The 71,382-nt window shown below is 40.4% G+C and overlaps 6 protein-coding genes across 6 annotated transcripts; 3 read left to right on the forward strand and 3 right to left on the reverse strand.

The window, feature by feature from the left end:
• Nucleotides 1-6,657: 6,657 nt before the first annotated feature.
• znf513a (zinc finger protein 513a) lies at nucleotides 6,658-13,059 on the forward strand. Its single transcript, XM_083898727.1, has 4 exons — nucleotides 6,658-6,795; nucleotides 7,910-8,044; nucleotides 10,464-11,228; nucleotides 11,919-13,059. Exons 1-4 carry the CDS (start codon nucleotides 6,756-6,758, stop codon nucleotides 12,863-12,865), a joined length of 1,887 nt encoding a protein of 628 aa, XP_083754853.1. The 5' UTR covers nucleotides 6,658-6,755; the 3' UTR covers nucleotides 12,866-13,059.
• A 3,912-nt stretch (nucleotides 13,060-16,971) lies between these two features.
• Nucleotides 16,972-44,186, reverse strand: snx17 (sorting nexin 17). Its single transcript, XM_083898341.1, has 15 exons — nucleotides 43,544-44,186; nucleotides 38,323-38,397; nucleotides 36,113-36,230; nucleotides 34,715-34,779; nucleotides 31,793-31,903; nucleotides 30,730-30,820; nucleotides 29,077-29,164; nucleotides 25,591-25,660; nucleotides 24,214-24,306; nucleotides 23,791-23,994; nucleotides 20,297-20,425; nucleotides 20,111-20,188; nucleotides 19,207-19,281; nucleotides 19,061-19,102; nucleotides 16,972-18,957 (listed from the first exon to the last, which is right to left on the reverse strand). The coding sequence occupies exons 1-15, from the start codon at nucleotides 43,601-43,603 to the stop codon at nucleotides 18,838-18,840; spliced, it is 1,419 nt and encodes a 472-aa protein (XP_083754467.1). The 5' UTR covers nucleotides 43,604-44,186; the 3' UTR covers nucleotides 16,972-18,837.
• An 887-nt stretch (nucleotides 44,187-45,073) lies between these two features.
• Nucleotides 45,074-48,040, forward strand: atraid (all-trans retinoic acid-induced differentiation factor). The gene is made up of 7 exons (XM_083898275.1): nucleotides 45,074-45,194; nucleotides 45,377-45,510; nucleotides 46,483-46,551; nucleotides 46,744-46,815; nucleotides 46,891-47,012; nucleotides 47,099-47,199; nucleotides 47,287-48,040. The coding sequence occupies exons 1-7, from the start codon at nucleotides 45,096-45,098 to the stop codon at nucleotides 47,389-47,391; spliced, it is 702 nt and encodes a 233-aa protein (XP_083754401.1). The 5' UTR covers nucleotides 45,074-45,095; the 3' UTR covers nucleotides 47,392-48,040.
• A 684-nt stretch (nucleotides 48,041-48,724) lies between these two features.
• Nucleotides 48,725-54,094, reverse strand: eif2b4 (eukaryotic translation initiation factor 2B, subunit 4 delta). The gene is made up of 13 exons (XM_083898442.1): nucleotides 54,050-54,094; nucleotides 53,492-53,529; nucleotides 53,199-53,379; nucleotides 52,303-52,518; nucleotides 52,141-52,223; nucleotides 51,323-51,414; nucleotides 51,094-51,208; nucleotides 50,718-50,794; nucleotides 50,526-50,628; nucleotides 50,298-50,425; nucleotides 50,001-50,178; nucleotides 49,704-49,884; nucleotides 48,725-49,040 (listed from the first exon to the last, which is right to left on the reverse strand). The coding sequence occupies exons 1-13, from the start codon at nucleotides 54,069-54,071 to the stop codon at nucleotides 48,841-48,843; spliced, it is 1,614 nt and encodes a 537-aa protein (XP_083754568.1). The 5' UTR covers nucleotides 54,072-54,094; the 3' UTR covers nucleotides 48,725-48,840.
• Nucleotides 54,095-64,601: 10,507 nt separating this feature from the next.
• On the forward strand, nucleotides 64,602-67,123 carry nme6 (NME/NM23 nucleoside diphosphate kinase 6). Its single transcript, XM_083898322.1, has 6 exons — nucleotides 64,602-64,699; nucleotides 64,850-64,945; nucleotides 65,179-65,281; nucleotides 65,531-65,570; nucleotides 66,290-66,450; nucleotides 66,662-67,123. The coding sequence occupies exons 2-6, from the start codon at nucleotides 64,853-64,855 to the stop codon at nucleotides 66,811-66,813; spliced, it is 549 nt and encodes a 182-aa protein (XP_083754448.1). The 5' UTR covers nucleotides 64,602-64,699; nucleotides 64,850-64,852; the 3' UTR covers nucleotides 66,814-67,123.
• Nucleotides 67,124-67,570: 447 nt separating this feature from the next.
• On the reverse strand, nucleotides 67,571-69,709 carry baalcb (BAALC binder of MAP3K1 and KLF4 b; the record flags this gene model as incomplete). Its single annotated transcript, XM_083898844.1, has 3 exons — nucleotides 67,571-67,735; nucleotides 68,473-68,672; nucleotides 69,526-69,709. 3 exons carry the CDS (start codon nucleotides 69,707-69,709, stop codon nucleotides 67,571-67,573), a joined length of 549 nt encoding a protein of 182 aa, XP_083754970.1.
• Nucleotides 69,710-71,382: the final 1,673 nt, after the last annotated feature.

The following is a 71,382-nucleotide window of genomic DNA, read 5'->3' on the forward strand; positions in this document are numbered from 1 at the left end:
AAACTATGGACTGACGATCTGTCCCAAGACTCCGCCTTTTGCCCCGATGTCAGCTGTTATCTTGGAAAAAGGGGCCCATCACTCACTGACAATTCTACAGCGATAAAAACAAAATGAATCCAGGCAGCCTGATTATCATGATGTTATTATAAGAGGGTTAACGATACACACTGGGGCTTATAATGTCAAGAAATGTCTTCTAAGTGCTAACAAGTACAACAGTTCACATACATACATAAATAAATAATACCCAAAAGCTTTAGCCTCACATTCTACACTCTTCAAAATAAGGGTTCTAAAAGGGTCCTTCTACAAGGGCTGAGGTTCTACCTGGAACCATTTGCTTCTGAAAAGGGTTTTTCAAGGGTTCTTGGTAACACTAATGGTTCCAGTAAGAATCATTTTGATCCAGAGAACCCTTTATAAAAAGGTTCCACCTGGAGCCAAAAAGGGTTCTCCTATGAGGACAAGCCGAAGAACTTTATATGGTTCTACTTAGCACTTTTATTTCTAAGAGTGTAACATGTATCCACTGGACAGATAAATCCTCTGAGGCTGGAAGTTTGTGTAGGACTCTGTGCTGCACTGGGGAGCCAAGAATAGGACTACGCGAACTTCTGGTTTTCAGATGCTGTTGCCCTCACCCAGCACTCTCGTGTGTTTTATGGACAAAGCCGAGCTCCGCGAGACAACAATTCCAGGAATTTAGCGCCTTGTGACATTGAGCGCAGGAGTCAACATCGCATTTTTTATCTCCTGTACTTAGACTGGACACTTTGGCGACTGGTACAGCCTCCAGAGTCCCAAATATAAGTATTAAAATGATTAAACCTTAAATGGTTCTACTTAGCACTTTTATTTCTAAGAGTGTAGTCTGCATTCACATCGGCTTCAGACTCACTTTTAATTCATTCCAAACAGGCAAAAAGAAAACGACAGCGTTACAGAGCATCGCTACGTAATGAACAAAGGCTTTGGCTGGAGCTTTGTTTTCATGAGTCAGCATGTTGATCACACCAGTTTGTGACCTGACAACAAAAGCCAGCAGGCATTCAAGCATATTTCTACTGTAATAAAAAGTATTTAAGTAAAAATCAGCACCCGACCTGCACAGATGGTTGTCTTTGTGTCCTCGGAATACGAGGTTTAACAGGCACATAATCTGTTCTCTGCATTTCACCATGAATGGGCAGCAAATGAGGCTTCAGTTAAGTTAAGTTTCGCAAAGCAAATATTCATGTGCATTAAGTGAAGGCAAACAGTATCGATCCTCCCTCCTGTGCATCTGTGCGTGTGCCTCGGCTGTTTTAAGGCATGTCTGACAGACGACACAAAGCCTCTGGAAGGACTCGCCTCTCGATGACAGATGAAATATCAATGACATGAGGGGATTATTACACAACCCCAGCATCTGGGCCCAAAGCAGCAGCAGCAGCAGTACCCCCCCCCCCCCCCCCCCATGCCCAGACATGGAAGAAACTCAGCATGTGATGCGACGTAATCTTTTAGACAACCGTTTTCAGATGTGGAGTTTTTTTTCATAAGTGAGTGGAGGGGAAACCTGATGATATTTAGTGTCCGATCACTGGACACAAGCCCACATCAGCAATGCGGGGATTCAGAGGCATGTGAGTGACCTCAGTCTCAGTCTGCCCACACACACACACACACACACTAACATAGATAAAACACATTGTGCTCTATGGCATCAAAGATATTCTGCTTCTGTTCCATATGTGCTCCACACTGAGTGTTAGTGACCTCTGGCAGTCTGCCTACTTTATCATCATATTGAATAACAACACTATAAGGTTTGACATAATATCTTACTGTAGCCTACTGTGCAATACTGCATATTGATGTGGAATACTTTTCGTTTCAGTTTATTGTACCCACTAATATGCTGTTTAAAAATAAATTATATAAGCCCAACAAAACACATCAGTAGTGCACACATTAAGGATCCAAATACACTTCAAATTGAGATGATTTAAGACATGACCTGCACACTTTCACACATGCAAGGTAATCGTTTAAAGGGAGACGTGCTCCCGGCAGCATCACTATGCTATTGCAGGGAGTGGCATGGTTTACAGGCTACGTACTCGCATTCCCCTCCATCTCCATGTCTCCCCTCCAAGTATCGCACTATGCGCAATTAGCGCGCGTCAAAATGCGCAATCCAGAAAGTGACACCGAGCCGCTGTTATAACACACACACACAACCAATCTCTATTACGTAAACGCTATCTCTTACCTCTCTGTGCGCGGCGCCCTGTCTTTGCAGCGTACAATCAACAACTGGCTCCTCCTCTCGAGGACCAAACAGTGGCACAGAAACGTGCCCGTCTCCTCCTCCTCCTCCTCCTCCTCTTCCTCCTCCTTCTCCTCCTCACTGGTGCACCGACATCAGGAGGAGGCCGAGGGGAGATCGAGCTGCAGGCAGGCAGGGTGTGATGGATGGTGGAGAGCAGTCAGGTGCAGAGGAGAGGCGAGGGGACGAGTCCAGTCCAGACTGAGGCTGAGGAGGAGGCAGCAGAGGATGATGAGCAGGAGCAGCAGCAGCAGCAGCAGGAGGAGCAGGGTGATGAAGGCTGTGCTGAGGGGGAGGCTCACTGCGGTGACATGAACATATGATCCAATGGAATGACGCAGAATCCCCAGGATCTCCTCTATTCATAAATGACCAGTCCCACCAGCAAAACAAAAACAAAACAAAACAATAAATACATGGAAGGACAAACAAGAACTACATTTAAGGATTCCTAGTGTGAATATTTATAATATACATAATAACAACAACATTAATAATAAATGTGTAGACTATTTGTATACTCACGTGTCAGATCAGGATCTTTATCATGTTAGGAGGTAAATGTCTTTCAATATGAATCAATATTTATTTAGTTGTGTCATTTGGTGTGCTGATATTTAGTTGTTAATTATTGCATATCTTTCATCATAACATAATAATATAATAATAAAGATGGAATATATTCATTTATCATTTCATCCCACAGAGTGGGAGTGAAGTATGTTTTTATTTTATATTATGTTTTTATGTTTGTTTGCACACTTGCACTTGCCAATACGACCAACAGAGGCCGCCAGAAGCGTGTTGTGGAATGGGGTGAAGTCTGCCATCTCTGATTGCCTTGTTAATTTATAACCACATGTTTTTGTGATATGGTGTGTGTCCTTTGTTCTTTGGTGTGATAACATGTACGGCACAATAGTACAATAGTGGCGTGCACAGACATTTGGAAGGGCAGGGGCACCTAGCAGTGGCGGTTGCCGGTCCTTGAAACAAGGGGAAGCTCATTTCAGGCCCCAGTTATTTACACATAAACAAACCACTAGAGCAAGGAAATGTGTCAATTATGTAAAACTGAAATGCTATAATAGCGTTTTTATTTACAGTGTATATGTACAAATGAAAATGATCTACAGTGCCGAGCAAAAAACACACATGGACCAGCTACAGAAAAGTCTGTGAGGTTGTGTATGTTTCTGCAACGCTGTCAATCAAAAACTGGTTCCGCCTTTCAGACAGTTCCTCCAATCATCATGCAGAGCCAGCGTCAGAGCCCAACCAACTGCTACGTTGACTCCGAGAGAAGCTGAGCTTCTCTGGAAGTGAAATTTGTCCAATCACCGTCGAGCTCACAGCAGTGAAAAAATGATATTATGTGCCATCACATAGAGAACAGTTGAAGTGAGCTTCAAGTGGTTTCAATATACGTGTATATATATACACATACTGTATATATACATATAATATATGTAATATTTGAGAAATTGCCAGTGACACCTATAGTGTGTAATAACAGCACCCTAATTGTTTGGAAGGACACCCAGAGGAAATTAAATTACAAGGGCATCTTATAGGACACTGCATCATTTTTCTCCACTAGAAAGACAATAATCAGAATTTTAAATGTATATTTTACTGCATGAGGCACTTCCTCTTGTTTTTGCCACTCTAGTGGGTACTTCAGCGCACAGCATTTTTGTCCATAGGGCACCCCACAGGAATAAAACCATGACACCTGTGTTTAGTAACCCCTTTTCTCTGCACAATGAGTGTGCTTCTTTTTGTTCTCCAACAGTTTCATCTCCTTAAGGATCTGCTGAGGCTCCTTCAGAGGCCTGAGTGTCTCTGGGGGACATATTTAAAAAAAACACTGCACTGCTGTTATCAAAGAAAACAGCACACACAAGGCAAGTTAAAGTTGTGGATATATATACGTCTGTATACACTGTGGAAAAGCCACAGACTGGGAAAAACCTACATGTATAGATTTCTGATTATCCTAGTTTTAATTCTATGATAGTACTACGATAATAATAATATGAATAATACATAAATAATAATAAATAATAAAATAAAAGTGTGATGGGTGCTTGTAATGTTTTATGTGGGCAACACATGTGGGACACATGTTTATTTTCTGTGTGAAAATGTACATTACATTGTAGTCTCTATTTTTATATGTGACAGTGAGTATTATACTGCTTGAAATACATTTGTTGGGATAGTGTGTCTCCCTTCTATCAGAGGAGAAGACCTACTTCGTGTTTTTGTATTTTTCTGTTTAAAAAACAGACACATTTTCCTGGAGTTGCAAGAAAATCATACCAAGGGCATTTCCCTCATTATCTTCAAGAACTACAACTACCACAATGCAGTATGGATTAACCGGAAATTATTTTCGGAAACGGAAACACCCAACAAACGGAAGAAGAATGTGTACAATAGAATCAAGATGCATCACAACGTCGATTCGATATCCTGTGAGCACGTCAGGCCTTCAAAATTAAAGCAGAGCGTTTCACGCAACCGTTGAATTATCACAGTAGCCTCGAGGCTACATGCGCAATTTCGGCCCCATGTTAGCGGATTGTTGTAACGTTGTAAGAAGACTGACGCGCCATAAACAATTGAAAGTATCGTATGTGACCTTTTATCTTAGATTTACTTCTTAAAGGTCTCGTCTTCATTTAAACATTAAAGGAAATGGTTACCTAAAACTATGCAGGTGCTTACTTTTTCATTTATACCTTTTTTATTTGTAAAAATGCAAAACCTATGTGTGGCACAAAAAAAACAAGCTTCAGAAACAACTAAGTTTATATCAGACTAATGTTTTCATTTCAATTAAATCAATTATTCTTTCACACATCGGCAAATTAATTACTAAATAATAATCATGTAACATTAGAACTGTAGAATGTGTATCTGGTGATGAATTTGTCGTCGCGGATTTTACTCTGAAAGGTTCGCACCGGAAGTTGTGTTGTTGCTGCGGCTGCTGGATCTCGGGCGAATGAAAAAATCAATTAAGTTATGAAAAATACCATTAATTGCCTTTCTTTGTCGCCGCGGCTCATGAAGAAATGGCGGATCTTCAGACGTTGTGCATCTGAGGCAACATACTTCGCGCCCGATGGCGTGTTTACCGACGATAAAAAGCACCCCAGCGGACAGCAATATTTACGTTGTTTAGGTGAGTTAGCATGATAGCTAGTGAAGTTGACATTAGCTCCTCGGCTAATTTAGTTATAGGTTAACATGTGTGGAAACGGCTGATGTTTCATGAACGTGACACTTGTGTCAGTTATTACTGCGTTTTGTGAGCAGTCTCTCGTCGGGCTGTGAGTCACTGCTGTGCCGTAAATTATGCTGACATGTTGTACAGTGGTAACAGTAGCTAGCTGTTTGCTATGAGCAGACATGTCTCAGTTGGAAAAAAGGCGAGTTGACTCGCCCGGGTGCTTCCAGACCTTATCTGTTAGCCATTTTGTTAAAGTAGCTGCGCGATTCCCTCCTTTTCAATGAATTTCCAGTTTGTTTACAATCGAAATATTTACAGCTCACACACTACAGTCGAACAGCATGTGCTTTTTCATGTTAGCTACCTTGAGAGTGAGTGGTTCTTCTCGGTAAAGCTGAAAACGCTGCCATGTTGCGGTGTCTTAATTACTCTTTGTCATATCCTCCAATGAGATAAATCAGAACACCGTAGATTTACTGAGAATTATATGTAAGATTTTGAGTCATAGTATTTGTCGTCTGCAGTTTATGTTTACACACATGGTTTTACTTAAGTTAAGCTGTTAAAAAAATCAATATGTTGTTGGAAATTGGTAATGTAGCTGTGTAATAGCATGCTATTTACTGTTTGTCATGTTCACTGTGGTCTTGTTACTGTACCACCGCCCAAAATATATATATATATATATATAATATAAATAGATAGCCTTAAGAAAAAAAGCTAATCTCTATCAAGGCTGCTCATTAATGGTTTTAATACAATCTGTACACTTTTCTGTTTGATTTGTGTTGCTCACAGATAAACAAACATAAATCAAAGACATAATCTTCTTGATGAAGTTAATAACTGTAATTTGTGATTTTTTTTGAGATTTTCAAATCTGAAAATGAATTTTCGGTATTAATGACTCTAATTACAAAATCCCAGATTCCTCAATGTGAATGGAATCTTGATGTGTGATCTGATAATGACATCATACCGATAATATTGTGCATACAAAGAAACTATAAATACAAACTTTTACATGTATAACGCAACAAACTCGAATGTCTCTGCCCAGTGTTGCATGTCAAGATGTATGTCTTCTGTTTTTGAATTTTCAGAAATACTTGCAGATAAATTCCAAACGCATGAGAATGAGCTGATGGTTGTGGAATTCTGCAAGACGACATCACACATTAAAGAGTGGCTGACCGGAAGATGCCAAGAAAAAAACAACTGAATCCACAGCCAGTCAAGTGTAAGTGTAATTATTATTCTTTTTTTTTACTTTTAAGTTTCGAGGGAAGCTGTGCTACGTCCCTGAAACCATTACTCATGTAACAATGAGCAGTTGCTTTGATTTTTGGCCTGATGGTTGACCACATGTTTCCTGTCTTTGCTCGCATAAGAACACCAGACTTTGTTTTGCTTTCATATGGATCATACAGATCCACTGTTGTGAGAACGTAATGGGTTAGTGTGTCAAGGTGTGGATTTACATTTCTATAGAAAGTAGATAGATAGAAACTATGTATGTATTTTTCATGACTATAATCGGTCTAGTACCTGATTTATAATTTAATGACTAAATAATGCCATGTTAGTATTTGGCTGTTTTGTGAAAACGAGTTTCTGCAGGTAAAGTTTGTGCTACAGATGTAATTAGTTTAATCTAAAGTTCATTTATCAAACTTAGCAACCTCTCATGTGGACTAGAGGAATGTTCATATTGTTTAAAGGATCGCATTTTTCCCATATTTTCTCACTATGTGGTTTTCACGATTGCATTCGTGCTGTGATTTATAATCATGGTCTTTACTGGGATATATACTCAGATTATGTATTTCCATTTTCTTCGTTCAGCATTTATCAGCAAGATTGTAATTTTTGGACCCAAAATGTTTCTAATTAAATAAAATTTAAGGTGTGGCCCTGCAAGAATAAACATCCTGTTTTGCATATTACTGTCATTATGTCAAACACGATAATGACCAGGAGATGGCAGTATGAGGCAACGACCAGGAGATGGCAGTGTGAGGCTGCTGCCAAATAGTGCTGCCTAGAATGTCCTTGACTTTGCCTGAAAGTACTTTTTGACAGCTGTGATAGTTGTTTGGATTCCATCAAGCTTGAGAGCCCAAGTTTTTTTTCAGGGATCATTAACTGCAGCTGCAGTAAAGACGGTTCAATCTATCATCTGTTAGCTGTTTATTTTTTTGCTAATGATATGCTCTTTTAGACTCTGAAATTATGTTTTCAGTATTTTTTGCCCACTGCAGTAAATCTTCACGCAATTAACGACCTCTCTGTAGAGTAAGTGAAATTATATTATTGATGGATTGTTGTTAATGGGCTTCTCTCTATCACTGCAGTGGATTCTGAAGATGTTGTAGCCACTGACGTCCCAGGAAACCTCTCATTAGACACTGATTTCCTTCTTGGACAAGACCTTGAGTTTGATGATCCAGATCGTGACCACAAGATTTTAGGGCTGGAAAAATTTTCAGGTGTGTAATCAGTTTATTTTTAATAATCCGGCATTGCAACCTCTAGTGCAGGGGTGTCAAACTCATTTTCACTGAGGGCCACATCACTTAATGGTTACCCTCAAAGGGCCATACAGAATACATGTAACTAAATGTAACCAAATATAATGCAAAATACAGGTAACTACTCCGTAACATATTGCAAAATAACTTTCTGTATTTATTACTTATTCAAGTTACAAATATGATGCATTATAGATGTAATCTGGTCCGCGATAGTGTTTCTTGACAAACAAACAGTTTTAAAAGTCTGTTTCTGGTCGGGGCAGACCTGCTCACACACCTTCAGCATGCACTGCTTCAAAAACGCACCCTCTAGCTTTCACTGCCTCATCGTTTTTGGTTGTGGCTTTTGTGACCCATTCTGCTGCGATCACAGTCTCAATCTCAATTTCACTCGTCGCGTGATACATATACAATGATGAACTGCGATCTAGTGGCGGGATGCCGTCACTTTGCGGGTAACTCGATGGCCATGCATTATGGGAAATGTAGTTTATGGTCAATGCACGCCTTAAAGCAGCATAGACCTATTTAACACAGATTTTTAAGACCAATTAATCACTCGAGGGTCCACATAAAATGACATGGCAGGCCACATCTGGCCCCCGGGCCTTGAGTTTGACACATGTGCTCTAGTGTGTAGTGAAGGGGGAATGGTGGGGGCGGAAAATGGAACAGAAAGTTGTTGATGATGGTCAGTGTTGTTGAACTGTGTGTCATCTTGTTGACATCTGTGACTGCTTTATTATAAAAGCCCCCATGTGTTTCACCGCTCGTATCGTGAAGCAGAAGATATTAGGTTGGGATTAGCGTTACCTCACTGTCTGCTGTGTTATTATAGTGGAAAGGAAAACAGTGCAGCCAATATTGTTGTGCTAAAACTGTGTTTCCTGAGAATCCCTCCTGTGTATTGTAGACAGTCTGAACCCGTGTTTTCCGATGTTGCAATTATCCCTTATCTCTTTATCTTTGGTTAAGCATTATTCCACCTATTTAAAACGGTAATACGTTTGTTTGGATCTTTAAAAGGCAGTCAAAGGCACTTTAAGGAACGGCTATTGATTAGAGAAGTGTGAGTTTCATTTCAGTTAAGTCAAACAGTGGCTCGGCCAGTAAAGGAAATGTAGAGGTGGCGTGAATGGTGAATTGGTCATCGTAGATAAAGGACTTTACTGTTGGGTTGCCAGTGATGGAGTGAAGCCCCCTCTGTGCAGCGGTAAGAGAAATGGCACCAGCAGCTCGTATTTCCCCAGCATGACTCTTTGTCAGAGAGAGTGATCTGAAAAATGGAAAAGTAGAAAAAGGAGCAGAGACACCATTATTATATAAGGGTCATAAAAACAGGACCATTACCATCAAGGACACCATTATAAGAGGGCATTTATTTATCATCATCATCATCATCATCATCATCGTCGGCTGCCTCTGCTCCCACAACCCCACTGCCATTATCATTTCCCCCTCATCATCATCATCATCATCATCATCATCATCATCATCATCATCATCGTCTACCCTCATCATGATCATCATCATCAGCAGCAGCAGCCTCACCATTATAGTCATCATCATTATCATTAGGCTCAGTAATCATCCACCGGGGGTTTCCACGGGGCAGCATAAAAGGGCAGTCTCCACTCTCGCCTTCCTCACATCCTGCCTCGACATCTGTGGAGGGAGGAAGGTGGATTTCTTGTGGTTCGTTCCGTTTCGTTCAGACTCCTGCGAGTCACGCAGCTCCTCTCTCTAGCTCCTGGGAAAAAGTGTCTTTGCGTTTTTGTTCTTCTTTAGCTGTAAAAAGAAAAAAGGAAATGGCAGCTGACATAACAGTTAGAACACAGGTGACCTTGCTGGTGGAACTGTGAGTATCAAAAATGTTACTGTCTCTCTGAAAATGTACTTTTACTGTTTGCTTCAGGAGGGATTTGGTTATCCTGGTTTTGAGTTGTTTCGTAAGACTTTGTGTTTAAAGGTTTGAAGTGGTTTGGGAGAGTGCTCTTCATTTCATTGATGTATAATTGTACCACAAATGGACTTAAATGTCAGTCTCATTGTGTCAAATTTGTGGCAGTCAGGTTGTTCACCGTTTCATCCTTCAGACAATCACAGCCTCCAGACTTGTCTGGAACTTAATGCTGTTGAAAAGTACTGATGGATAAATAAATATGTCTGTAACTGTCTTTGGTGCTAAATAATGTTTGTTTAGTTATACATGTGTAAAAGACAGCATAGACAAATAGAAACCTATTGCAGATTTTAGAGTAGTAGAACACCATGTGCTCCCATTTGTTACTCTGTACTGCAGTACTGAGATTGGATTGTGTGCAAGACATGTAAAAACAAACCATGTTCTTCCTCTTTGTCTTCCTTTGCACAGAGGTAGCTGCTGAGATTGGTTTCTCCGTTTATCCTCTGGGTGATGAGGAGAGTTCTGCCTACAGCCAGCTCAGTATGGAAAGTGAAACAGACAACTCTCGCAGCACGACAGACAACGGCAGGGACGACGAGGGCAGAGTAACCCATTCAGAGCCCGCTTTTCCTGCATACTTATCCTGCAGAGGCTGCGGTCAACTGCGCGACGAACCTCTAGGACCTGGCATTGACCTCGTTGGCCCGTATTGCCTTAGGTGTTGCAAAGCCTCCAGAGAAGCCAAAAGCACAGACTTCTGTTTACCTTTCGGAGGCATCAGCGGGATTCGTTCCCATTCTCATCTCGACGACGAAGGCTTGGGAAACGGCCTTGGCGACAGAGCGCTGACAGCTGAGGATAAACTGTCCAAACTCCACTCGTGCCACCTCTGTGGCTTCTCTTCTCGCTACGCCAACCACGTCAAGCGCCACATGAAGACCCACAACGGGGAAAAGCCCTACAACTGCCCGCTGTGCACCTACGCCTCAGCACAGCTGGTGAACCTGCAGAGACACCTGCGCATTCACACGGGGGAGAAACCGTACAAATGTGACAGCTGCACTTTTGCCTGCAGTTCCCTCGGTAACCTCAAGAGGCACCAGCGCATGCACGTGCCCTCTGCAGGGATGGGACTTGACCTCCCGCAGAGACCTGCCAGCAGCCACATCAGTCTGAAGAGGCAAGTGAGTGGGTCCAGGTCCAGTGGAGAAGAGTCTGGTTCTTCATCCAGAGGTAGGTTTGAATTTTAGAAATGATTCACCCAAGCCTTAAATCTGCAGTGTGTAACTTTGTTGTTAATATTCTGCCTCCGTTTGGTCTTTGTGACATCATTGTGCCAGCAATACTATCAGACCTAACTGAGGGAGTGTTTGTGTATACAGCAGTAACGCAGTGGTGGGCGGGGACAAGAGGCGTTTATCCAATTAAAATGCTGAATGACCATTTGCTTAAAGGGATACTTCACCGATTTGAATGTGGCTTTGTATTGCTAGAATAGCAGTAGTATTTTTTAGAAAATGTGCTTCCCTCCCTCAGTTTTTCACTGAGTTGTAAAAAAATCTGTTTTCCATTTTCAGAATTTGCCCTACTGTGATGCAAAACGCATCATTTGACTCACAGTAGGGCACATTTGGATAAGGGAAAACAGATTTTTTTACAACCTGGACACTTCTTTGCGTTTAGTTCAGTCATACCTGCAGTTTTCTCACTTTACAAGCCCAATGTTTCTGCTGTCTCCTTCTGTCTTGACTTCAAATTACTTCCTGTGTGCAGGAACACGAAACACTGCTATACTGTGAAACAGAAATAGGATTAATCAGCATTGTGTGAACTCATTTGACAATGATTTGAATGTGTTCATTGATCAAGCACTACAGATTTAATGGCTGTGAATATAATGAAATATTCTATCCTATTGTGAAGTTTCACAGGTTACAAGGCCGACGTCAAACCTGAATCTGGGAGCCCAGAACAACGACTACCTGTCTGCCTTTGATAGCTTGAAGGGAGCATCACCGCCACCCATACCAGCCTCTAATCCTGCTCCTGGCCACCAGCCTCCACCTGTTCTGCAGTCCACAGGCCGAGAGGGCAACAGGACAACAAGGGAGGGCATAGCAGGTGGTGCAACCCTCCCCCCGTCACTTTTCCCTTTCACTTGCCGGTTGTGCGGCATCGTCCTGGAGGACGAGGACGGCTCTTCAGCCCAAATTTGTGCCAAGTGTACCCTTGAAATGCTGACTAAAGATGCCTCGTCATCTCCCAACAGCCCCGGGGAGCGCAGTGACAAGGTGTACACCTGCGCCGCATGCCCCTTCCTTACTCACTACCCCAACCACTTGGCGCGCCACATGAAAACGCACAGCGGCGAGAAGCCGTACAAGTGCCCGCAGTGCGACTACGCCTCGGCGCACTTCGACAACCTCAAGCGTCACCACAGAGTGCACACGGGCGAGAAACCATACAAGTGCCATTTGTGCGACTACGCCTGCGGGAACCTGGCCAACCTGAAGCGCCACCAGCGGGTGCACTCGGGCGCCAAGCCTTTCCAGTGCGCCGTGTGCAGCTACAGCTGCAACCAGAGCATGAACCTGAAGCGCCACATGCTCCGGCACACCGGAGAGAAACCGTACAAGTGTCGGGAGTGTGGATACACGACCGGCCACTGGGACAATTACAAGAGACACCAGAAGAAACATGGCCTGGCCACGGACGGCTGGGTCAAGGTTCCTATGACTCCAAGTGATAAAGATGAGGAAGTGAGGAAAAGGTTGGGGGTCGGAGTCCAAACTCACAGAAAAGAAGCAGGAGTTGATATGCAGTATATGCCTGGAGGGAGGTCAGACTATACACCTGTGCTACAAACTTGAGATCTCATAAAAGAAAACTCAGTGGAACTAAGCTACCAGCAACTCATTTTTTTATTATTATTAATTTTCACAGAGCCTTTATATTGTTTCAGTGTGTGCGTGTGTATTACAGTGTTTTGTCAGATGTCTTCGGAGGCTGCTAAGTGTTTATTTGTAGAATCTCGCACAATTAGAAATAACGTTGTGAATAATTTGATGCCTTTTGGATTACGTGAGGTGGACGAGTCTGTTCGTAGTTTGTCTTTTCACTCTGTTGCTCTGTTCGTGTTGAGACTAATGGACCGTCTCTTTCCTGTCTCCTCACTGTCTCTTCCTGTTGTTTTTTCAGTCCGGGACACGACGACAACAACAACAACAACAACACAACCAAATTCTCCTGAATTCATTCACACAGAACTGGTGCACATTAAACGCCCTGATCTACTGAGCTGCACTGTGTAGTTTTCTAGATTTAAATATGAGATTATTTCTTCTACTTCCATCAAAGTCTTAAACATCTTCATAACTATAGGAAATAACGGGAATGTAACTAATATAACCTGGTAACTTTTAATCGTCAAATTTAAACATGTGCCGACACAGACTAGACAGTGCAGCTCTGAGTGAACACTGGTGTTTGTAAGCGGTCAGTATTGTGCTTTCATCGCTTTGAGGCACAACTCCTGACAATGGCATGAACTTACTTATGTATGTACTACTAGCAAAGTGATGTTTACTAGTACTGGAATTGTTTTACACTTGTTACACTCTAATGATGAACTTGTCTTGAACTGTATCGTCTTCTTTTGCCAAGCCCCGCGGGATAGAAGTGATGTGGTAAAAACAGATGTTGGCGAAAAAGTGAAAATGTAATTTAAAAAAAAAAAAAAGTAGTTTCTGGTTATTTTAACATTAAAATTGCATGCACGAGCATTTTAGTTTTTTTTTTTTTTCCTTTTGGCTTAGGTTGTATGGTTAAAGGGAAAAGCACAGTCATACACACAGCTACAATTTGGCAGGTTTATGTTTATGTTTGAGCGCCAAATAAAGTCACTTTAAAGTGATTTTACATGAGCATGTAGTTTAAATTATCCCCCTCCCCTCCGCAGACCTTAAACATATCGGTTATTTTACGAATCTTTAGGTAGAAAAAGTGTTTTTCAAGAGAGACTGTAGAATCATCATCCTCAACTGTGAAAATAGCCCATTGTTTGTTTTTTGTTTTTTTACCTGGGGATAAATGATAACACTATTAGCAAGCATGTGAGTGTGTCCTAGTTGTTTTATTTTTATAAAGTGGCTGTAATACACTGCTAGAAGTGCATAATTTGATATATATATATATATATATAGAGGTAGAATTTAATTTTTAATGTGTGGTGTGTCATTTGCTTAATGTGGGGGAAAGCTATTTTAAATTTACTCTATTTGTGAATGACTTATTATATGCAAGCGAGATATATTTCAGGTTGCCAATTTGCCATGACATGAGCATTGAACCCACTGATTCGTATCTATATCCCCCCGCTTATGTGTCCATTTTTTTTGTCCTTATGCAGTGTCTCATAAATGCCTTAAGTGAGGATTTTGAAATAAACACATGGGAATCATTTCATTGAATGTCAGACTTTGAGGCTGCTTTCTCCTCCTTCTGCACGCGTTGTTGACGTTTGTTTTCCACGGACCGTCTCGCACCGAATCTAATTGAAGCGTTTGCACATTAGCGTGACTCGCTTTACTGTGATGTGAAATGGATCATTCGCAGCAATAACACCCGCAGATCATTAATTACCCTCCCAACATGCTATTAATAAACAGATGGTCTTCAGCGTTGTTTTTTTCAGGCCAATAACGCACACATTCTGCTCATTATCATTACTCATGTGTTTGTTTCGTCTGTACTAGCAAATACACAAATATCTGTATATATATATATATATATATACATACATACATACATACAGTATATATGTGTACGCACACACATACATACCTTCAATCCACTTCAAGATCCTGTGTTTTCAGATGCGAGAGACGTTCTTCCCACATTGGTTGTAAAAAGTGGTTATTTAAGTCCTTTCAAAACATTCTGCTCATTCCTGCTCTGACCTCTCCAAAACATTTTCACCCAGATAACTGCTGTTCACTGGACATTTTCCCTATCTCGGACCATTCTCTGTTAATTCTAGAGATAAAAAATCCCAGTCCATCAGCGGCTTCTGAAATATTCAGAGTCACTTTAATCGATAATGTCATGCCCATTTGGATTTTCCCCATCTTGTCCACATTATTGGCTGATTAGATGTATGCGTTAAGGAGCAGTTGAAAAGGTCAACATGGTATAGTGTCCACTGAGAGCACATTTACTGTGTCTTGGTTTCATTCACAGTCCCCAGAATCATCTACAGACAGATTTTTAAATCGGCAAAATACTAAATGAATCATCAACTATTTTGATAATCGATTAATCCAGTGTTTTTAGGGAGTTGAAGTAAGATTTTCAGATTTTTCAGATACTTAAATCTGAATCTTTTCTGGTTTCTTTGCTCCAATATAAAGAAACCATTAAAACTGAATCATTTTTGTTTTTTGGACAAGAAAACAAGGCAAGACATTTGAGAACATCATCCTTTCCAAGTTTGAGAAACACTGATCAACATTGTATGACATTTTATGAACCAAACGATTACTTGATTAATCGAAGAAAAACTAGCGACAGATTAATGGAATTATGAAAATAATCGTTAGTTGCGGCCCTAGATTTGGTATTGACATTGACATATTATGGTAACTTACATCTTTTAGAGCCTTTCGTCTTTTAGATCTGAACAAGCTTTAGCTTTAGCTAGCTTTAACCAACTAAGCTAATAGGACGCATATGTAGGGCCCTATGATTTCAGAGATGTGGAAAACATGTGACGGAATCACAGAATTTAACAGTTAAAATTAACCAGTGAAAATTGAATCAGCCGTTATACGGAATCTTGCGGAATTTGACATGACTTTTCTGAAAGCTGAGACGATAACGGCATTTAAAAAGTCTGGAAATTCCAAGCTAACTCCTAATTCTTCCACTGCCCTGCTTGTGTTTTAGAAGTGTCCTTGCTCCAACACACCTGATTCAAATAAATTAAATATTATTGATATTAACATATTACGGTAACTTACGTACATCCTTTGGAGCCTTTTTCGTCTTTTATTTCTGAACAAGCTTTAGCTTTAGCTAGCTTTAACTAACTAAGCTAATAGGACGCATATGAAGGAACCTATGATTTACGGAATGTGGAAAACACGCAACGGAATTGCAGTAAATTTAGATTTTTCTGAAAGTCTAAGCAGCCAGCTGAGACAATAATGGCATTTAAAAAGTCTGGAAAATTCCAAGCTAACTCCTAATCCTTCCACTGCCCTGCTTGTGTTTTAGAAGTGTCCTTGCTCCAACACATCTGATTCAAGTAAATTATATATTATTGATATTGACATATTATGGTAACTTACATCTTTTGGAGCCTTTTTGTCTTTTAGACCTGAACAAGCTTAAAATTCTGAACTGAAAACTGCTCAATAATAACCAACTAAGCTAATAGGACGCATATTCAGGGCCCTATGATTTCCGCGATGTGGAAAACATGCGACGGAATTGCAGAATTTAGCAGTAAAAACTGAATCAACAGGTCACGTCATTTAAAAAGTCCAACTCCTAGTCCTTCCACTGCCCTGCTCGTGTTTCAGAAGTGTCCTCGCACCTGATTCAAATAAAGGGCTCGTTAGCAGGAGTCTGTTGACGAGCCGATCATTTGAATCAGGTGTGTTGGAGCGAGGAGAAACATCTACAAAAACAAACGCAGGGCATTGAGAAACCCTGTGTGAAACCGCAGCCCTGAAAACTGAAGCAGAAACAGAAACAGAATTAAACCACCATTAGAATGAGTTACACATGCTTCTCCTCTCTGTAATATGTCAAAATGACGGCTGCATTAGACCAAAGCCGCTGTTGCTGCTGCTGTAAATAAACACAGTGGTTAACGAAAGAAATGACTCAACTGCACCATTAACTGACGACTGACTGAGAACCACAAGGTCGTCTCATTTCAGGATTTATTTTTTTTTTTGCGTCAGGACAAACAGACGGGGGGGACAGTTGCCGCTGAACCTTAACACTAAAATCAAAGACGAAGAAGCAGTGAAATGAATCAAGTCTTCATGGAAATCTGACATTTTTAGTTAAAACAGCGATGCTGATGTTAATGCACTTGGCGTGAAATTTGGCACCTACACATTTAACAACCCAGGACCTCGGAGCTTCCACGGTACTGACGGGGAAGAGAGAAGACAAAACATGGCTGGTGTGTCCTCAGTCATCCCTCTATTTAAAAAAAAAAAAGAAATTGACAGAACAGTGACAGAACAAGACATTTACATTGAGAACATTGTTTGTTTACAGTTGTGGCTACCAGTTAAAGCTGTTGACAGGTTGGCACTGATTTACATTTAGAGGCTTCAGAAACGACACCAAGATGCAAGGTTTTTCAAAATAAAATAAATGAAGCTTAACAGCGAAAATGGAATGACACGACCTCTAAAAGAGCGGATATGTTCATTTTTGTTGCGTGGCCCATCATACGACACACCAGGAATTGGCATTAGCCGTTTCATCCAAGCACCTTAATTTTTTTTTTTTTTTTTTTTTAAGCTAAATCAAAGATGATTGGCACAATGTTTTCGTACTCCGCCATCCCTCGCTCCACAAGAAAAAAAATCAGATGCAAAATTTGTAAACACTTTTCATTTGAGCTAAAACACGATGTAAACAATGATATAATAAATGTTAGTCCATTTAAACTTGTTTTTGTTCTACACAGCTTAGATTACACTTTGATCTATTCGATTACAACGAGCTATGAGGATAGAGATATTATTAGTAAATGTTCAGAATACTTATTTGCATGTACATAATATAAAAAGTGACACTGTCATAATTTTTTTTGTTTATTCTGTGCAAAATGCTTTAGTAAACTATAATTTTGGCATTTATGAGAAACCTTAAAATATTTCTTTAAAAAAAAAAAAAAAAAATCACAGATGGATTTTTTTTTTTACACAGAACCCCCTTGGGAAAATAAAAACAATCTCCACAAAATGTTCTCAAGCTTCCACTCCAAACATTCATCTCCATTCTGTAATACTGTGCAAACGTGATGGGTTCAGCAAGAAGTGCAAAAGCAGCTCGGGCCAAATCAATCTGCAAGATTCTAGGGAACGACCGACACCGACGACAACGCTTTATTTAAAACTCTAAAAAAAAAAAAAACAATGACGACGAGGCAGAGAAATTAAACAGTTAAGGCATCCGACTACACTTCTGAAGGCAGCGCGAGTGACTGCCGAACACCGCTGGTTTTCTTGGTTCAGACATCTACAGACTTGGCACGTCCAAGAGAAGGAAAGCATGGCACACACACACACACACACACACACACTGACGGTATATAAAAATATGACATTTTGGTATTTAGCCAAGCTTGTGTTAGTTAGTAAGTAAGCGCTGAAAAGTCTACAGTTCTGAGATCAACGTCAACATTTTTAATCACGAGTACCAGGTCTAACTCTCTCTGGTTGAAGAGGAACATGCAGCCACTAGGGGGTGAATCTTGGATCTACGTGTAGCAGGATTTCTTTACGTTATTGATATTGATTTAGCGCGGCACATTTAGGAATTGTACGTCTACTGTCAACGACACAGTGAAGTAGAACTTCCGAGACCTCCGAGTACCTGTAGCTTTACAACAAATGTTAAAACGAGAGCTTAAGGCAGCGATTTCTCCGAGAAGAAGCTACAATCTTGCAGAATCGGACACGCGCGCGCATATATGTGTGTGTGTGTGGTTCGGCTCGGCTCAGCTCAGCTCATAATCTTTGTCATCCCAGTTGTTAAAAGTGGAATGAAAGAGGGAGGGGTGTGGTGGTGGTGGTGGGAGAGGAAGGGGGCGGGGTTACAGGTCATCGTCCCCGATTCCCTCGAAAGCGTAGTTTCCGTGGAAATCGTTGCCGCTGATGTCGTTTGCCGAGTTGGACGCGCTGATCCCGCGCAGGGACACCGAGCTCAGCTTGGTCTGAGTAGAAAAATCAATGACCTGATTAATATTGGAATGAGATTAACACTTTTGGAGAATAATCCAGGTTAATTTGACAGGTCCAAGTCAGCAAAATACTCACTGAGAGTTTGACGATTTGTTCACGGTTCTGGTCGGGAGACTCCTGCAGGGAAAAAAAAAATACAGAATAAAGTGAACCTGCACCTAAAAAATTTAATTAAGAAAAAACAGACAGAAAAAATGAGGGCATGCTGTTCCATTTCTCACCAGCAGAGGGGGAGATTTCACAGCTTGCTGACTGTCAGTTCTGTGGATGGAGCCATTGTGTCGTTTCCTCAGCATCTATGAAGACACAGAGACATTTAACTGAGATTTACTTTTTTTTTTTTTTTTTCAATAAATCAACACAGAAATTGAATGAATCTCATCTCTACAACCAACCACATAAAACATATATAGTTTTACAAAATCTGCCTATAGTCAGGAAGGTATGTAAACCTCCTGCTCGTACATGAACTGAGTTTAGTGATTGTAACTTAAGGGATACTTGAGTAAAAGTATGTATCTCACCAGAAAATGACTTAGGTAGAAATTAAAGACAATTTTTTTATAATATTACTTAAGTAAAAGTCTTAAAGTATATGACATTAAAAGTCATTTTCTGATATAAAATGTACGTTTAGAAGTAAAAGTATTAAAAAAAAAAGAAGTGAGGATTGAACCATGGTGGATTAGTGGTAGGAAGAGTTGCGTTCAACTGGAAGGTTGTTGGTTCAATTCCTGTCTCTGCTAGTCTATATGTGTCCTTGAGCAAGACACTTAACCGCATGTTGCAGTGTGTGCATGTGTCAATGGCAAAACTATAGTGTAAAGCAGCTCATCAAGACTAGAAAAGCTCTATATAAATACAGATCATAATACTAACTCTTCTTCTTCTGATTTTATTTGGTAGTAACGAGGAACAAAGACAGTTAGAGGAAACGTAGTGGAGTAAAAGTTGCAAGAAATATAAATAGAATTGTGTACTTAAGCACAGTAACATAACAACACTGTTGTACAAAGTGACACAAAACGCATCAAATTGTGTTTTTAAGATACCAAAATTAAACATAATGTTCCTGGTTATCCTGGATTGGTTATCTATCAAACATAAATTCCTCTTCACACAAACCTTTTTTATGCTGCCGCCCGACTTCTTCACCATTAATTCATCCACCATAGACTGAAGGCAGATGCTCATCATAATAGCCTGAAATGACACAGTGGGAAGATTGTGCTGAATGAGATTGTACATTGATTTCCAAAATGTCTCTGTTTGTCAATCCTTATTCAAGTTAATGCTTGACCTGTTTCTTACCTGTTGACTGGTGATGGTGACCCACTGGAGGCGGTCTTTGCTCATCAGATACTCAAACGCCAGCTCCAGCTTGACCTCACATTTAGCCGAGCTGCAGGAATTGGTCGTACCATTGGATATCGGGACTTGCTACAGGAAAAAAATAAAAACAATAATAATTTAGTGTTTGGCAGGTCTCACCTTCATTATAACAATCATGTTTACTTATAAAGCACTTATTCAATGATGTACCCAGTGCTTCAAGCAGCAGTACATAACTTTTGGTGATATTGCACTGGAGAAATGTGTGTTTTTCTTGTTGACGCTCTGTGAAGCAATACTATCAGACCTGCATCAGTTTTCCCCACCATCTCGCTTTACTAAGAAGGTTAGTAATTACTTCTGAATAACTTCCTGTGTCCAGCATGGGTTAGTCACTGGAAGGCACAAAATCTAAACACTGATATCATGACAAAATGAAAATGGTTTGAATTTAACAGATGTAATTTGTTTATAAAATCCTCCTAATATGTCACAGAGACTCAGGAATAATGTTCATATAACAAACTGAACTCACCAACAACAACAGTACAGCCAAAATATTTGCATTAAAAATATATTTTGCAGACTGCAAATCATGTTTATGATATGATCATGTTCTGGCATGTGGCGCCACCTACCGCTGTCTACCAATCATTGCAGTCAGTAGAGTCTTAGCTGCCGAGCAACCACCGGTTGACAGTTATGTCAAAAAACGAAACCTAAAAGACCTCGGTATTTTGAATTTGAATGTAGTAACATTCTTACATATGGCACCTTTAAGTCCGAGACAGAATATAAAAGAGATTAAAATTAACAAAATAACATCATTAAATAGAACTAATTAAAATCAAGCAGAGAAGTAACACTGAAAACCAACTGATACAATCTGAGACACTGAATGATTCAGCCTCATTTCCTCTCACAGATCATTCCACAGTCTCAGACCACTGATAACAAACATTATCACCGTTATCATCCTCTAAAATGCACAACACAGCACTGGTGCTGGAGCTGATACAATCAACCAACTGTGGTTTGGTTTTTATTTCATCATGGACTTCATCTCATTCACATATCAAGGTTAATTTGCCTATTTTCGTTTAAAAGGAACAACGAACCCCACTACTACACCACTGCAGGGTGATGGAAGCCGTGTAAGCAGCTAAATAAATTACACTTCTAACCTACTTTTCTATTCTCGAGCTGCTGCATCACAAATGACATGCAGCCAAAAAAAAAAAACCCAGAGCCTGCACATGCTGAGAGATTACCACAGCGGCAGAGGAAGAGGAATGAACTAATACAGAATTTCAAATGCCTTCACACATCTGTGAGGCTCAGTGACATGAACATTTCCCCGGGAGACGAGACCCTTATTCATTCCTCATTTATGACGCTTTGTGCTTTTCACTGAAACTGTTTCCTCTGGGCTGGAATGGAGCCAATCTTTCCATGTAGAAGATAAAAATCATAGGTCTGTTATATATGGAGTGTATAAACACACAGTGTGTGTGTGTGAGAGAGAGGAAAAGGCTTATTAAAATGACTTTGACCTCCGAGAACAGGCCGAGGAATTAATCACTCTGCTGCTGGACAGTGAGGACGCTCAGTCTGCACTCAGACGAGACTACGTGCATTTTATTTTTAGACGTGCCGTTATGATCTCCACGCAAATCTGCTTTTATAGAACCTCACACAGAGAAAATAAGAGCCTTTTATCTGCTTGTAGTAAGACATTTACCGTGTCATTTACCGTGAGCTGCTTATAAACTTTTCACAGAAGTGAAAGCACATTGCTCTGGCTTTCTTCTTCCAATTATGATGACGTTTTATTATTAAGATGAAGTTTTTCTCGTCAGCTACTGAACAATGTCAAATGAACACAAATACAGCTGCAATAAGGGAGTAAAAAATGTTTTAATAAATATTACTCCCAATGATTTATATTTGCACTTACAGAAAGTTGGATGACTTATTAGAAACTAGAATGACCGAGCAGAAACTGACAAATACACTTCTTCTTTCCAGACTCAACAGATTCAAAGGAATGCAATCTTCACGAGGTCAAAGACCTGAGGGAACGTTTGCTTTTAAGGATTCTCAGCTGGTGTTTTTTTAAGATAATACATTCATTAGTGCAAAAGAAACCCATAAGTCCATTAAGGCTACATTTATGAGTAAAGCTACGACATTACCCATAATGCTACTGAACACCTACTGTAAATGCGTCTTGATGTCAAATTATCAGACGTACATTAAAGGTGCATTATGTGATAAATCTAAAGCAACTGGCCATAAAATCCTCCTAATATGTCACAGAGACTCAGGAATAATGTTCATATAACAAACTGAACTCACCAACAACAACAGTACAGACAAAATATTCACATGTGGCGCCACCTACCGCCGTCTACCAATCACTGCAGTCAGTAGAGTCTCTGTTGCCGAGCAACCGCGGGTTGCCAGTTACGTCTGAGCTACAATGGCAGAGAAAACGAAACCTAAAAGACCTCGGTATTTTGAATTTGAGTGTAGTAACCGTTTTTGGCCACATTCTTACATGTGGGGCCTTTAAGACGAGCTGAAATGACTTTACAAGAACTACTGTGTACTCTGACCGAGGCAGACGACTGCACATCTTTGAGTCTTCTTATATCAGAAGATTTCTTCCTGTTAGGAGCAGATTGTTTTTCTCAAGCTCGTTCTCACTGAGTGACTTGCAGGCGCTCCTCTCTCTGTAACGCTCTCTGAATACAGATACATTTTTGATTTGATTCGACTCATCAGGGTTGTAAAGATCTTTAACTAACACCGTCAGTCTCATCAGTCCATCGCCATCTCTCTGCTGTGATCCTGAAAGTATCTCAGTGACTAAGTCATTGATGAATATTCTAATTGTGAAAACGCACACAAACATCACCATAAACAGGACATTCTACAAAACTGCACCTCTGCTCTTTCCCTGAACATCCTTGACGTTCTATTTCCAAAACCTAATGCTGATAAATACTAGTGCAGCTGATATGGACGTACACAGAGTAGTAGTCTCTGCGTGGATGCTGCCTCAGACTGCATACCATCACATATCAGTTCACACAGCAGAGTCTGCTGGATCAATAAAACACTATCCTTGTGTGGGCTGCGTGTTCGGGGTAATTGGACTGATGAAAATAGATGATGTGCACTTTCAGCAGGTAGGAGGAGTAAAAAATAAAACAAATAATGCCTGGCGTGGCTACAGACATTTGTTTGTGATGCAGCGGTGACAAAATGTTTGTAAACACGCAGATTTGAAGGCACATGAGTCAGTGTTGTTTGAGGCCTCGGGCCAAATGTGGCGCATCGCTAACTCCTGCCAAGTCGCAGTCTCACAACAATGTGGAGCGAATCCAATTTTATTTTTATTGCAGAGCTCGACAGATACACACACACTTTTTCCTGAAGGTGAACGCCCTCGCGCTAACTCCACTTACCGAAGACGTGACTCGCCAACACCTCATCCGCGTGACCTTGAAGCTTCCTTCCTTCATCTGCTCGTTGGGCAGCTTGACGTGGAAGTTGAGCTCGTTGTTGCCGGCGCTGACGATGACCTGGCAGCCCTTTTCCGGGAAGTCGGTGATGCACGGGTCAAACTTGATATAGCCGTAATATTTCAGTGTCTGACCTAGATGGATGAACTGGAAACAAAAAAGCATAACACTTCAGATGGCTAATATTTGATATATATATCTATCAAATCTCCAGAGAATTAAGTTTGAATTTTCCACTAGAAAATGCACTCGGGGCAGTTATCACTGCAGTCTGCAGATTTATTCCTGGACAAAGACATTCCTGAGTCGCTGAAATCCAGTTAGCTGCTGTGCAGGAAGAATAACTGAGCAGATGTCCTTGTTTACCTCCTTTTTCGAGCCTTTCTCCTGCAGTGATTTGAGTTGCCTGTGCTGGTCTTTGTTGACGAGTATCCAGCCTCGCTCAATGTCAGATACTGTCTGGAAAAAAACAACAACAACAACAAAAAAACCACACAAAACAGAAGTTCATTCTCTCTGTGCACAGACAGGCGAAAAATAAAGCAGGTTTTTGTTTCCTTTGGTACATGTGGGAGTAATCACACCCAAGGCTGTTTCTGTAAACAGTGCATTTCAGCAAATAATTACACAGAAACATGCTCAAATACACATGCTAAACCATTTATTTTTCTTTGCTTTTCAGGCAACACTTCATATTTTTTATCAAACTGTTTGACACTACTCACAACCTTGACAGCAAAGGAAATAAAGGATCAAACAGGTGCAGAATGTGTTGCTAAGTAAAAACAACCAGACGTTTATCTGAGGAGTTGAATAAGATTACAAATCCCAGCCAGCAAGAAATCCATCACAAGAAAATGGTTACGGGCAGAACTGCCCACAATTATAGATTGATGTAATATATGAGATTTACATTATGGAGAAGATATCGTTCTCTCTCTTGAATAAGACAAAATCCATAGGATTTGGACCAAATGGACTGAGTATGTAAAAGTGATTAGATATTTTATTTGTAAATCCTTCCTCATATCCAGGTGATGATTAGAAGGTCAGAGGTGAAGTGCTCCCCTGTTTTGTTTTGTTTGGTTATTCTATTCACTACCGGTCAAAAGTTTGGAGTCACCTATACACTTCTTTGTGTTTTTTCCATTAAAAGTCACACTTTTATTCAGCAAAAGAGTTGCAAAATGATTAGAAAATATAGTCAAGACATTGACAAGATGAGAAATAATGATTTTTCTTTCGTCAGAGAACGAGCAAAACTGTTTTCAGCTGTGCTAACGTCATTGCACAAGGGTTTTCTAATCATCCAATAGCCTTCTAACGCGATTAGCAAACACAATGTACCATTAGAACACTGGAGAGATGGTTGCTGGAAATGGGCCTCTATACACCTATGTACATATTCCATTAAAAACCAGACTAGAATAGTCGTTTACCACATTAACAATGAATAGAGTGTATTTCTGATTCATTTAATGTTATATTCATTGTACTCTCAGCAACGCTAGTGTATGTATGTATGAAAGTAAAACTCCTAGAAGAGCATTATGGACAACAGTGTTACAGCCTTCTTCATCCATCCTCCCCATCACAAGAGAGAGGGGAGGCAAACAAGCCACAAACAAAGGACAAATACCCGAAACAAAATAAATTATGAAAATTTGCCTTTCTAAATAAAAAGAACAGAAAAAAAACAACATTACAAATCCTGATGTTAATTACCCTTTTGTGTAATCTTACCTGGGCGTATAGCAAATTCAGTCCAACTCTGTTGTCCATCACATCAGCATCATAGGCCATGTCCCAATAGCTGCAGAAGGACATTACATCAACTGTCAGATTCTACAAAGCCATTTTCAAGCATAATGTAGAAAAAAAAAGTAGCATAATTAATATCGACAGTGCTGATTTGTTTGGTTGATTTGAAGAGCTTCAATAACAAAGAAAATGCCTTCATATTTGGAAACCTTCTCTCAAGTGTCAATATGTCAGTTTTCAGAATTGAAACAATACATTTTTCAGATCTTTTCAAATACTTCATTAGTTAACCCCTTAGGGAACATTTAATTACATAACTTCTCAAATTCGACACACAGGACAGTGACAATTGGGATTGTGCACCATTAATAGTTTAATCTATACCAGTACACGAGTACACAACAGCATATTTCCCCCTTTTTGCAGTACTTAAACTCTCTTTGTATCGATACATGTACATAAAGTGAAAACATTCAGCTTATATTAACTGCATCGAGCTACAGCTCATTTCACAAAAAACAGAAAAACATCTTCTCAGTTCATAAAAATATGTGCTGCTGCTCCACATTCTCTCACTCGGAGCTTGAAATGTGGCACCAATTGAATCAGCGCTCGGCCGTATCAACGCGATTCAGACAGTACTAATCAAGTGTTTGGTACCTAACCCGTGTGGTGATGATGACAGTGGCCCCGAGGTTGTAAACACACAATCAACAACGTCCACTTGATTACATCAGACTTAAAGCTCAACAGACTCTTTGTCAAAGCTGCAACATGAGAGCTAACAGAGACTAAAGCACAGTATGTGAACTGCTGTGTAATGCTGTGTGTGTGTGTGTGTGCAGAGCAAACTGAGAAGAGTGTAATGTTTAAAAAAACAACAACAATGAATTCCAATCCAACCATTTAAGGGAGAGGGAACTGAATTGGGACCACATGTGAAAATAAGAACGATCCCATTTGGGCCATATTATGTGTAATTAAAGATACTTCACTTCTGAGTGGATGTAGATGTGATGGTTTCGTAACACGAGTTAGGATTATTACCAGCTGAGTTGGCGCGGCGCTGAGTTTTTAATCCACTTTCATGTTGCAGCAAAATTCCCAAAGCATTCATGTATTTTTTAACACTTAAATACGGTATGGAGTGAATGTCTCTCACCTCACCTTTCCGTTCTAAGACTTCAGTTACTATTAAAACACTAAAGGTGTAATCTAGGCCCTGATATGTATCAATGGCTCATTCTGTGAGCATTTAGGTGACTGTTAACTCGAAAAAAGGGGTGAATTTTAACATGCAAATGTATGACACGGTGGTGTCAGAGGATGTCGTATTATTCATGTGAAGTGGGAACAGAAAGAAACCCCCCACTACAGATCTACAGGCTGTTTGAATTAGCTTCATTCATATACAGATGCAGGATGTCGATTAGTCACACTTTTGCATTATACATACATAAGCGCACGACAAAAAAACACTAATATCTTTAATATTTTTTTAAAGAATGCTTTGGAGATATATTTAACACATGATGTCAATTAAATGTTGTCACTGGAGTGGATAGAGACATCATTTCCTCCATCTTCTACCCCCCCTCCCCCCTCCATACACTGGGGGTCTGTTTTCACTCCACCTCCACCACTTGTTAGTTCTACATTCATTCCTCCCCTCGCTGCTCTGCAATGCACAGTGAAACTAGGTCAGGAGGACTAAGACTTTTTCTTGAGGCAAAAAGAAAGTAAACATCCTGTGTACGTCAATCCGCAGGGGGCCCAGGGTGGTGATGAAAGAGCAGACACATGAGGGAAAGTGGAGGAAAAAATAAATACTTTATGTTGACGAAGGAAACCGTTACTGACTTCATACGGGAACGAGGAAGTTGCGTCAGTATTTTTCCATGTACAGAATTTGTCTGGCTCGTCCAAAGCAAACAGATTTGCCACCATCTTAATAGGTTTTGTGTGACCCTGAAGCTCTTGATGACAGAGGCTCATTACCCAGCATAAGCAAATGTCTAATCCACCCTTCCCTTCCAAAATAAGCAAAGCTTCAGGCTTCATATCTCACTTTAAATTATTTTCAGAAAAGAATAACAAATAAATCAGATCCAGAGTGTTTCTGTAAATCCAAAAAGGTTAAGTTTGAGGATGTACTATTGGTAACTGTTAAATGCGTTTGTGTCAAAGGGTATTTTTGTGTAAATATTTTAGCTTTAAGAGTTTTAAAACTTTAATTTCAACCTGTAATTTCATTTCAACTCACTTAAATGACTCAATCAGAACAAAATGGCCTTATTACAACAAAAGTAACTACCTGCACAGCAGTCTGACTGGATCATTTAGCTGTCAAGTGTTTGCTTAGCACATGTTAGCAGGCGATTGATTCACAATGTCACCTAAAACATGTCCCCGTCTAATCCCCAACAGTCATATACACCATCTGCCTGGCCACGATAAGTGCCGCACTTGACAAATTAATGGTAAAAACAAATGACTCTGGGCTTCTTTTTTTTCTCCGTGATTAACTGCCACTTTGTAGGAGATGGAGACACTGGATAAGAAGCCTAGAGTTAGGCAGAGCATTGTTCTGACTCATGTTAAGAACAAGTGTTTCACTGCAGATAAGAACAAGGCAATGGGAATATATCTAGTATAAGAAACACAGTTAACGGAGACATATTATACCCTATTTCTCTAAGTTAACCTAGTTCCCTGGTTAACTAATGAACATGTCTGTGTGTCAAAATACCATAAGGATGAAGCACCACAGCAGTTCAATCACCCTGCCAAAACAGCCCTGTTCAGAACACTAGGTTTTTAGTGCCTGACTCTTTAAATGCAAATGAGACACAGGAAACTACATCAGCATCACTGAGACTCCAGCAGCTAACAGCAGTTAGCATTTAGAAAAGCCATCATTATTGCTGTCAAATATAAAATGTATCGACTGGACACGTAAATCCTCTCAGGCTGGAAGTTTGTGTAGAACGAGAGAAGAAGAAGAATAGAACACTTCACGGACTTCCGCTCTTCCGGATACTATTGCCCTCCGCGAGACAACAATTCCAGGAATGTCTCATTGTGAAGTCCCAATGAGCGCGGAAGTCATCATTGTGTGTTTCATCTCCTGTACTTAGACTGAGGAGGACCACAAAAACATGACTGAGTCATGAGACTGACTGACTTTTTTCACACTTTGCCTACTCATAGGGTCTCCAGAGTCCCAAATATAAGTATTCAAATTATTAAAAAGTAGTTTTTGCATAATATGTCCCCTTTAATGTATGAACCATAGGTAAAAAAATAACTCAATATGTGACTAGCCTCTTTAAAAGGATTAAATAAATAACAAGTGACTACACTGGAAAATGAATCAGAGCGATAATTACAGCCAATGTGGAGGAGAGCACTTATGGAAGTATGTGGTGAAAATGAAGAAGTCATTATGCGAGCAAGGTTGATGGGTACCTTTTCCGTAGGAGTATGTGAAATTCAGAGTTCCGCAAGCTGGTGATGGATACGTAAGGCAGCTCAAACTCCTGCAGCTTCCGCACAACTGTGTGTGTGAGAGACACAAGAAAACACACAAAGAAAGAGAGTGAGAGGAAGAAATCAGTGCATTCCCCAACAACTAATTAGGTATTGATGTAAACAACAAACAATCAGGGATGAGGGAAACCCATCTGGACAGGTTTCAGTGTAAAAAAAAAACCACATTTGTGTGTTTGGGTGTGTGTGCACATCCGTGCGTGTTCTTAATCTGCAGCTGTTTCACTGCAGCACGCGTTCCCTCGTGATGACTGAAGAAATCTCAGGTGCTGCGGGCTTTTTCAGCACACGTGCGCGACGCTATTAATCCAGTGACTAAGGAGCGATTTGGTCCGCAGACGTACGCTCACTCTGTGTGACGAGACGCTATTAAAGAGAAGCAGAGACACCGCTGTTGCTCTGATGTTGGAAATCACAGTCAAACAAAAAGCAGACACAAACGGAACGCTTAAAAAATGTACAAAAGGCTGCAGCTGAGCTTAACTGTCAGTGAACGCACATGAAAAGACTCAAGTTCAAACTACTTGTTTTTTTTTTGTCTTTGCATATTTTACAGCACATATTGATTTACACGCAGACTTCTGGGAAACTTCCTGACAGTCGATGAAGAATTTGAGATCTTCAAGACGTCCTGTTATGTCAATACTCCCACCACGGGTTTTGTTTGATCCACAGCCTGCTGCTCTGCATTTATTCCAGTAGTCGAGTCATATTTAAAAAACACAGGCCTTCTCTTTTATACCACTCCGGCTGTCCAACGTCAAACTAGGCCAAGAATATACAACATGCCTGCAATACTTGCAGATTTTTCCCATTTCACCTGGCACCATTTTCAGCCAAGTGGGAGGGGAAGGAAAGGGAATTTGGCAGGTGGAAGATGAGTTTGAGACTGAAGGGGATTTGAACGAGCTGTGAGCAAATGGAAAAAAAATGGGACTGGAAAAAAAGAAACATCTTGATGTGGAAAGCTGCTGCTGCTGCTGCTGCTGTCTGTATCAGTGTGGTCGCCCACTGCCAACACACGCAGATGCGGACAAACAAACGCTGTTTGTACAGAAGAGTCGAGAGATTTTGTCTATATGCACACAATCAAAGGGAGGAAGATAAATAATGATAAAGCATTTTCATGTGTTTTCAAGGAAAACACATGCACAGCTAGTAGCAGTGTAGTAATTATGTGGAAATAGGGAAAAATATGACTGCAATATCATCTTATTTCTGCAGTAATTATCAAATACAGCTAAGATAACAATGGAAAACATGTGAGATATAGGGGAGAATTCTCATGTGAAGCTATGACACTGATGTAGTGTATCATAATCTTCATTACCAAGCTTTCACCTGGATATTACAATCAAAATAACTATTATATTTTCTTTTAATTACTACACTCTTGTCAGTGTTATTACCAAGGTGGTAACTGCATTAGAAATGTATTAATTTGACTCCATTACAGAATTATGACTATGTTATTACTGGACTGTAGTGTTAAGAGTTATCACCAGTTAAAACTTTACACGTATGGAGAAAACCTTCTCGTAATAAAAAAAGAAGAGTGGTGATAAAACTCACATGTTAAACCTCCATCCACACCCTCACGAATGAGGAACAGACTGAAATAACCCACAAGGTCGTCTGGAAGGTCAAGCTTTGTTGCAACAGCCTGCAGAAAAGTTCAGAGAGAGAGAGAGAGAGAGCAAGTGAGTTCATTTTCATAATCACATTTATTTAAATATTTCCTTTCTTTGTTTTCTTATGAGCTCTTTGTCATGTTAACTGAGCTTCACTTAATATGTGTGGCAGCACTCACCAAACTTTCTGACTCTTTCTGATATTAAAAACATTATTTTTGGACATGGCTAGCCACTACGCCCAGAGCACACCTCTCTGTGTTTATGTATACATACATACATATATACATACATATATATATATATATATATATATACACACACACGTATATACGTATATATATGTATGTATACACTCTAACAAGATGGTTGTCACAGAGATCGGTTCTCAGCAAAATAATTTAAAATAAGTAAGTAATTAAGTCCAGGTCTTGAAACACACAGTTGGCCTCTCTTTGCTAACCTGTACTATCTTGGTTTAAAGCCAAGAAAAATGCTTATGAAACGTCAGCATGTTTACAGTGAAGTTGTATGGTTTGCATTTTTATAGCTGCTGGCGATCAGAGGTCACACATTTGGAAGAGTAAAAAGGCCTAACCTGTTAATACACATGCATAATATAAACATCCTGGGGTTTTTTTTTGCTGGCTTATCTCACTGTAAATACTAACTTTGTCCTGGTTTCTTTGTACAAGGTCCTTCCTGTTGCAGAGTGGATTGATTTGTTTTGCTTCCTTTCATCTCAGTTCATTCTATCTGTATGATTCATTGAAGTCTTCAAGGTACACTTCAGTGAAGAGTGAATGTGACCTCATTTGATTTATTATATGTACCGGCGTTCACTGAACTTAGAGAAGAGGCTACAGCAATAATGTTTGTCTGGAGGAAATTCAAGGTGTCAAGAAGAGACAACACTTGGAGACACAAAACAGAAACAACAAGACCAGAGAGTCAAAAGCGGCACGTTATTGAGCTCTTTCACAGAAAAACATTCCAACACTTACATCAAGAACATCCTCCGTCTGATCCGAGGTCAGAATGTTGACAGTAACTTTCTGACCGTTGGAGAGGCAGATGTCGAGAGCAACCTCTTCTGTGGGAATCTGCTGTGTCTCCTGTGGATAAGAAACAAAATATATAACACTTTTTTTTCTCTCTCACTCTCCTTCAGAGTGATTGGTAAACTACGTTTGCAAAGGTGAAATTCCAAAATACGTTGAAATGTAATGAGTAATGAAACGAAATTTGTATTTTGTACTTTGCCATTTTACTTTTGCCACTACCAAAGAAAATATGGGGAGGCTGCAGTGATCAGGCTCCCCACATTCAAGTGTAAAACATGACATGCGGCCTTTTGAGAAGGTCAACACTTTTAACAGCACAAGTTCAGATGGAGAAGACACAAAAACGGCGTCTTGGCGAAGATTATTTTTATACAACAAAAATACCAACAAGAAAGATACTGGGGGCTGATGTCGTTCAGGGTGGAAATTCCATCAAACTTAGCAGCCATATGACGTTTAATGTTGAAATTCATCAGCGTTTATTACCTGCTGGCCTGGGTGGATCTTCTATATACTTATCTCAATCTATAAACATATCACATGGTCTGGTATTGAAATAGACAGAGATATCTACTATTTTAAACTGTCTGAATATATTAACTCAAACTCAGAATGAAATATTTAAATCAGAGCGTCATTGAACAATAACACAATCGGCAAATATGCTGGGAATGGGGAGGATAACACACAGAGGCTATCTTCATTATTGCTTCTATGTTTGTGCTTCTTTAACTGAACAAAAACCCATAAAATGAATTAGTAAATCCTAAATAGTACCTTCTAATCTGCTAATATATGAAGGCTTATACGCGATAACCTCAGTCTCTCCTATCCTCAGGCGGTCTCTCACCACCTCGGCTTAATCATCTCTCATCTTCTCTGTTCTCCACAGCGGGAGGTCTCCGAATACATCCCTGCCACTGAAGGTTCAGATGAAATAACAACACTGGGTGGTAACTCATCTCTTATTCTGCACCTGCTGTCCTCACAGTGAGTGCATACTGTAGTGTATGGGACCAAGGGAGGAGGGGAGAGAGAGAGAAATTCACAGCCTAATGAAAAAGGGAGAAGGAGAACGGGGTGTGACATGGCTACAGACGGATGAATCTGTGCCGTGAAGGATATTGAATTTACAGGCCTTCGAGGCAACAAAGGTCACAGCTTGAATGATGAAGAATCAACACGGCTATCTGGCCTGGATGTATGTCATCACTTACTACCAAGTTTTTCTTTCCATCACGGAGCAACAAAACACCTTAAAGGTCCCATATTATATCCTATTTCTACAAGTTAACCTAGTTCCCTGGTGTCCTAATGAACATGTCTGTGACATGCTTTGGTCAAAATACCATAAGGATGAAGCACCACAGCAGTTCAATCACCCTGTCAAAACAGCCCTGTTCAGAACGCTCGGAATAGTAGTATCTCTTCAAAAAAAAAAGGAAAACAAAACTCAAGGGACAGGAAATGACATCAGCCCCAGAGGCTACTGGGAGCTAATAGCAGTTAGCATTTGGAAAAGTGATAATTTGCAGGTTCTAGCAGGCACATTGCCGTCATATATAACATGTATCCACTGGACAGATAAATCCTCTGAGGCTGGAAGTTTGTGTAGAACTCTGTGCTGCACTGTGGAGCCAAGAATAGAACTTTTCTCAGACTCCCGGTTTTCAGATACCGTTGCTCTTGCCAGCACTCTCGCGTGTTTTATGGACAAAGCGGAGCTCCGCAAGACAACAATTCAAGGAATTTAGCGCATTGTGACGTCCCAGTGAGCGCGGAAGTCAACATCACGTGTCTCATCTCCACCACAAAAACATGAGTGAGTCATCTTTTTTCACACTTTGGCGACTGGTAGGGCCTCCAGAGTCCCAAATATAAGTATTAAAATGATTAATAAGTTGATTTTGCATAATATGGGACCTTTAAAGTTAGCATATGCCATACACCGCAGTGAGTAATTTGATTTTTAGTACTGAGGAAAGCAGATCATGTAGTCACTCACAGCACAAACTCAGACACATCTATGACATTGCATGTGGCAAAAAGGTCGCTTCCCTCCGCGTAATCTTTTCCCAGATTTCTCAATGCCAACAAAAACTCATTCTGACAGGGCAAAAAAAACTTTAAAGTGATGCTAAAAGCTGGAACACACGCTTAACCTTACCTCACTCCACCACAATGCCAAAACTAATAACCAGCTTGGCAGATATGACTATGTCAGACTTTTTGGTCCAAAGAGCACAGTCAGCCTCATCACAGAAAACCTACGTCTAATGCAGGCAGCGCTCAAGTCTAACTTTTTCATTAAGGTGTACTCATTTACTTGCTGCAACTAATAATTATTTTTCGTAATCGATTATTCTGTCGAGTGTTTTCTCGATTAATCGTTTGGTCCATAAAATGTCAGAAAATCATTGTATCAGTGTTTGTCAAACCTGGAAATGATGATGTTCTTGAATATCTTTGTTTTGTCACAAACCAAAATGATTTCTTTGTTATGTGGAGCAAAGAAACAAAGAAAATATTCACACACTAATGCTGCTGTAACGCCAGATTTTGGAGTGGCTAGTTTACACACAAGAGAGACGATGCGTCGCTCGATTAACAATAAACAGAGAGGAAGAAACTGTTGATACTGTGCTGTGTATGGGAGAAAGAGAGGGAGCTGCAGGGAGATGAATGAACACAGCGCTACGTTGTTGTTTTTTTAGATCTCGTTGGTGAAAAAGAATATATTTCAGTGTTATACATATATATATATATATATATATGAAACTCTGGAAATGTTAGGTGCATTTTTGGTCACATATACACTCGAGAGCCTGTGCAGGTATTTAAAAAACAACAACAAAGACTCACCTGCTGTGCTTTCCTTAAGAAGCTGTTGAATATCTCACTGGCTCCAAGCAAAGGGTCCTGGCGCACTGTTAGAAAGACAGGAGAGGATTAAGACAAGCCAAAAAAACATTAGTTCAATGTTGAGTGGAAGTAGCAGCAAGTTAAATATGGATCTGTTTGGTTTCGATCTGATAACTTGATAGGATACCGAGTAAACATAAACCTCCCGAGGCGTAACTCATTTCCTCACTAAATCTTCCTCTTATGCCGTTTGATAGTTTCCTGTGAAATTGGTTTGACCTTTTTGAGACACTTAAGAAGGCAATTTAGCTCGACATGCAAAAGCAAGGTTAGTCCAAGCTGCCTTCACTTTGTCTGGCAGCGTTTCAAAGACTTATGTGAACATAATGAACTCCCCATGTTTAGTAAATAAAAGACAAGTCAAGCTTATCTCAGCAGTGCATTTAATTATCTCTGTGATAAGATGACGACATTCTGACTGTGAGTCAGAACGCTCTACGTTGTCATTTAACAAATCTATTCCTTTGACCACATGTGAAGACTCGGAGAGCCATCTGAGAGCAGATTGTGTTTGTAACGGCTCCATTTTTCCATAACTATGTAAAAAGTCATGATGTAATCGGTTGAACTTGTGGCCAAGAACACCCTGTGTGCGTATGCTGCCGGACTATGAGCAAATACACACTCAAACAACGCCTCCTTGTTCTGCTGTAACTGCCAGTGCCTGAGAGGATTAAAACAAACCCTCCTCGTTGCTGTCAGTTCCACTCATTCATGTGTATACGCAGACAGCTCAACCTCAAAAAAAACCAAGATATAAACTATAAAAGTTGTGTGGCACATTTACATAAGAATATAAAAAACGGTTTTAAAAAAAAGATGTCTCACTGGTGCTATAGATACCACAAATAAAATCAATCTTTCTTTATGGCTTTCAAATCTAATGCAGACAAATGTTAAAGCTTCCCTGGAGGAAGCATATCATCACTCGAGGAGCCAAACACATAAAACTTTTAGAAACCCTGAGTGGGTTTGTTTTCTTTCAGGTGTGTCAGCATAACTGCGTGTGGCGAGGCTTTGGCTCAGTGTCCCCAGCCGACTGCTGTGCACGGATCATCACTTCTTTAGCAAAACACGTCTATGCTTTTATGAAAAGAACAGTGCATGGCTGGACTCCCTGCAGACACAGAAGCCAAGTCATACTTGCGATTGTTGTGGTGAAGTGAAAAACATTTAAAGCAAAACCGCGGCGATGAAAAAAAAAAAAAACGAACAGAATCTCATTTAAAAGCACCGACAAAAACAACCGCAGTGTGGCAGGAATTTAAATTAAGCCGGGAATTAAGTGAAACACAATACACGAGGCATGAGAAAGTCTTTTCGTTGCGAGTGACTTACCAGCCTGCATGTATTTCTCCAGCTGTTCCCGTCTCTGTTCCACCTCAGCAGGAGTCAGCGTGAAGATCTTCTTTGGGGGGAAGGCAGGCACCACATTGCTGCCATATTCTTTCTTTATCTGTAGACAAAGGAGTTACAGTTTTACAGGCAACACAACCTGTATTTTCCTCTGCTCAACACTGTGAATATTTAGGGAAAAGTTACAAGATTTACTCTGGGAAAGCTGATATGAGGTTTGAGTGGTTAGACCTATTAACTCCAGCACAGAGTGGCATTCTCCTGATTGAGGGAGTGGAGTTTTTTTTTTATTTCAAAGAGGTGCATTCAAGCTTTTTCAGATGAATCACAGGTCTATTTTAAACCCCTGTTTCAACAGCAAGCTGGTGAAGTTTCCGTGTATAACACGCGCGCACACATCTGGAACCCTGACTGTCTAGTCATTCCAAGTTGACGTTGTTTTCCAGCTTTTGACTCATTTCTTCCCATTTTGTATCATCTAAAAATCTGGTAGCTTTGAACCGAGGAGGATTTAAACTAAGAGCTCACAAATCTGGAATCACACGTCGAGTGCGGTTTCACTCTAACATCTTGCCGCAGGCTAAAGCTGCACACCACCGCGCTCCACATTAGGAATCCATTAACACATTTTTTTCCTCTTTATCATACACCTCGATCGCGCACATATGATGTGATGGAGGCAGGCCACAGTGGGCACGACGGGGCGAGGTGATTTTCATCTCAACAGATTGCCCTCTGGTATTTTCAGTGCGCCAGCCAGAGGCAGCACTGGTTACACATATAAATGAGCTCACTGAGCACAGGGTACAGTCTTGTAAATCTGGGAGAAAATCAAGGCTATGTCATATGGCGTGTCACGAGTCCTTACATTTGAGAAACCAAGAGTGGCTTTTAACATTCAAATGTGAGTGTGTGAGCACGACGAGCACCGCAATCACCACAATGTTTTTGGGGTCATGAATATGCCACAGGAATCCCTTTGGGGTTGTTGCTTACAGATTTGAGTGTGTCCTCCCCAAACCCTGTTGCCAGGCGACGGCAACTGTCAGACTGAATAACACAGACTTGAGGATGGAGACAGAGAAGTTTGGCACCTGCTTGCATACTTACTAATGTGTGAAAACAGGACAGTGGGTATTTGTGTATGGATGGGTGCTGCGGCATTAATCGATTTCCCACAAGCGATGTACACTACCATTAAAAAGTTTGGGGTCACTTAGAAATGTCATTTTTTTGAAGGAAAGGCGCTTTTTTTTCAATGAATATAACATTAAATGAATCAGAAATACGCTCTATAGATTGTTAATGTGGTAAACGACAATGTCAACATCTGGTTTTTAATGGAATACGTACATAGGTGTACAGAGGCCCATTTCCAGCAACCATATCTCCGGTGTTCTAATGGTACATTGTGTTTGCTAATCGTGTTAGAAGGCTATTGATGATTGAAATAGCCTCTGGATGATTAGAAAACCCTTGAAAACCCTTGTGCAATGATGTTAGCACAGCTGAAAACAGTTTTGCTGGTTCTTTGATGAAAGCAAAGTTTGAAGGGCAATATAAAAATCATTATTTCTAATCTTGTCAATGTCTTGACTATATTTTCTATTCATTTTGCAACTCTTTCGATGAATAAAAGTGTGAGTCTTAATGGAAAACCCCCAGAAAATGGTAAAGGTGACCCCAAACTTTTGAATGGTAGTGTATACCCGAGCAACATAAGTCACTTCTTACCACAAATAGATGCTGAATAAAGAAATTGCCTATTAACAGCTTTAATAAACCAATGTGGTTCTGTGTGACCTTTCACTAAGACAGAGAGGGAAAAGCGCTGAGGAACAGGCAAGCCAACACTGTCCAGCATTTCTTTCTTTTTCAGATTAAGTTACTTTTCCCCAGCAGGTGAAAACGAAAGAAAGGCCAAGAACATTCCTTCCATGTTGCCCACCCGCCTCCAAAATGCAGCTGGGGAGGGAGCGACAGCAGCACAAGACCTCAAAGCATCACAGCCATGATTTGCAGTGACGGGAGCGGTTGGAATATCGACCGTGTGGCACAAAGGCGAGTGAAAGGTCGCCCTGGGTGGACGCGGTGGCATTTGAGTGATGCTCAGTGTGCCAGAGATGCAGGATCTCTACCTTTTTGATTTAAAGCACATCACCAGAAATGTATATGCATTGCTTAAGACTTACCTGTTCATGGAGGCCAAGCAGTTGACTGTAGCGTACCCGACAGTGCAGGACCCCGTTGACGTGGATGTTGTAAGCCTGTGTGAAAAGGAGGAGACACTTTTCAATCACTAAGGTCTGCCATACTAGAGAGTGAACTTCAAATGCCTGGATTTATCCATCTGAAACAAGCTTGTCGACATTAAAATGTCAAACATGAATGCAGTCTGACATATACAGAAATGTGCTAACGGTGTTAATGGATAAACATTAAATAATAATGTTTCTCTCCATCTAAACAAGGCCTTGTATGCATCAGTTGCTTTCTGAATTTGGTGCAGAGATAAAAACCACCACTGACTGATTTCTCCTCCTCACTCATTATTCTCAAACCTAAAACTTTCAAACAGAAACTGCTGCAGTTAAAACATCTGCCTCTCGTCGCCTTATACAGAATATAACAATACCGAAACCACAACCCTCGAGTCTGCTCGCCGTCATGTTTAGATCCAATCACAGACAGTAAATATATATTTCATGTCAGATGCCTCATTAAATGTTGAAAATGTTACCAAACCAAATGAATAACAAAGTTGTGGCATTGGGGGGGGGGGGGGGGAAGAGTTTAACCAAATAAAGACTGCATCAAAAACACCCAATGGACTGTAAAAGAAATGTTTTTCAAAAGGCACTGAAAGCCTGTTTGACTGCCAGTCAATCCTGCCACTAGAAATAATAACAATGACTTAGTTTTTCCTTAAATTATTATTAAAACAATTCCAACACATAATACATCAATAAATTATTGGTCTACTTCTGCCAAGAGTTCATCTTAAGCTGCCATCAATTCAATAAACAAAGTACACAAGCATTAAGGAGAAAAAGTACACTTTATCCTCAATGCTTGCATACTTTGTTTATTGAATTTATGTGTTTTTTTCCAATAACAGGATAAAACGGATAAAACTAGCATGAAACTGAATATTTTCACTAATAAACATTGTGTACTTGAGATTTTCCATTTCGGTGACAACACACAAACTCCTTCCTCCTCTATGTTAATGATTATGTAAAGTCAACATGGGCAGCCATTGTGTCACTGTAACTATTTTTCCCCATATCATCACTGACCTACAGTAACAATCAATAGGCAAAATGGCAGAAGTGGGAAAAATCGAAAACTCCAAGAGCGAAAGAGGAAGAAACTTTGGAGAGAGGCCAACTAATGAAGTGAGAAATGTGCATGCAAGCAGTATCCAGGCAGGAAGGAAGAATGAGTGTGCAGAATGTCTCATCTCTGTGTGACAACGCAAAGAAAACACCTCAATATATTCTCAGAAAGGAGAGGATTATGGTAACTATTTGATTCGGATAGAATTAGCACTTTGATTTTGATCTTAAGATACAACCAACATCCAAGAGACTAACCCAGGAATTCAAACATTACCTATTGTCTTCTTACCCAAACAAAGATCAAACATTGTTTAAGTTCCGGTGCAAAACCTCCATCGCCCCCCTGTGGATCGCCGAGTAATTACAACAACACCCTGGTTCTGATTTGACCTAGTTTTGTCAAGGAGACACAGAGGTTTTTTTTTTGGATTATTATTATTTCAGTGCCAAGTTATGCATCATTTATCTGTGTGTGACTGTAGAGAGCGTTACTTTTCCACGAACAGGCAGCTGTTTAGGGAACGCCTGATTACCTTTGGCAGAGCAGACGATCACGTTTGTGAGAAGCTAAAATTGAGATTGTGATAACGTCCGACTGAACATCCAGGTTTATTCTTAGACACAGAATCCACTTCTGAAATTTGTCATGGGCGTGCGTCTCTTGGTGATTTCAGCGCTAGTGCTACTGTACGGAGCCGTTGCGCTTCACCCGCTATGTGCGCTACTTCCGAATACAAAAAACGCGATATTGTGAAACACAAAGTCTGTGAAGCTCATTAAGCATACTGCTGAACTCATTTAGCAATGGTTTGAATGTAACAGAGATTTGCTTATTTGTGGTTAAGCAGTCAATATGCAAAAGTTACTGTTTTGATTAAGGCCATTTCCAACATTGTAAGGTCTGAGGACTTACACTTAAATACATTGTATAAACCAATAGTCCTTAACTTTATTTAGAGACTGAATTCAATTCGTTTATGTACAAAATTATTGCTGCCATGCGTCAGTTGATAAAAACAAGACATCCACCCACTTCCAAAACTATAAAGGCAAACAAACGGAGTACACGAGCCACCGTCACTTTCTACGTGTCTTTAACAAAGCCACAAAGACACCACACGACCCATGTGAACAACACAGGAAAGATATGATGAGTCGACTGAACAACAGGAAGCCTGAGCACTCAAAATAAAGATTCATCTGTGCTTGCACGGAATTTGCTCCATGGTTTTTTTTTTTTTTTTTTTTTAAACTGCAGCCCTTGTTATTATAAAAAAAAACCCTGTGCAAACTCTGCAAATTCTGTGGCCTAATGGTTCCAAGGTACACAACACATCTCTCAGCATTATAATCAGACAAAGTCACTTCCCGTGGGCTGGTTACAGGAAGGTCACAATGACAGTCTTAGCACAGCCAGCTGAGAGGTGTTTAGTCTTCTCTTTAAAGTCTTCACTGCAGTTTAAGGATAAAAAAATGTGCACAGACAGGAAGAGTTTGAGCCAGAGATGGCAGCAGAAAAAAAATCAGTTTAAACACACTCTGACTTCCAACAGCTAGAGTAGGTGTTTGTGCCATGCTGACGACTGGAAACTAGCCTACACTTCTAAATCCCTGCAAATATCCAGAAAGTTCTCCGGGGAATTATCAAAACATAGGTCTTAAGTGAATTTTATAGCACGTTTGTGCAGCAGTAACACAGCAACCTTATTCCAAGATATTTCACCCCCTTCTCGGAGCACTATAGAGTCATGATACAATACTCACTGGTACGTGTGTGACACGGAGAACAGCCAGTGTGATTTCACATGGAAACCAGATGTCGCAGATGTTATTTCAAAGCAATGAATGAATGCGAGAGCGACTGCGTTCCATCTATAAAGCATCTGCTACAAACGCTTACTATAATATTCCACCACTGTTGGTTGTTGCTTTCGCAAAGTGACAAGAAATAAACCTGAACCCAAACCACTCCCTATTAGCAACATAACAGATGGCTCTTTCTTAAAGGACATACATTCACACCAACAATGATGTCAAAATGTCGTCAAAGTCAATGTTGACAGTAATTCTTCGGAACAGTATTACCTCAGACACACAGGTACAATGTCTCCTGGCCGTTCACTGCAACTGCTGTTCATGGTTTATGAGGAAAAACAGTATTTAGCATCCACTAAAGCTTAAATTGATTTATGACTATGATGCTTCACTCTTGGCTGTCCTTGACCAACCCCCATGAATCATACCCTCTCCACTCGACAGTGAATGTCTGCCACCGTGCCAAGACAAAGCAAAGGTGTAGCACCTTTCAAACTTATTTGCAGTGTTTTAAATAGGACCCATAAAAAAATCTATGAGAAAGAATAGAGAGAAAAGAAATAAACACACAGCAAGGATATGGAATCCTTGCTTTTTTTTTTCTTAATGGCATGAAGGATTTGCAATATCATGGAGGTGAGCCTGAAATGTGGACTTAAATCTTTAAAACAAAGGCAGCTCTGTTGTGCCCAAGCTCTGGCACCAGAGACTCAGCAACACTCAAGTTTCCTCTCATGGCTTTGACGATAATGTAACACACACACACATATAACATTCACAATAATAATCACAGGCAATATCACCTATATACTATGCGTCTATGTTGTACTTTTTATACTATAAGTGTTCCTGTTCTATTCTGTACTAGGGCTATTCTAACACCCAAAATTGCCCCAGCTGAGCCCAATAAAGGACCTTAATTTTAAATGACATGTACCCAAGTGCCACCTTCAAACACAGCACCATGCCTACAAGGATTAGTGTCGGATAAAGTGTTGAATCATGATGGAGGCAAGTGGTTTCTAACCCACTGATGTCACCAGTGCCATCACTGAATTATATTTAGTCCCTCTGCAGATACTAATCACTGGAGGTAAAATATACAGATGCACAATAAGTTGACAATATATTGACACTGCGGAAATATATATACATGGCAAAAGTTACATATTGAACTGCAATAAACCTAGATTTTCCTTTGATTGACAGAGAACTTACCATAAAAGGTAGATCATTGTTTTGGTTTTGTTTTTTATTATATTTAATGGCAATATTTCAGGGGATGTTTTCCGAGAAGAAGAAAATAATTTAAGAGGGCCATTAAGATGTTTTGTTTTCCCCAATAGACAACATGTCACATTTCAACATATTACATGTTTCGCAAGTCATCATCATCATCAGCATCATATTCAACAGTGTGTTATTGCGAGGTTTCCCAACATCAGACAGCCCAAGTAAGCTCACTTTTACTTTATTTCTTCACATTTCAATGATCCTAAGTTTGGTTTAAAGGTGCATTATGTACCAAATCTACAGCAACTGGCCATAAAATCCTCCTAATATGTCACAGAGACTCAGGAATAAAATGAAATCCTGTTGTGGCATGTGGCGCCACCTACCGCCGTCTACCAATCATTGTAGTCAGTAGAGTCTCAGCTGCGGAACAACCACGGGTTGCCAGTTACGTCTGAGCTACAATGGCAGAGAAATGAAACTCAAAGACCTCTGTATTTCGAATTTGAGTGTAGTAACCATTTTTGGCCACATTCTTACATTTGGCGCCTTTAAGATTACACACTTGCTCACAAGCAACACTATTGAGAATTTAAAAATATTATGTTTCATTTCATATTAAATGTCTTATATGCAGCATAGATGGAGTATATTTTATTATGTATTGTTGTATATTGCATTCTTGTATTTTTTAATCTATTTTTCTCACAGGTGTGACGTACTTTATACACTAGGCTATCCTTTTTTACATTTTTCATCATGTATACTTTTATTTTTCATACTGTAACTCTAACATTAGCGCAGTTTGAGCCTCTATTGTGACAATGAAGCTGATTATACAGCTGTGTGTGTCCTGACGCCTCACTGCTAATGTAATAAACAGTAAACACAGAGCATCACTGCTGCACTCACATTAGCCCTGGACCATGACTAACTAAAACCAGCACTTAACACAGTCCGAGTGAAAGTGTGTGTGTGTGTGTGTGTTGGGGGGGGGAACAAAAACACAAATTATCATGCTCACCACATAGGTCGATCCATTTTCCCCTGAGCGCACCTCCGTTTCAGGTATGGAAAAATGCATTTTGTGGATTGGATGTGGTTCAATCTCGACACACAACCTCGGAGGCAGACGACAGTTTCCTCAGCAGCTTCCGATGAGGAAGAAGAGAAAAGAAGAAGAAGAAGACACCACAGTTTCCCCCACAGAAAAGTCCACTGCAGTGACTGTCGGAGGTGAGGACACAGCAGGAGGAGGAGGAGGAGGAGGAGGAGGAGGAGGAGGAGGAGGAGGAGGCTCCCACACGGTTCATCCACTGGTTCGTGAGTCCGGGAAAAGCGGAACCAGACTGAAGCGAGACTGTGGACGACTTAATTATCCACACGACAGGTCACAAAGCAGCGAGCATCCGCGTAAAACTTCTCCCACGTCAGTGTTAAACTTTTCTCGCTGTTGTCCCCGCAGCAGCCATGTTTGCAAGTGTTAAGTAATTACACATTCACTGCTGCCATTAAAAAGTCCCTCTTCGCTCACTTTTTTTCCAAGTGCTCCGTGATAAGTTTAGTAATAACACGCACTGTGACCAATTCGCGAAGGGTTTCGCTTCACTGGCGCGGACACGGTTCGGGATCAAAGGTGCAGTTGTTGGTTCTTGCAAAAGCCAACAGCGTCGCAGTCAGAGGCACTTCCAAAAAAAACAACCTTCCGACACATGAAACGAGCAGCAGTTCCACTCGTTTTTTCTTGTTCGTGTCTTTTTCTTCTCCTACACTCGCTGAAGAGAACCTGACGAAGCCCACGCTGAGAAAAAATGTCACAGAAAACGCAGAAAAGGCAAATCCACGACCAGCAGCAGGGAAATCTGTGTTCGCTGTGTCTACTGGCCCATCAAGAGGCATTGCAACAATTCTTCTGGGCCAAACCATCTCCATCCCCCGCCGGGGGGTGCGCCATTGACTACGGGCAGGAAAATACAACATTGCTGACGTATTTTACGACAAATTCATTAAATTACAAAACGTGCTTGTGTCATATACAATAATAAAAAGTGTAACAAACACGATGCGGATTGAATTTTTATTCATAATAAAATACTCTAACTCCGTGTCCCCACTTATGTTTGGTGCATCCCAAAGTGACAGTGAAAGCGCAGCCTAAAATTCATTAAACAGAAAAAAAATGCGTAAATTTTGTCAATAATGTCAGAAATCAAAAGAAACACAACTATTGGTTAATTATTTGCGCAAAATGTATCATAAAAATACGACATGTACATAATTTCACACTGCTTGCGTTAAAAAAAAAAATGAAATCCAGTATGTGTTTATTCAGAATTCATTATTTCAACATAGTTTTCATATTTTGGCATGAATATCAATGTAATGTGTATAATTTATTTGTTCTTTACTCATCCTGTTGTTCTAGTCACGAGAGACGCAAATAACATTCGATTAAATACCCCTTATTTTAGTGTATGCGTAATTGCAGCGCAAAATCAAATTAGACATCTTGGGTAAAGTGTTGGGCCAGTTTCCGGTCACATGTCGGCTACAGTAGAGTCACATGACTTCAGTCGATGAAAATGAAAGCTGGGTGCAACCAGTTGAAAGCTGTGTTGCTTATTTTCATCGTTAATTTATGTTTTTACGCGACTTGTGAGTCGACTGAACTGCAGGTAAGACTTGTGTTTGTCGTCCTGACAGCTTTGATATTTGAAAGAATCAGTGAATGCGAACGAATCGCTGTGAGAACGACATGTTGTGGTGGCCAGTACATTATAGCAGCTGCTCAAACGACTGCGATTGTTGTTGTTTACGATCCTCTTCTTGATCCCCTTTTTATCATTTGTAACTCCAGGTATGTAATCTGTGCAGCGGGACTGTCCTCAATGTCACCGCAGTGGGACAGTTTTGCGCCGTATCCGCTGGACGGATAGACGGACGCTGCTGCGTAACAAATGACAACACAACCGACCCTGAACGCATCATCGGGTAGGACTTTAATGCTGCCTTCACGGTCTGTAGGAAATACAAACATTGCTTTTTGTAAACAGATTTGCGGAAGATGTAGCCGGAAGGGACTAAATAAAACATAAAACATTGACAATATTTTAGTGGCTTACTATGTTATTATTTGATACGTTTAATTTGTTTCTGTATTTTATGATACTATGATAAATGTAGCTTTAATTTTTCAGTTAATTAACAACTAGTAATATTTTTTGCGGCCAAGGAAATGATTTTAAGGAACAGTGGAAATGTTTAAACCGGTCTGGCTCATTTAAGGACTGGTTTTCCGCAAGTTCCTGTCATGCATCACCTCACAACAATCTAACAACAAGAATAAATAAGCAAGCAAAATACACAGACACTACAACAAAGACAACTTATGGCATCTAATATCAATAACTGCAAACATCATTCTCCAGCAGATTGTGTTTATATGAGTGTTTGTGAGACAGGGATAAGGTCATTGCAGATTTAATTATGTGCATGGAAAAAAATGATGACCATAGTGATTTTTGTCATAATCCTTACACTGATTGAGCTTATGCTTCCTGACCTTCGTACTCTTAGTTTTAGCTGAGTGTCATGCCCAGCATCCATGTGTCCATCAAGAAGATGTCAAAAGAGTTAGGTATTCCTGAGTTCTGGAACAAAAGAACACTCAACAGACAAGTTAAAAAAGATTTGTTAATAATAATAACCACTAAAATATGGATTGCAGACCCCCCTCTTGATTATGACCTTTATCCATATTAGTGGGGGTTCAGTATGAGCGATACATTTAAGATGTGATGACGAGGAAACATTTTTTCCTGCTGTGTCATCAGTGTCTCTTAAAGGTCACCAGTGTTGTAGGTCTGACGTCGTCAAACACCATATAATATAAAGCACAGTTTTTCTGCAACTCAACTTATGTTAACGATTTATTTAACGTGTGTTGTGTTGTTTTGTGTTAAGGTTGGATCTCTCCAATTGTTCGTTAACTCACATGGGGGATCTTCACGAGGCATCGGCAGCAGTGATGATGTATGTACTGCAAATTATTTCATACTCATTTACACGACACGTAGTGCAGTGGATTTCCTGTTGATTCTGTGCGATCAAAAGAAACTCTTAGGCAAGATTTTTTAGGATCAAATAAAATCTTTTCTACTGACAAAGAACCATTTGACTTTGCCCTTCTGAAATAACGTTGTTTTGTAAACCTTTGTTTTGCAGAGACCTCTCACTTAACCCTCTTGTCAACCTGAGTGACGCAGTATTCCAAGGCTTCACCAAGTTAAATCACATGTAAGTATATTATTCCTACTCTCAGTTGATTGTGTTGAGCTTTGTTTCTTTTTCTAAATCAAATTGTCTCCTTAGGGTTTTGCCAGTGGACATAGATTGTCCCGGAGGCAACATGTCTTGGTCAAAGGTGGAGATAACAAAAAGGAGTCGTCTTTGCAACGGCCAGAAAAGCATGTGTAATCAGACTGGAGAGCTGTGTAAGTTCCCCATCTCTCATACACACACACACACATCTGAACCTGCAGAACTCTTTGGTAATACGAGACATCTTGTTGACCCTCAGCCATCGACTGCCCAGAGAACTCGTTCTGCGCCCCCTATGGACCAGGATTCTTTGAGTGCAGCTGTGCCAAGAACTATCATGGATACAAGTGTCTGCGAGAGGTCAGTTTTGGAAGCAGCTTCGTCAGAATCCAACACTAGTACACTTGACTTTTGTCTCACATTCATTTTCTTTGACTTTGACATTAGGGGGAGTTCCCGGCGCTGCAGGTGTTTGGGCCTCTTGGGGCGTCCACAGTCGTCGTCTCCTTCCTGCTGTGGGTCACACAGAGACGTAAGGTCAAACCACTCTGAATCGCAGTCCACTGGGTTTTTCTTTTTTAACCGTTACCTTGCAGTGACCTACTGAGCAGAAACTGACTTTTCTGAAAGGGGAAATATGCTGAAGCCAAGTCTGAGCAGACCCTTGTGTTTATTTAGATGTGTTGTTTTTAAATCCTTGTGGGGCGGCTATGTTTTATTTTTGAGGAATTTCGACTGTTTTATTTCTGAATTGTTTCCAAGAGGTGTTCACCTGTATTATAATAATTAAAAAACACTTTTAAATGTATTAAACTGACACAAGATCTTAATACGAAGGTTGTAGTAAACAACATTCTGACCTTTTTCTTTTTGCTTGCTGTTAACTGTGTCAAACATACACTGACTTTTGTTTACACGATGTAGCCACAGGGGAAAATGCACACATGTCAATCCACTGTATGTTGAACATGTATTTTACTCGGGACAGGTTAAAAAAAATGTAGCCAGCTTCAGGGAGTACATCATCACGGCAGAGAATCGAAATTTCAAGCTGAGCTTTGAGGTTTTCTGTATTAAGAGTAATATATGAATGAATGCTACACTCCTTTCGGCTCCTTTTATTTTGTCATTGTTTTCGTTTGTTCAGCGTCTTGACGCAGATGCACGAGAAGCATCAAAGCTTCATCTTAATAAAGATTTCAAAACAGCACATGTGTGATTTTAGATCTGTTATAGACCGATGAACATGTCCGGACATTTGGTGTCAACATGAAGGCAAAATGAGGCCAACGAAGGATAGTATACAGGGTTTTGTTTTTAACCTCAACGTCTGGATCACCAACAGTCTGATTAATGCCTTCTTTGGCCATGACCTACATCCCCTTATAATTTTATTCAAATCCTTGTCCTTTAATTTTTGAGTTAGAACTTCTCAGAACAAACAAATCTGGTCTCCTTGGTCATTAAATTTGAAAGTTGATGAACTTGTCGTGAGGATGCAACAGCAAACCATCTGAGAACTTTTTCCAAATATATTTTATCCTGTTCAATTGATCAAATCGTTAAAACGTCGTCTAAAGAATTTAAGGGCCCTTTAAAACCCTGCAGCTTCAATAGTAATTAAAAAAAAAAGCCTTTAATGGCGAGATTAAAGCTGCATAGTGTGGTTGACAACCAGAACATGTTGTTGTTAACCATAGTGGAAATGTTCTGCTCTAAATACTGGCAATTAAACGTTCAGTTGTAAGGGGAAAAGCTCATAACATGAGTCGACTCTATTAATAATCTCTCTCCCACTAACATTAAAAAAAAAAATGTAACGAGGCTTCTTGCCTCAATAAACTCTAATGATGCAATTTTACCACAAAAACACAGCCTATGCCATTACAGATATATATTTATTGCATGCTTAAAGCACGATATTCTGTGTTGTGTGCAATCACTCATGCACACAACTCTCCACAGGCTCTTGGTTCAAGAGATAGGGAGGTTTTTTCGAATTTACTGGTCCACATTTTTGACTCGCAGCACCACAGGGACAGAGGTGCACGGGATCATTCCCAGTTCTGTGATGACCAGGTCCACGAAATCGGGCGGCGTCACGTCGTACACCAGGTTGAGCAGGCCGAGAGACTCCACCTGCTGCCAGTGCTCCAGCTGAGTCTTTCCTTTCCGGGTCACGATGAGATCGTCGGGGTCATCTGGAGGGAACGAGTCGTGTTAAAAATGAAGTCACGTCTAAAAATGGATGAAGTGTTTTTCAGCAGCAGTGCTGTTGTGCCAAAATTTGGTTAAGTCTAAAGTCTAAGTTAAGTCTAGTTTAAAATTAAACACAGCATGTCATTTCTGCCACTGGGATTTTCTGAAAATGGTAACAAAAGATGATGATGTTAGGAGGCAGCGTGGCATCATGGGAATTGTTATCTTGTTTGGTTCCCCTGTGTGTTTGCACTCCATAAGTGACAAACACACGCATTAAAATAAAAGGACAACACACTGGCTAATACTTTCTTCCTCATTTTGACATTTGCCCAAAAACGGACAAAATGTCTGCTATCGTTCATCAAAATACAGATTTCTATGGATTTAGGGATTGGAGATGTTTTGGCAAATGTAAACACACTACTCAACAGATATATAAAATGAGTCGTTAGATCTTTAAATACACAATTGTTACATATTATATCTTTAAAATCCCTATTAATCATTGTATATTAATTCATGCGAGTGATAATCGTTATTGGCTTTGATATTAAGGATTCATTTTAGCAGCAGCACTCATTACTCTAGCGGCTGTGGCGAGACACATGAAAGCATGAAAAATCACTTCACAAATGCAATGAATCACTGGACTGTTTCCATACCGAGTTCATTGGACACGAAGGAGTCCGTCTGCACTCTCTCGCAAAACTTGTAGGTCTCGCAGCACACCAGCACAGGCACGTTAAAGGCTTTGGCCACCAGGGCGATCTGTGACGTCCCCACGCGAGACATGACGTAACCGTTGGCCAGCAGAGCGTGAGCACCAAGGAACACCTTCGATACCTAAAAGAGAATACAGAAGCGTGAATCGCTACTCTTTCTAGATCCAAAAAAACTGCTTTAATAGAAATTATAGAATATTAATGGTTTGCTCAGTGTGCTACAATTTCCATGGTCACCTCTGGAAGGATGTAGGAGACGGCTGAGATGAGGACGTAAGTGCAGCTGATGCCTCTCTGGACCAGACGCCGCAGAGCCTCTCTGCCCTCCAGCCGAGGCCTGCTGTCCACCACAATCACGTGGAACTTAATGCCCTTCTCGAAGGCCTCGCACAGTATGTGGTTGACCAGTGATGAGCTGAGCGGAGGAGGACGAGAGCAGAGGTGAACACACGAAATGTGGTGGTTTTAAATAAGAATGTGAAAGAAAGGTGGCAGTTTGAGGGGAGAGACAAAATCAACAATAAAAAGTCTTACCATCCATAAACTAGGATGACGTCTCCTTCGCTGATCTTCTCTATGGAATACTTGGCAATAGCTATAGCAGCAAGAATGATCTTATCACTTATGTAGCTCTCGATGCAGTTCAGCAGTTTGGTTTTTGCCTGAGCAGAGATGGAGAGAATGTGAGGCGACGGGGAGGGGGAAGAGATGGGAGATTGAAAGTCTGTAACGTTCATTTATGATCTCTGACCAAACAATAACCTCTTTTTCTTTGTCTTGACTAGAAATATAAGAGATCTCCTTCTTGATGTATTTGATTGCGTTGCCCATGCTGGCTGACAGGGGGCGACACTGATTTAAAAAACTGCAAGAAAATATACAAGGGTTTATTTTAGTTAAAACATTAATAAGCAGTTCCTTCATAGTTCTGCTATAATTTAAAAATACGTATACCTGATATAAGGTTTCAGTTTGTTCACCAAGTCTCTTGAAAGCTCCTCATTTGGAGGCGTAGTATAGTCCCTTATTACCTGAGAATACAAAAAAAACATGGAAAATGCAAGATATTAATGACAGTGTAGGTTTTTAACTTTAATCTTTTTCAATCTGTCTTCAATAAAAAATGAAAAACCTCAGACACAGACGCTCTATCCTTTTGTTCTCTCTATACTTTCCTGTTTGTAATAACAATAAAACTGAACACAATGATTTCTGTATCAGTTATAGCTTATTTTCTATTTTTAAACTTGTACTTTCACTGCACTTTATCACACAGTCAAACACAAACATATATAATGTAGTGAAGCAGATGTTGCTTTGTTGTCGTTACCTGTTTAAAGGCATGCAGCAGTGCTACAGAGCGAGCGTTGGATCCTGCCACAATGCCCTGTGAATACTGGAGGCCCAGTCGTACAATAGCAGGATGAATCACTGTGGAAGGAATGCTGCACAAAAAAAGAAAAGAAAGAAAGAAAAAACCAATTGTGAATTTAACCGGTGAATATGTTCACGGTCTACTCTGCTACATAAATCAAACTTTTCTCGGATGACATCAGTACCTGAGTAGCTGTGTTAGAGGAGCTTTGCGACTGTACTGGTGAAGGTGGGAAAACAAACTGACTTTGTAGCCGTAGTCTGAGCGAAGTGGGATCTGAAATGAAGCAGATTATAATCCAGAATCATGAATCGGCACAGCCTGGACATTTAAAATATAAACCTGTGGGTAAAATTATGTGGAAAACTGGGAGATGTAAGAGTTACTAGTGAGGCAAAAATAGTACTTAACTTTAATTTTGTATACAATTGTTGTAAATAGTTGCCACACAAAAACAGAGGAGCAGTATGTTTTACAATTTAAGACCTGCACAGCAAAGAGAAAAAATAAAAAAAACACCATCCCACATGCATGCTGCCTTTGTCCAAACAGACTGAACAATGCCATCTGCTTTCATAACGTTCCAATTATTGACTATTGTTGAAAACAATAAGAGCTACAAAAGGTTGTCAAACAAAACAAAATGACACAAATGTCAACCGCACACGTTATAGACTCAGACCTGGACCTTTTCATCAGCATTGTAACCTGGTGTCTGAAAGAAATGTTAAGTACATTCACATGCAGTTAGAACAGAAACCACAGTGTACACTTTTGTCTTTTTCTCCGATGTCTAGAATTATTTTGGGATCATTCTATATGCACCACACGTGGTATATCATTTTCTGAAGATGATCCTGACAAAATTTCCACTCTATTTCAATCGTTTCTCATTGGATAAAGAGGCATAAACATGCGTTTTGTTTTAATATTTTCAAAATTGCACTAGTGGGAGCTGTCATGAAACAGACAAAGCATAGATCTTTAGAAAAATGCACAAACCTGTTGTCTCTCCAACTTCTTGGCTAGTTTCCTTAAAACATCTGGGTTGTCTGCTTGGATATGTTCTGGAAGTCTCTTGACCACTGAAAATGCATCAAGAGGGTGATCTTTCTGATGAGTGTGTAACCTGTACCTTCACATGTATCGTCACGGTTACAGTACCTGGCTGCAGCTCACTGGGTGGTGCTTTGGGTTTGCTCGTGGGAGCCGGCTGACCCACATCTCCCTTCTTGACCTGTTTGGACGATCTATCTGCCTCCTGTCGCGCTCGCCTCTCGGCTTTTAACTCCGCTTTACTTTTAGCAGGCTTGTCTGCAGCGACGGCGGCTTCTGAGGCAGGCACGGGAACTGGTGCAGGAGTAGGCACTGATGAAGGAGCTGGAGGAGATACAGACGAGGTTAGTTTGAGTTTTTATTTAGTTTTAACTTTTTGTTTATAACTATTTAATTTTTAGAGAGGATTTGCTCGAGGTAGTAGTTTTATTTTTTTGTAAATAGATTGTTTTAGTTAAGTTTTTATTAGTTTTAGTATTTGTTGTTTGCCAGGTGGAAGTTTGTCATAAAGTTGTTTCATTAAAACCCAGCAAAAGATGTAATTTTAAAAATGTATAAGAACATGATGAAGAAACAATCCCCGGATCTAATATAACAGTCTACAAGAAAGTAGACTGAAGGGTAAAATATGCATGACACACATGAACATAACAACACAAATAATAATATATAATATACATAACAAAGTACCCTCATGAGACACATACATTAGGGTACTTTTCTCAAATACAACCTTTCAAAAGTGCCAGCAGAGAAAAAAATATATACACATTATGAACCCAAAAAGTATGAAAGGTATTGAAATACATTTGCAAAGACTAAAACTGAGCACATTTACGCTACCATTTTAGTAAGTTTTATAAATACACAATTCAGTGTCGTTATCGTGTTTTTTTTAAAGTATAATAACCTCGATGCACACAAACAAATGTGGGGTTAAGATTAGTGGCATTATTAAAATGGTTAAAATTAAACAACAGGTTACTGATTAATTTCATGAGCACCTTTCTGTGTTGTGGGTTGTGATGGAGGCTGTGACGCTGGAGCATCTGTGCTGACAGGCTTCTTTTCTTTCTCGCTCTCCTGCGAAGCCTTGTCATCCTTTTTCTCCTTATTTTTCTTGTGATGTTTCTTCTCTTTCCTCAGCCGCTGCTTCTCCTCTTTAGTCAGCTCTTTGCCTTCACTCTGCCAGTGAATGTGTCCAAAAAAAGGAGTGAGATGATCAACAAAGCACTATAAAATCGGGCCAGCTCATAACCTTTAATGTAGAACTCTGAAAACAAGGGGAAAAACTAACCTTTGATCGTTCAATTTCATCTTTATTGACAGGCTCATCTGTTAACGCAAACAACCAACAGTATTACATCAGTTTATCAACTTCTATTCTTTGTCTGATTTCAGTTAATAGCTTCACTTGTTCAGTTTTGGTGATAATATAAGATTCCTGTGTGTGACACTAAACTGGCTCGGCTTGCATCACACAAACCGCACAGTAACCAGACGGCTTTTCAACGGTCACAGCAGAGCAGTTACAACCGTAACACACATACGCGCACACAGATATTGCAGCGTATCTTTTAACTAAAATATCTGAATGTAAAAACATTTGTTTATCTGTCGTTCAACTACAGCAACGTCTCCCGCGAGCGCACAGTAGGGCTCGCGTGGAATGCTAATGTTAGCACACAACTAGCATTTGGATTTTAACTTTGCGAGATACCAAACCAGAAGAAAACGAGAAAACCACGAATACAAGTACAACAAGAGACAACGTTACTCCACGCCCGCGGTCAAACAAGACAAAAAGAGCGGGACGTGAACGAAAAGTACAGCTGTTATTCACTCCCGAACTCACCTGTCACTCCACTGTCAGCCATGTTTACGGTGCCGTTTCACACACTTCCTCTGCAGAAGCTGCTGCTGCTGAAACCACAGAGGACAAATCTCACACCGCCTCCCTGTGGACAAACATAGCGCTGCATGCGCCGCCATTCAAAATGTGTTGGTAAAAACTCGCTGGACTCATATCAGTCTGAAATTACACAAATGCCCAATATGTTTCTAAATCAATCTAATAAAATATTTATGCAATAAATCTCACCGTTATGACGTTTATGATATGAGTCTTAATTTGCATATTTTTTCAGAATAAAAGCTCTGAACTGTATGAAATTTAAACTTGTTTGTGAAGCTAAGCAAATAATTTAAGTTATTATTTAATAATTAATGATTTAATAATTTAATATTATTTAAATAATACAATAATTCAATTTAATAATTTAATTTAAATGTATCAGAATTGTTAAATCATCTGCCGGGGACAGATACTGATGCTGATGGGCCAGTTTTGGCCCATGGGCCACCAATTGCTGACCACTGTTCTATAGAATGCAGTGCAGCATCACAACATTATTTCAACAATGAAACTGAAATGAAGTTCATCCAATAACTTAGTTAACAGTTTTAATAACAAGTGATCATTATAGTCATTATGAAAGGAGGCTTTGATGCATATTCATGAGACTTTTTACGCCAGTGTTTATGGTTGATTATAGAATGGACCATAAATTCCACTATTATTCAAAGCTGTACATTTCAGTCATATTATGACTATTTGGCAAATAATATATAGTACAGTTAAATTGCATATATTATAGTCTATTACTTTCAACTTGAGGATTGAGGATGCAAAATAAATCAGATAATCCTGAATCAGAACTGAGATTTTTACAGTTTTTGATATAAACCTGCAGTATATTATTAGCAGCATCATGTTTTTTGCAGAATTAATCCTCTGAATTGGACTTTGATTCTTTATGTCTTGTTTGTTGAGGTTTCACAATATGAAGACATTTGAATGCACCACTGTATTTCGGCAGTAATCTTTTATTTACATACAGTATATTCTTATTCAAACTCACAACGCCACGCGGGAAACAAACAAAGACTTTAGCCACTTATGGAAAACAAACAATTATGCTTTTCGACGACCACCTCCAGACTACGCAGCATTACACAACAACGCCAATGCCTCTTTGATTCCACAGCGGTGTCTGCTGACTGAATTCACGACGCAGTAGCTGGTTGAAGGGGACCAAACCTCACAGAAACACCTGACTTGGTTCCGTTTGACCAGCCACAGCAAGGTGTGTTGCTTCAGCTGCAAGAGGCAGAGCAATAAAGAGAAAGAGAGAGAGAGAGAGAGAGGGCAAGGAGGTGAGGGATGTTTACAGAGAAAACAAGAGAGATAAGAGGGAAATAGGAGGTGGGCATCATCATCTGCAAGTAGTCACGCCGCGTCACGTCCTCCTCAACCTTACCTGAAACACAGAAAGAAAGACATTATTTAAGAGCCTGCGTTGATGTAACACACGCGTTACCAAGCAGAACATTCAGATTTAGCAGCCTACAGAAGTGAGCCCTCATGGTAAGTGACATCGCTTCCCTCAAACCCTTCCAACCCTTCCAACCCTCCCCTCCGCCTTTTCCTGAAAGTCCTGTGGTTGCTATAATGGGTGACAGCTGTGGCCTGTCAATCCTCCTTGACTGTCAGCAGTTGGGGCAGGGCAGGAATTTTTTTTTTCAAGAAGTCCCTGAGACCCCGATCAGCGGCTCAGGGAGTAATGTTAACTGTGCACGTGCCTGAGCCGAGGGAGAGGGAAGAGGCCTTTCACCTGTTGTCTTACTCCGACACACTCAATCATTAAACAAAGACATCCAATACAGCTCCATGTGTTTTATATATATATACAAAAAATACACATCATTTCTTCTTCTCCTCCTCACACGGTTGTTTGGTCGACGTGTCACGTTCCCCTCGTAACCACACACTTCCTTACATTCCATAAGTGGTGCATTAATATGGGGATATAAGGAAGCATGTCCTCACAAGGGGGCAACAACTGGACTGGGACACAAAGCACCCTTTCACAGCCGCAGATGCAGAGCGGCGGGAACAAGCGGCTCAACAATAGTTAACTGTGACAGACAGAGGGGGGAAAAGAGAGGGAAGAGAGGAAGAGAGGGATGGGGCTAAAGGAACACATGATGGTGGCGTCGATCTTCTGCGCCACAAATTCAAAAAGAAGTTTAAAATATAGATGTTGTTAGCACATCCCCTCTGTTGTCTTCTGATAGTAGCAAAAACATCATAATAATCATAGCGAAGTGTAATATTAATGCAGCTCTGTGATGGATGACCGTGATCGAGTGAGTGTACATAACTCTGGAGGGAGCGGCAAATACTGACTCCCAGCACACAAAGGTCACAATCTGTGTTATTTCCTGAACATGCCAACGACTGCGCACAAACAGCCTTTGTAAATAAGGACAATGACATAATAAAGAGAGCATATTTACATCAGAATAGATTCATTAGATACACGTTTGACTCACCTTCACTGAGCGCTGCTGCGTCTCCTCTTCAGGTTTTTTTTTTTTAGAGTGAAGGTCTGAGGCCACACGGAAGGTTTCTGACAGTCTATCTTAGTGGTGACTGCCCTGATAAATCTGACCTCTGCCGCGTCAAAAACCAAATGGCCGTTAAGAGCGTCCAAATCTCCTGAATTCTTTCCTGTGTTCACACCTCAGCTTTCCTTCTACCTGACCGAGGTGTCGGGGAGGGAGGCTCCGTCAGCAGCGTGTGCTGCTGTTGTAAAAATCTAACAGCTGCTTTGACACCTGAGTTCACTCACACAAGGCTGCAATTTAGGCCTCAAACCCAGAGAGAAAAACCCCTGAGATATTTGCTCACCAGTAACACTAAACTGACCACAACTCAGATTAAACTCTAGTCCTTTAAGCCCAACTCATCTCACACTGACCCTGGACTTCCCTGACTTCCATTTTCCCAACCTAACGCCTGCACCTTTCCTTCACCTCAGCTCCCCTGCCATCAACCATCCTCCTCTGCTTCTGGTCAGTGGATTGTGCCCACAACAGGCCTTGCAGATCGGCCTTTTCTATCCCGCCCCGGAGTGCCCCCCTCCAAAGCGGCCTCCCACCTGTTGGTGTCCTTTAGAAGCCCGGGCCTCTCCTGCGCCTCCTGTCCGGCCCAATCAGGGCCCTGACAGGGGGGAGCCAGCCTGTGAAATCACACCTCTCAGCTGTTCACACTGGGCTCGAGACACCCTACACCCCTGCCGTTATACTCTGTGCAGCCCCCCCCCCCCAAATCCACTCCACCACCCCACCCTGCCTCCATTTTACACCGAATGTCAATGGCTCCTTTTTGGAGGAAAAAAAAAAAGAGGGCAGAAAACGAGGGGATACAGAGAAACAAGGAAGCAACTGCATGATGGGTGTGTTTTATTGTTTTTTTTTTTTTTTATGGGGGGGGCACAGTGAGAACAGCAGTCACTGCCCGCCACGAGCCACAGCTGAAGCCAAGGTTGAGTTTCATCCCAGTTTGGATTCAGTTGGGCTTCACTTTCCTTTCATTGTATCATTTACAGCGTCGGAAAAAGTGACGCTCGCTGTCGCCCATGGAAGCGCTTTTCAGGGCGAATTCATGTGACGTGATGGCGGCGAGCTGAGGTGACTTTAAATGACAACAAGAAGGAATCGTCACCATGTGGTTACGCTCCGAAACACTGAAGTCTGACGGCGATCAGAGGTTGGATGGTGTGTGAGGACGTGTGTTATTTCTAAGAGTAATAAGGGTTCCAAAAGGATCCTTCTAAAAGGGCTGAGGTTCTACCTGGAACCATTTGCTTCTAAAAGACCCTTTCCCAAAGAATGGGTTTTTCCAAGTTTCCAAGTTCTTGGTAACACTAATGGTTCCAGTAAGAACCATTTTGATCCAGAGAACCCTTTAAAACCCCTTTCCTGAATAAAGGGTTTTAAAGGGGTTCCTCGTGGAACCCTCCAAAAGGGTTCCAGGTGGAATCTTCATAAAAAGGTTCAACTTGGATCCAAAAAGGGTTCTCATATGAGGCCTTGCAGCCATGCAACATCCAAAGATGTCCGTAAACCACCATTTTTTCCCCGTTCTGATGCTCAGTTTGTTCTTCAGCAGACTGAGTTGCTTCCATATGATTGTCCGATTACATGTTAGATGTGTTTCCACAGCGTAAATGTGCCAGTATATACCATAGAGGCAAACGGGCCGAGCTGAAGGGTTCATTTTCCTCTGCAGCAAGCACAAGCTGCTCCACTAAGGTCAACACCTGTGTTCTAAAATCAGCGCTGGGGTTGGGTGCGATCGGAACCCAGGCCTCATTCACAGAAAGCTCGAGCTCAGAGCGAAGGGCTTACACTGAAACCCAACGCTCTCGCTATTTTCGAGGCACTCGCTGGGCCACAAATAGCAGCCCCATCTCATCTTTGTATAGCTCCCTGTTTTGTTTTTTTTTCTTCCCTTTTCTTATTCCGCCACAGGATGTTGTCTAAATTGGACAGTTGTTCGATATTTCCCATGGCGCTGCGCCAGCCAGTGCAACGAATGCTAACATTTCCACTAATGTCAGCTATGCACGCATTGGCCTTGTGCGCTGTAAATATCAGCAGTGGATTGTTAGTGGTCACTTGCACCGGACACAATGGTTAAGACACAAATCATAATCCGTGCTGTTCCTCTGAACAACGGGACAGCTGATCGTTATCACGCGCCAACACACACATCGGCCAAAGTGGCCTCATCTAAGCTTGTGCCTCGCTTTCATCATGGGTCAAGCATCATGCGAAAGATCTCATCTTACTCTATGATTCTTCTTTGGTGTGTGTGTGTTATCTGTGGTTTGAACTGCTCAAAAATGATCGGGATGTCACTCCTCGACAAACCCAACAGTCATTTTCAAGACGAATTGAGCCAAAATGAGCTCATGACAGCACAGGAACTCCACGGCCCGGGTTTGCATGCGATCTACAAACTGAGTCAACAAGGTTATTTTTAACCCGTGCTCACATACTAGGGCCCCCGTTTGCTAATCACTTTGTTCCCCCTCTGTCATAGGCCCGGTCTGCTCCTCTGCCAATGTCACATCACACTCTTTTTATTAGGAAGAAGGTGGTGATTTCCCTCAGGGCAGCAGATAGAGGTTAGCGACTGACTGAAGCGAGAGCACTTTCTTCAGGCCCCCCCGAGCGGAGGATAGTATGGATTTTGACTGGTATAAATAAACTGGCAGCTGACACCAGAGCCAAGTATCGCACATGGGACAACATCGTCAATTAAAGCCGGGAACATTAGAGGAAACACCCTGAAATTTCACTGTAAACATGCTGTATATGAACCAAACTGATCTGAATCTGATAGAACATTAACTGTTTTGTCTAATTGAATTTTGCATAGCGTATGGTTGCTTTGTCAAGATATAACAAGTTTAATAGCAAAATACATCACATAGTTAAGTTTATTCACAGTTTAAAGGCAGCTGGTGGTCATTTCTATATATAAAGCAAGTTGTGTCTGTCTGTGACAGGCATATCTCGCTGACCGTAAGTCAGATCGCCCTAAAATTTTGGATATGGGTTGAGCATGGCACGATGGTGTACATCCTTGATTTTCAATTTTTTTTTGAGTAATTTTAATTTTCTCGGATTTATCACGCTACACCAGGCAGCGCGTCTGGCGGCACGTGAGGATTGTCAGAGTGTCAACAACGGGTATGCAGCGGCTAATTTCACACGGTTCACCGCAGAACCAGGTGTTATACTGAAACGATGAACTTGGCGAACCTGTTTCCAAAGGTAAGCTAGCGAGATAACGCTTAGCATTAGCCTAGGGCTAACAATACAAACACTGTGCAACCTCATTAGGCATAACGCAAATGTTCTAATTTTCGATTAGCATTAGCGTAGCTAGCTGTTTTGTGATGCCAAAAACATTTCCATTGTGTCTAATGAGCTTGCACAGTGTTTGTATGATGTTAGCCTTTACGTTCCTAATCATGCATTAGCATAACTGAAAAATCTTCTTCAGCTCCCACTATAGGAAAACATAATTCCTATGGGCACTGCACTAGTTGATACTAGTTGATAATACTTGATAAATGTACATATCTACACTATATGACTGAAAGATATGCTGCCACATGCCAAATAATGTGATCAGACACACACACATATCACGTGACATGTGTCACGGATGAATAACAACATCAAAAAGGATGAGCTAAATATGGAGCCAAGAGCAAAATGACAGTAAAATCTCTAATTCCATAAAGAAAGAATAACACTTCAGTGAAAAAAAACAAGAAGTAAAAGTGGAGCAGCTTGATCCAGCTCTTCTGTAGCGTGTTGATGACTCATTACATGATACCCTGTGTGTCCTTCCCTGGGCACAACAGTTGTGTGGAGGATGGAGGTTGACACAGCTGTTGCAACGCGCCTGCTCCTGTGCGGTGGTGGTGGTGGAGCAGCGGAGCAGAAAAGGGCAAAGGTCACCAGCATTTAGGCTAAAAGAGAGAACAGGTGATGGAAAAGGTGAAGGCGACTCACTCCCGCGACTCAGTGAGGGGACGGAGGGATCCTGACAGATGCAAGTGCAGCAGCAACAGATTTAATGATAAGGAATGTTACTAAAATCTTTACTGATTTGTTTTCCATGTAGAAAATAAAGAGTAGACGACTAATGGTATTGAGTTAAAACTCAGTATGTGCTTCCCAATCTACTTGCTTTACTTTGTTTTAACTCATTAAAAACACTGTAAAAACAAAAAGTGTCCTTTGTTGAATTAGTCATAGAATAATAATACTACTACGAATAGGAACAAGAAAAAGAACATAAACATGTATAAGGAAATGCGTTATTTAAGACAGGGCAGCTAATAAAGAGAATTTCATACGTTTTAATCCATCATACAACAACAACTGCAACAAAAGAGCAATGACATTAAAGTATAACTAATAAAACTAATGATCATGACAGAACAACAACAAAATAAAACTAAAAAGAAATAAATTGGGCTAAAAAATGACTCAATTTCAGATTTTTCAGCTTCTTAAATGTGAATATCTGCTGGTTTCTTTGCTCCATATAAGATATATTTAATAAAAACTGAATCTTTAATTTTGTGGACAAAACAAGACACTTGTTTTTCAAGGCTTTTGGACATTTTATGGACCAAACAGTTACTCAATTAATCGAGACAATAATCGTTAGTTTCAGCCGTAGAGAAAAAGAGAACCAGTTCAGTTAAAGATGAGTTCAAAGCAAACGTTTTTTCTTCTTAATTCTGAACTGACAATAAAAAAATAAAGCCCCCCATGAGTCTGTGACCTGTTACCACAAAGGTGATAAAACAGGAAACACATCACTGTCTTTTCTCACCCGTCAAACAATTAAGACATAAAAGGTTTGCTGGGTGTTGAAGCAGAGCCTCTGTCGCCTCTAATGACCCCCGTTATAATGGTCACTTGGTTTCTGACCGGGTGAACAGGTGAGCTGCAAATGATGCAGTAAATCAGCCTGTGTGTGTGTGCAGCGGTGTACAGGTCAAACCATGATTTTATGTTTTTATTATACGACTGTGAGAGGAGGTTTCAAGTGTGGCGCTGAATCACGTTTATTTACATGTGACATGAATAAAAATAGACACTTCCTTTTGTAATGTAGTCACTGCATAAACAATAAAAGACACACACACACAAACGCATTATATATATTATATATAATAAAGTAAACGCTGTAAAATCAATGTGCTGAAAAGATCTGGTCATTATAATTCATTAGATTAGATAATGAATATTATATATATGTACATATATATATATATACACATACACATACACACACACACACACATATATATATATACACAAACATATATACATACATATATATATACATATACATACATACATACATACATACATACATATATACATACATACATACAAACATACATATATATATACATACATACATATATACATACATACATACATACATACATATACATACATATATGTGTGTGTGTGTGTACATCAAACTCAGTTGTGATGACAAATTTGAAAAAACATCAAAAAGTGCATTTAAATTATTATTATTATTTTGGTCACACATCAAAGTGTTTGTCCTGTTTTGACTCAGGTGCAACTTGAAGGTGCACAATATTAGCAACATTTGTTTCTCTTTAAAATAATAACAAGAACATATACGTCATATACGACCCACAAACATCTCAAAGAGCCTTTAACAGAATACAAAAGAACTAACACTGCTATCAAACCTATGACGTTGGACTCTTTGATGGAAAGTGTTTCTCCACTTATTCCTAAAGTTATGCTGGGTCACTATGCAGTTGGTTATGGTCCGCGTGTGGCCCACGGGCCACCATTTGACTACAGGATCAACATGAAACAGTCATGTGTGACACATTTCAACAGGACAAAGCCCACAGCTTTACCCGTGATCGTCAAAACGTGCTCGTCTGGCCTTCACATGAAAATCTTTGCCCTGCTGCTGTGGAGAGTTATTGTCACACGAGTACTTTACTGTGGCTCCTGGAAGAATGAATGTGGAGCAGCCACCCTAAAAAGCCTGTGGGGGTCGTCAGTCAGCTGCCCGACTCTGACCAAAAGGGAATGACAACTGCAGCAGCAGCAGCAGCAGCAGCAGTGACACACACAGATAAAACAGAGAAGGGGGTTTATGGTCGGCAGAGGGGATCAAGCTGAATCAGCCGCCCAGCTGAGGACAGTCAGGTGGTCTCTGTTCTGTTCCATGTGTCTGCTCAACCTCTTTTCAGGAAACAGCTTCTGTCTAATATTTAGAAACACACAAAAAAGGCAGACTAACAAGAAACAAACAACTCAAGTTGATTCAAACTAAATGGAACAACTTGCTAAAGTCACTTTGAATGACAAGTATTTTTCAAAGTTTGTCCAGCATTTTCCATTTTCATTGTACCTTACATTAATGTGACCAAATTCTATCATTTAAACTAACATGACAAAATGCCCTCAGTATGTAACTGATCAACTGTTTTATCACCGTGTCTCCTCTCTATTGCAGATCCTCAGCCACAGAGACAACACAGAGCTGCAGTGAGGTGCAGTCAGTGACCAGCTGACTGACTACAAGCTACTGTTACTATTATAATAATAACAATAAATGAAAAACATTAAATTTTCTACTCCTCCCCAACCACTGAGGTCAATGAAGACCGTGTTCAAGAACGGGGCCAAATAAAGACAAATAAAGACAGTTTACACACTTTATACATTTTGCCACAGCCTCAAAAATGTGCCCACCCATCAACCCCCATCCTCACCCTCTCTCCACTCCCCTCATGGGAGGTAACAGCTGTGGTGTCACCCAGAGTCACATGACATGGGCAGGTGGGAGAAAACGACGTGGGACATCCACCTCCCTCCTTCTCCCCCTTTTATTCCCTCCTATTCTCTCTCTCATTCTGAATGTCAAACTATATGTTAAACACACACACACACACACACACACACACACACACACACACACAGTCCTCTCTTAGAGGGTGTGTTGCTGGAATGCACTCAATGTTTATAACTCATTCTGTACATCTGATGTCCCACATTGATGAAATTCCACTGACAAAACACTCCTGCCTCTGCTATATCTCACTTTCCCAACTTTTGTATGTATATACAGAACACATTTGTGTGTGTGTGTATATATATATATATATATATATACAGTATGTACATTTACTGTATGTATGTGAAGATATGTGTATCTGCTTGTCTAACAACATCAAGCACATCAGTGATCGTATAATAATCATATGTACTTTCAGTTTGGACAGTAGAGTACATACCAAACCATATACTGCACCATTCTTATTTAGCATTTCTGTACATTGTTTAACTGCAAAACAGTAGAGCAATGAAGCATAAGGAGTGTCCAGTTAATGGCAGCAAATAAAAAATGTAAAACTGCACTATGTTGCAACCTATTTTTCCATCACAAATTAGACTAGGGCTGCAATTTTTATTAATATATTATGAATTGGTTTGACTGTTTTCATTTTTTAAATGTGAATATTTTCTGGTTTCTCCGCTCCATACAACTAAAAAATAATTAAAAAACAAATCATTTTGGTTTGTGGACAAAACATAACATTTGAGAACATCCTCATTTCCAGGTTTATGAAACACTGGTTTTCAACGTTTTCTCACATTTAATGGACCAAACAACTACTCTACATAACGTAATCTACAGATTAATCGATTTCGGAAATAATTGTTAGTTGCAGCCCAAAACGGAATAAATTGATTTTAAATTGCATGCAAACACGCTCTCAGATGGGAACATAATGTGCCGTCTCGGTTTCTGGGGGCAACATTTACGAACGGACTGCCCGCCTGAATCATTCTCATCCATGATCATTCTGCGACGTCTTAACGTCAAATATATTTCAATATGTCCGTTTATTCTTAAATGTAGGACATTAAAACGACTATAACGTGAGGTACAGTGTCGTATTAAAATAACAGTTTTATTTTTGTGACGGTTTGGTGACGGTGTATGTCGCCGTTTCCTGCTCTAACCTGACCTTTATTTTGGAAAACAGACGGAACAGAGGTGGGTAATAGAATTCATATAAATATAGAGTATTTATTGAACAAAGCTAAGGTTTATAAACTAAGCTGGTATAATTAAAAAAAAGTCTGTTGTTTACAGTGGTTCGTGCCCTGTTGACAGAAGTATAATGTCTGTTGTTTTTGTCTGTAGATAATGTTACTGACAGCTGCTCGTCTGTCTAAAGTGCTGCAGCTCACCCTGGCGGTCATTAAACCTGACGCTGTAGCTCATCCTGTGATGTTAGAGGTCAGTTCTGTTCCTTACCTCACTCCTTATGTTCTGTTAGTGCTCACTGTCTTCATACTTGATGTGTTTTAGACAGAGGTGCAAAGACTACTGAAATATTCTACTCAAGTAAAAGTACCACTGTTTTGATAACACTTAATTGTAACACAAAACACATTTTTAGACACAGTTGTTTACTTGTCATCGACTACAGTCTGAAACAACAAGGTCAAAGTTTGTTCTTCTTCCCTCAGGCTCTTCATCAAAGAATCCTGGACAACAACTTTGTCATCGTGAGAAGCAAAGATCTCGTATGGAACAGAAAGGACTCGGAGAGGTTTTACTCGGAACATTCAGGTGTGAATAAAACAAATATGTGATCAGTTATGATAGTTTTGCTTCACAGTATAACTAAATAAATGAGTCAACAGTACTCTTCTCAATTACCACATCAAAAAAGAAGAATAAAACAGCCTCATGTTAGAGGATGAATGCATCTTAGACTAAGACTTATATTTAGACAGAGAAACCATTTTTCATAATATAATGTTTTGGTTTTGAAGAACTTTGCCTAAAATTGTTGTAAATCCTCGTTTTGCTCCCTAGAGCGATTCTTCTATCAACGGCTTGTTGAGTTCATGTCAAGGTAAGCTGTAGTCACACTGCCTTCCATTATAAATGCACAAATGATGACATCATCGGTTATTCGCAGATAAAACTTTGGATGATTGAGGGTTATCCGTTTGATGTGTTCAGAAATGGAATAACGGGGACATTTCCATCGCATATAAATCACTGAGTCGGCACAGACAAAGCCCTCCTTTCATGCTCAGCCAGATGCCAGTAAATCATTTTGTCCAAAGTGCACAGCAGGAGTTTCTATTATGACACAAGTGCTATATTTAGCGCAGCATCCCTGGAGCAAATGTCTGAGAATCAGCGTGAAGCCTCCTCTCAGTCGCTCTTCGTGCAGCGAACACCTGCTGGACCGCAAAAGGTGGATTTTGATGTCGTTTTGCCACAGCTGATTATTGTTCGTGTCAGATGTGTATTTATAGCTGAATTCTCTTCTTCGTGGGTTGAATAGATTGGACTAGGATTTGGGACGACCTATGATTGGTCATGGGGGAAGCTGGAGCCAAATAATGACCATACAGTATATAAAGATTTGAGGTTGACATGACAGCTCACAAAGGGTGCCAAACCATAATGGCGACCCCTGGTGGTTTGTTAGCAGAAGGGACATGGGACACATACTGTAAATTCAGATTCATTTAAAGTTAAAATAATGTTCTGGATCACAAGTGTGCAGCATTTATTTTTCTGATTGACTCACGCTGCTGATGCCGATTTCTTTGCCCCCAGTGGTCCGATGCGTGCATACGTTTTAGCCAGAGAGGACGCAATACGTCACTGGAGAGAACTGATGGGACCCACCAAAGTGTTCAGAGCCAGATTCACGTCCCCCGCCTCCATCAGGGCCCAGTTTGGACTCACGGACACGAGGAACACGACGCACGGTTCAGGTAGGAAAACATGCAGAGTGACATGTTTTTGTCATTAGATTTATGTAAATGTGTAGTTTTACAATGATAACACAATTAGCCTATTCAATGTTATCCTCTATCCTCCTTTTTACACTTAGTGTAGTTTATGAAATCCCTTTTCAACATTTTCCTAATTGTTACTGCACTGCTTAAAATAATGTTCTTCTTTGTTTTGTTTATATTCCTCCAGATTCTGTCGAGTCGGCACAAAGAGAAATCAATTTCTTTTTCCCAGACTTCTGTGTGGAGGAGTGGATGAAGAAAGAGGAGCCATTGTTCAGATCTGGACAGTTACAGTTTGACCAACAAAAGCAAATCCACACGCTTTTATCACAAAGCTGATCCCAGAGCTGCTGCTACTGCTTCTACAGTCACTCATCAACACAGCAGAAAGATATCAGCAGGTGATAAAAGTGTTTTGTTCACCTCGGTTCCTCAAAGTGCCAATACGTATGTTCCATGTCTGGTTTTCCTTTCTATGACACGTGTACTGCTACTAATTTAAAATGAAGGTCATATTTATTGTCTTTATTGTCTTAAGAAAACACAAACAACTGGATAAGAAAGTCTGACACTATATCATACAAAACAACACAAGGCAGACCATTTTTTAGATTATACAGATTGTAGCGCAGCAGCAGCAGCAGCAGCGTGCTGTGATTCAGTGTCAAACAGCCAAACTGTAAAAATATGACCCTAACCTTAACCCGTGTGAATATTCAGAAATCTTAAATAAGGCTGTCATTTGTACATTTACACAAATTTATTTGAGAATAAAGCTCAGATTGTAGTGATATTTGAAAGTGCCTAAGAGTGGTTTCTGATTTTCAGTAAGAATTCTTCCATGACTTTACCTTAAATCAAACCACACTCATGAGTACAGATAAACTGTGTTAACAGGTGTTACATAATCATCTCATTTTACTGCATTATAACCATGGTCAATAATATTTTTTTAAGAAAATAATCCTCCTCCAGAGTCTCATATGTTCTCCTTGTGCGTCCTCAGCCTCATTTGAAGCGTCACATCAGTTCATTTATTTCACAGTCGTCATTGTTTTCTTGTTATTTGGCTTCTTCTGGTCTCCACCCTGTAAAGTCAAGTGTTTTGTGCAGTCACCTGTTTGAGACTCTCCACAGGTTTCATCACCTCGTAAGTGGTCAGGGACTTCTTCACCTTGCCGTTCTTGTCCACCTGGTGGATGCTCTGCGTCACTGTGATGGTCACCTGCTTGGTGGACATACGACTGTCCTGCCATTTTGTCTGCGGACGATGAGGAATGAACCAGAGTCAATGGCAAATATACGAGAAAATGTTTAATGAAACATGTATACAGCTATATATACACGTGTATATATAGACATAATATGTGTGTCTATATATACATACATGGACACATATATACATACATATAAACACATCGATACACAGAATATATAACAGAATACTTGCTTTTTAAAAACAAACAAAAACACATACACTTTTGTTCATGAGCTAATCCAGAGTTTCCCAAACTTTTGGAAACTCAGCAGAGACTAACACAGACACACTTTTGGGATCAACTTTTTGTTTTTTTCCCTACGACTTATGATACCTCCCACCTCTTGAGGTAGTATGATGTGATTTACTTAAATTAAAATCATCATCAAACTCAATTATATAGGGAAAGGTTAGACTAATTCATACCTTTACTTCTGCCATGTAACCTCCACTTGGATTTCTCCCCACTCCACTTGCCATTTCATGGGTAAAACATGGGTAAACCTTACTTCAGTTCAGAAGTCAGATACTATTGATATTCCCTTGTGATATATAACAAAAATGTCATTTCCATTAAAACACACTGGAGTAGCCATTAGCTACAGGTTTTTCTTTCCTTTTAAGCCCGGCCCAAGACCCCGAGTTATGTAACCAACAAGCAGGACAAAACAAAAGGGAAGATTTACCTTGGACTACTAATATATTTGATATTTGAAAAAAACATCAAGGGAGAGACTCACAATCTCTTCGGTGTGTAGGACACTTCGGCGTTGCACCGTGGTGCCAGACGAAGGCAACGCCTCCTCTTTGAGCGGAGAGGCGAGTATGGCGGCAGGACTGTTGGGCTTCACGTCGCTCAGGCTGGCTTCAGACACGGCCGAGCAGACCTTCAGATACGCCTGAGCAGGAGGAGGCAGGGCGTCCTCAAAGAGACCTGGAACTGAAACAAAAACCGGAGATTGGAGCCCCCTGAACAATGAAACCACAGGACTCGTTTTTAATGACCGTGACCTATTGAGCAGGCTGGTCGTCAATTCAACGAATGAACTCATCGCGCATTTGCCGATGAGCAGACATGCCTTATAACAAACATCCAGGAAGAACAATACAGAGTATTCATTATTATGGAGGCTATAGATAAATAAATGATTGTTATTAGCAGTTAAGAGGGTGAGTCCAGAGATAACAACATCACACTGAAGTAGTATTGAGTGCACAGGATGTTGGCATACAACAAATGTTAACCACACATTAATCACAGATAAACAACGTAAACTGAGTGATGCTCATGCTTTAAATGAATCCATACTGTGGAGACACAGTCTGATATAATCTTTGTGGTAACCAGGCGCTTCTGAATCTGTTTTGTCTGCTCAGACCGATGCTGTAATTCATCTCCACAATTACATCAAGGCTCCTCAGGCCGGGCATTCACTCACAGCTCCATCTGTTGCCAAGAGAGCCGGGGCCTGTTTGAGCACTCTGGCTTTTGATGTAACCTATTATGCCCATTTAGTGATTCATCTCCTGCTGGCTTCAAAAGAAAGTCCACACGCAATTCAATGGAAAAGACAAATTAACGCACACAAAAGATCCACCCAATTTTCAGAGCGACTGACTGCACAGAAGAGTCCAGTGTCCAGGGAACATGTTTCACAAATGTCACAGTCAATCTTTGGCTGGAGCACGAACATCACCGTGGTGCTTTCTATTTTTGATTGCCATGATTTTAATTAAAAAGATTAATTAAGTATTCATTCGCTCTCCACTCAAGCAATACTCATTGTTCCTACCAGGGCTGATTGTTTTCTCAGAAGTGAAGCAGCCAGCCTCAGAGCTGTCAGAGGGGATGCTCTGGATGGATGACAGGGGGATGTCAGCGTCTGTGCTGGTCAGCCACGTCGACTCGGTCTCTTTAGTCCAGCTCTCCAGGTAGCGAGGCTCCAGAGCGTCCGTCCTGCTCCCCCCACAGCCCATGGCTCTGCCTGCAGGCTCCTTCACTTCCCAGCAACACTTTCCTTCAGGAGAGAGAAAAACAAACAACTGATTTACACTGAAGATGAATTCATACTGACTGAGTGCAGAGACTGAGAGCCTAAGAAAAACAACATACATTCTATAATAATCCATAATCTTCAAGGTCTAGCCTGTAGACACTGTGATCTGGAAGAAACATAATTGAAAATGTCTCCAGTGTTGTGATAAAATAACAGAAGCAAAAATAGCAGTGACTGACTAGTCGTTATCAGTATCATATTAAGAGTCGCAGCAAGTCAATTAATATAAATAGTTATGTCAGGGGACTTGCCATATAGAGCACATCGAGACTGCACTCTTAATTTAGAGAAACCCAATTTCCCCTGATGAACAAGCACTTAACGACAGGAGGGAGGAAAAAGAGGAAGAAACCTGGAGCAGAATGAGGCAGGGGGTGTGTGGGACTGCTGCCTCACACCAGGCAGGCGCCATATAAGACTATTCATAACAATAGGGATTATATTAATAAACATAATGAGACTAATTACAGGAATTATAATAGCAACTCTTTATAATAGCCATATGTACACTAGCAGTCAAAAGTTTGGAAACACCACAGAGTGGAGGCAAAAGGGCCAACAAGTGCTCAGAATCACTGGGAACTCATTCAAGACTGTTGGAAATAATTTCATGTGTTCATTCATAGTTTGATGCCTTCAGTGAGAATCTACAATGTAAATAGCCATGATAATAAAGAAAAAAACATTGAAATGAGAAGGTGTATGCACATTTTTGACAGGTAGTGTATGTTTGTAGTGTAAAATCACTTTAAATAAACAAACAATTGGACTCAGAATCAGCCTTTTGTTGTGTACTTTAGGCAAGGGTCTTGCTTTAAGGAGGCAGCCATCTTTTACTGCGTTGTTTCTGCACGACAGCAGCCCGTAACAACTTTGAGTGTTTCACCTTTTTTTTTTTTAAAAAGGGGAAGCTCAAAGAAAGTATAACCAACATTTAAACATCTCTATCTATGTAGCAGGGGGTCTCAATCTCAAATTACCATATATAGTCTGGTCCTGGAGAGGCGGCGTCAAGTGGAAAATAGTCAGACTTCTTGGGGAAAAAGCACTGGAGTGGTCTGTGTGCCTCTGTTTTTAAAGTTTAGCTTTACTACTAGAGACTCATTTTAACAATCGGGAGTCACGTAAACATGACGTCACACGTGTGTCTTTTTCCAGTCAGTCGTCATAGAAACGCATCATGCGTTAATGTGCGGTAACGCCATTAATGTGCCCAGCACAAAATGAAATACAGTAATAACTCATTATGACTTAATATTGATTAGCGGGCCACATGACATAAATTGCAGGGACACATGTGGCCCACGGGCCTCAGGTTTGACACCTCTGATCTAAGAGGAAAGCATGAATTGAAGGTAAATCTCAATGAAGTTGGGGGCGATGACATTCTTTCTGGTATGTGAAGGCCACTGAAGTTCCCTGACGCTCTTGGTGAAAGAACGAGGGTTAGTTAGTTTGTTGTTTTGTTACACATAATTCAATACATTCAAAAAACACTTACAGCACAGCACACAGCCCTCATACGACTGATGATGAGTGGTCTCCAATTGCTGAGTTGGATCCACTTCCCCTCACGTTCACATGTCTCGATGA

The sequence above is a fragment of the Microchirus variegatus genome (assembly GCF_963457635.1).
Source record: "Microchirus variegatus genome assembly, chromosome: 12".
Taxonomy (NCBI): Eukaryota; Metazoa; Chordata; class Actinopteri; order Pleuronectiformes; family Soleidae; genus Microchirus; species Microchirus variegatus.

Coding starts and splice junctions, on each gene's coding strand:
- snx17 (XM_083898341.1), bottom strand. CDS start 43,603: ATGCATTTTTCCATACCTGAAACGGAGGTGCGCTCAGGGGAAAATGGA. Junction 29,165..30,729: donor TGTGGATGGAGGTTTAACAT/GTGAGTTTTATC, acceptor TCACACACACAG/TTGTGCGGAAGCTGCAGGAG. Junction 24,307..25,590: donor TGAATTTGCTATACGCCCAG/GTAAGATTACAC, acceptor GTTTTTTTCCAG/ACAGTATCTGACATTGAGCG.
- atraid (XM_083898275.1), top strand. CDS start 45,096: ATGAAAATGAAAGCTGGGTGCAACCAGTTGAAAGCTGTGTTGCTTATT. Junction 46,816..46,890: donor TTCACCAAGTTAAATCACAT/GTAAGTATATTA, acceptor TTGTCTCCTTAG/GGTTTTGCCAGTGGACATAG. Junction 47,013..47,098: donor TAATCAGACTGGAGAGCTGT/GTAAGTTCCCCA, acceptor GTTGACCCTCAG/CCATCGACTGCCCAGAGAAC.
- znf513a (XM_083898727.1), top strand. CDS start 6,756: ATGCCAAGAAAAAAACAACTGAATCCACAGCCAGTCAAGT. Junction 8,045..10,463: donor AGGGCTGGAAAAATTTTCAG/GTGTGTAATCAG, acceptor TCCTTTGCACAG/AGGTAGCTGCTGAGATTGGT. Junction 11,229..11,918: donor GTCTGGTTCTTCATCCAGAG/GTAGGTTTGAAT, acceptor CCTATTGTGAAG/TTTCACAGGTTACAAGGCCG.
- nme6 (XM_083898322.1), top strand. CDS start 64,853: ATGTTACTGACAGCTGCTCGTCTGTCTAAAGTGCTGCAGCTCACCCTG. Junction 64,946..65,178: donor CTCATCCTGTGATGTTAGAG/GTCAGTTCTGTT, acceptor TTCTTCCCTCAG/GCTCTTCATCAAAGAATCCT. Junction 65,282..65,530: donor GTTTTACTCGGAACATTCAG/GTGTGAATAAAA, acceptor TTTGCTCCCTAG/AGCGATTCTTCTATCAACGG.
- eif2b4 (XM_083898442.1), bottom strand. CDS start 54,071: ATGGCTGACAGTGGAGTGACAG. Junction 52,519..53,198: donor ACAACCCACAACACAGAAAG/GTGCTCATGAAA, acceptor TATCTCCTCCAG/CTCCTTCATCAGTGCCTACT. Junction 49,041..49,703: donor CTTCGTGTCCAATGAACTCG/GTATGGAAACAG, acceptor CGTTCCCTCCAG/ATGACCCCGACGATCTCATC.